Here is a 71,766-nt window from a genome sequence, read left to right as displayed (position 1 = left end):
TCCTCTAACTCCCCTGCCTCCTCAATAAGGAGATCCTCCTCGAGACCTGCTCCAGAGCCCATCGAAGTGACCCAATATCGCGTGCACCTGGGTCCCCTGTTCACACTGACGAACTGCTGCTACGCCTCCCTACTGAGTTTGGGAATGCTGATCGTGCCAACTACTGGCCTGCACTGGAAAGGCTTCTGACCCCGGCTTGCTCTAAGGCGTTTGACTCGACTGCCCCCTAAGAAATGACCGACCTGGCTGCGGAACACTGCTTCCTGGTGAGTCTCCTTCCACTGCTTCTTTTCTTCCTTTGCCCCTGTGCTTCCATGACTAACGTTTTTTTTATTGCAGTCTCTCCAATATTCCCTCTATCTTCGTAAGATGCTGCAGAGGGCCAAGATTGAATGTCTGGCCTCTGTGGGGGAAGAACAAGGAGCTCACTGCTACCTGCTCTAAGTTGAGGGAGCAGCTCCATTCGGCTTTAAAAGAGAAGGAGGCAGCTAAAGACCAGCTGGCGAGAACCCAGGAGGCTAATTGCGTTCTGACTGCCGGGCTGACAAAGTTAGAGGCCCGTGCTAAAGAGATGGCTGAGCTAGCCAAGAATGTGGGTGCCTATACTGCTTTTGAGGGGCGGATTGACTGCATCCGTGCCTATACCGAGGGGAGGCACACGTCCTGGAACCTAGAGGAGGAGCTGGCAGAGTTTGCTCGTGCATTTCCCAATGGCATGGATCTGAGCGCCCTGTTTCCTCCTGAAGCTAAAGCTGCTAACCCGGAGCCTGAGTATACAGCCATGGATATTTTTGGAGCCATCTCTGGGACTGTCGAGGAGATCCTGGCTGGGGAGACTGGTGATGGCGCCACTGCAACTCCTGAGGCTGTTCAGGCACCTGCAACGGAGAAGCAAACAGAGCATGGGGAGCAGAGCAATGGTCAGGAAGCAGTTATCGAGAGGATTGACCTCTCTTAAATATTATTTCAAATTATCTGGGGACTTGGCCCTGTGTGGCGCAAGTTTTGTAAAAAACTCTTTTTTTTCTTTCTTGTTTTGGTTCGTTTTGTGCCTGCCGGTGTGCAGGTTTTGAACTTTTGATGGCGCCTGCTAAAGGTAGCAGGTGCCCTATTTTAAAGTAGCTCTGGGCCCAGGTTTCCATGCTCTACTTTTGTTATACTTGCGTTTTTGCCATTGATTTTTGGAGTTTTGATTCCACATAGATATACCCAGGAAGCTGACCTGGCTCCAGGTGCACAGCTCCTGTTACTGGCGACATACTTTTGATAATATGTTTTACCCATGACGTAAAATATCTTATCACTAGGGTTGGCTGATTAGAGCGCACCTCCATTGAATGTTTCTAACTAACAAGGAATGTTGCGTTCCTTGTGGTTCCAGACGTTTGAAATCGGTGCGTGCACTCTTTGATCGATGACATAGCTATGGGATTACTGAGTTAACGTTAAGGTATGGGTGGTCTTAGTATGCCGTACCCTGCGCGCTACCTCGGCGTATGCTCTCCATGTGGCTTGACTTAAGATAAGCGTCTTCGTAGCCTCACATGGCGGAAATTTGGACCCTTAAAGTGTTCCTCATCTGACAAGTAACCAACATTAGTATCAAAGCCTTTCTTCGTAGAAGCATTTTAAGGTCCAAAGTAGCGCAAATTACCTGGTGCTATCTCATGGTGTTCCAGGGCAACACCTGGATCCAGGAAGCCACAGCCTGGACTACTTGGTTTAAAAACGACTCTACTTGACTAAAGAACAAAAAATTTTAAAAAAAGGAAAAGTTTTCTAAAACACACTGACGCCTAGAGCATATACTAACCCCCACCTTTTTTTTTTTTTTTTTTTTTTTTTTTTTTTTTTTTTTTTTTTTTTCACGGACTTTTGAAAGGTCCTTTGTACACTAAAGTTTTGGCACTTTGTCAGACAAAGTACCGTTTCAAGTGACAGATGTTCCAGGGTTTATCCAGGATTTGACCATGCATGGTCATCAACCTGTATGCCCCATTTTTGATAACGCTTTCGACCTGATATGGCCCCTCCCATTTGTAGGCAAACTTGCCTGCTTTGTGGTTCTTGGTATTTTCGAATACCCTTCTGAGTACGAGGTCCCCTACTTCAAGGGTCCTGATTTTGACATTCTTGTTATATGTCCTTGCTACCGACTGTTTATATGATGCCATACGTATGTAGGCACTCTCTCGTAGCTCATCAACGGTATCCAGGCTCCTGGCCATTTCAACTTTGTTCTGCTCTGCCGTCTGACAGCCGTATCTGTGCGTGGGTACCAGAACTTCTGAGGGTATCACTGCCTCTGCTCCGTATACAAGGCTAAATGGAGTTTGGCCTGTTGCCATTTTCGGTGTTGTTCTGTCTGACCAGAGTACCAATGGTAGTTCATCTGCCCATTTTCCCCCCAACTCTTCCAGCCGTTTTCTGAGGTTCTCCACAATGATTTTGTTGCTAGACTCGGCTTGGCCGTTGGTTTGCGGATATCTGGGGGCTGATTTTCTTAGTGTTATGTTCCATCGTGCACAGAAACCTTCAGTGTTATCTGATATGAACTGGGACCCGTTATCGCATATGATTTCGGATGGTATCCCAAATCTGCTTATGATGTTGCGCTTGATGAAAGAGATCACCTGCTGTTCTTTTACCTCTGTCATTGCGTCTGCTTCAATCCACTTTGAGAAGTCGTCGGTCATAACTAGCATATATACCCTGTTTCCTGGAGCCCTGGGAAGCTTACCCACTATGTCCATGCCCCACATCATGAACGGCCATGGAGAGATAATCGGATGCATTGGTTCTCTGGTGGTGGATTCTTTGGAGCCGCCTTTTGACATGACTCACAGCGTTTAGCGTGATTTACGACGTCTGCGCGCATGGTGGGCCAGAAATACCCTTGTCTTAAGATTTTGTTTGAAAGACTTCGTCCTCCAGCGTGGTTCCCGCATTCCCCGTTGTGCACATCTTTCAGTACTGTTTCAACTTCCTCTTTGCCTAAGCACCTGAGGCATGGTCCTGCCAATGATTTCCTGAAGAGAATATTGTCAATCATGATATATCTAGAAGCTTTTATTCTGAAACTTTGTGCTTCCTTTCTGTGTTCAGGGAGTGTCCCATCCCTTAGCGAATTTAGGTATGGAGCCCTCCAATCTGCATCCTGCTGTCCTACTGTGGAAACCAAGGTCCTGGCTCCCTGTGCATACTGCACATGTATATCCTCTTTTACCGGTCTCTGATCTGGCTCCCTCTGGATAGCTGGGGTCAACACATGGGTAATCAGTATATTCGATAACTCTGTGGGTTGGAAGGTGGATCATAACGTGGCCAGGGCGTCTGCCTCCACGTTCTGCTCCCGCGGCACCTGAGTTATCTTGAACGTTCTAGACTTTAACTTTTGCTCTGTGGCTATCTTCAAGTAGGCTATCATCTTTGAATCACGTGCTACGTATTCATTGTTTACGTGATTCACCACAAGTAAGGAGTCACTGTATACCCTCAGGTTCCTCACCTTGAGCCCTGACGCCATCTGCATCCGAAGTACAAGGGCTTCGTACTCGGCTTCGTTGTTGGTTGCTTTGAACTCACATCTAATAGCCTGTACTATCATATCTCCTTTAGGAGATCGAAGGATTAAACCTACACCAGCCCCTCTTGGATTTGAGGCTCCATCAATGTATAGGGTCCATATTTCACCATCCTGATTCCCTGTTATTGCCAGCATTCCTTCTTCTGCCTCCCCATGGGTGGCAGGGCAGAAGTCAGCGACGAAATCTGTTAGGGCTTGGGATTTGATCGCCGTTCTGGGTTCAAATTGCAAGTCATAGCCACTAAGATGTACTGACCACTTAGTCATTCTGCCCGAAAGTTCAGGCTTCCTCATAATAGTCTTTAGTGGGTAATTGGTTATGACATGGATGGTGTGAGATTCAAAGTACTACATAGATTTATAAGAAGCGAGAACCAAAGCCAATGCTAGTTTTTCGAAAGAAGTGTACCTGGTCTCTGCAGGAAGCAGAGACTTGCTAATGTAATATACGGGATGCTGCACTCCCTCCTGTTCTTTGACTAAGACCGCGCTTATAGCTGCTTCCGTGACTGAAAGGTACAAGAATAGTGGTTCCCCTTGCTCTGGCTTTGCGAGCAACGGTGGTGTGCTTAAGTAGCTTTTGAGTTCTTCGAACGCTTTTTCATGTTATTCAGTCCATTCGAATTTCTGACTCTTCCTCAATATATAATAGAACAGGTTGCACCTTTCCGAGGCCCTTGATATGAACCTGTTTAGGGCCGCCACCTTCCCTGCTAACCTTTGCACGTCCTTTGGCTTCTGGGGTGATTCCAGCTGGAGTATTGCTCTTATCTGTTCTTTGCTTGCCTCAATTCCCCTCTGGGTCACCATATACCCTAGGAATTTTCCTGAAGACACCCCAAACGAGCACTTGGACGGATTAAGTTTCATTTTAAACTCCCTTAACGTTTGGAAGGTGTCCGTCAATTGCTACATGTGCATTTCTGCTTTTTTGGACTTCACCACCATGTCGTGTATGTATACTTCCATGGTCTTTCCTATTTGCTGCTTGAACATTTTATTTACCAACCGTTGGTAAGTGGACCCGGCATTCTTCAGGCCAAAGGACATGACCTTGTAATAATATATGCCTCTTTCTGACATGAATGCTGTTTTCTCTTGATCTTACGGACGCATCTTAATCTGATTATAACCGCTCCAGGAATCGAGGAAAGTGAGCACTTCGTGTCCCGCAGTAGCGTCCACCATTGCATTGATATGTGGCAGTGGGAAGGGATCCTTTGGACAAACTTTGTTTAGATCTGTGAAGTCTACACACACCCTCCATTTGCCGTTCTTCTTAGGCACCACTACTACATTAGAGAGCCACTCAGGGTAGCTAACTTCCCTAATTTTATCTGCTGCCAGGAGGCTGTCTACTTCCTTGTTAATGACCTCATTTCTTTCTACCGCAAATTTTCTTCTCTTCTGCTGTACCGGGGTGCAGCTTGGGTTCACGCTTAATTTATGCGAAATAACGGATGGGTCTATGCCTACCATATCATTGTGGGACCAAGCGAAGCAGTCCATGTTGTTCTTGAGAAATTGAATCAGCTGGCTGCGCAGCTCTTCACTGCAAGTTGCCCCAATCAATACTGTCCTATCCGGGTGTGCCTCGTCCAGGTGTATCTAGTCTAGTTCCTCTGAGAGAGGCTCCTTATATTCTGTCGAGGTGCCCCGGTTCTGTAATTGCTATGAAGGGAGCTTGGTTGTAGCCTTGAGGGCTTGAGCGTAGCAGTTTCTGGATTCCTCTCGATCTCCTTTTACTATGACCGTGCCCCATGGTGTTGGGAACTTGAGACATTGGTGATATGTTGAGGGCACCGCCTTCATCTGATGCAGCCATGATCTTCCTAGTATCACGTTGTAGGTGGTTGGACCCTCAATGATTAGGTATCTCACTAGTTTATTGACTCCTTCAATATATGTTGGGATGGTTATCTCACCCACTGAATGCGCGGTTTCACCACTGAATCCTACCAGGGGCACATATTTCTTTATCAGGTTCTCTTTATCGAAACCCATAGTTTTGAGGGTTTCGAGCATGATGAGATTCACGGAGCTCCCTGTATCCACTAATGCTTTTCGTACGGTGCAATTGCCAATGGATAACGTTATAGTTAAGGCAACGTCATGTTGCTCTGCACCGCTTTCTATGTCAGTCTCATCGAAAGTTACCGGGGGTAAATTAATCTGGCTTACCCTATACGAAGTTTCTGGATGATCCCTTTTACTTCCGGTAGCTTTCCTCTTAGCGGCGGAATATGTCAAACCTGATAGTTCGGATCCGCCTGTTATCACGTTAATAATTTTCGTGCATATGGGTGGAGCAGAAGGGAGCACCTGATTCGCTGCTTCCCTCCTGTCGTGCTTGCCCCCACGTGATAGCAGGTGATCCAAGTTTCCTTTGCGTACGAAACTTTACTTCCTTTCGCAACTGTAGTGGTCTTACGTCCCGTGACCTATGTCCTGGTGCCATTCGCATCTCTTGCTGCTGTCTCTATCGTCGTTGGGTCGGTCCTGAGTGGGAGGCTTCGGCCACCTCACCTGATCACCCAGGCTTCTAAGTGCTTTCAGCAGTCTTTCCGTTTCCGTGTTGAATCCGTACTTAGATAGTTTAGGGGGATGCGAAGAGTCGTCAATTTGCTGAGTTTTTTCTGTTATTCTGCTAATGTTGGGTCTGCTGTATGGCTTAGCTCGGTCGTCTTTCTTTTCTACTGCAAATTTCCTGCTTGTCTTGTCGAAGTTTGTTACTCCCTTTTGAGCCTGTATGTCTTCTTCTAACCTTAATGCCGTTGTAGCTCTCTGCTGGACTTCATCGAATCTCTCACAAGGGTACATCGTTAATTCTTTGTAGAGGCTGGATTCCTTATCTAGGCCCTGCCTGAAGGCGTTGATGGCAGTGGGCACATCGCAGCCACGTATTGAGACTTTCTCTGCATTGAACCTGGTGACATAATCTTTGATTGATTCACCTATTTCCGGACGATCTGCATGGTCGCTTGGCGCTTGGGTGTTCTCATTTCTTTGGAGAACTGTTGGTTAAATTCGTTGACTAGATCGGCGAATGAACCTATGGCCCCGATTAGGCAAGCCAACGAACCATTGTAATCTTTGCTCCGGTTAGGGTTGAACCGAATCCTTTACACATACATGCCTCCTTTGAGGCTCCCGTGGCGGCAGTAACCATCATCTTCTCGCTTGAATTGGTGATGTGATCACGGGGTGCGGTTCGATCGAAGAGGGTCATTGTTGGGACGCTAAATCCTTTTGGTAAGGCCATTGTAGCTATATCGTCAGTAAACGGTGAGTCGGCGTAGCTCAGTGCGACCATCTCCATAGGCGAGGCATTCACGGGACCCTCCGGAGGAGGCTCCGTAGTTCCGGTGCTTCTTGTTCTATGTATTTCTCTCTCCGGTGGGTCGCAGATGCTCTGTGATCGACGTTCGCTCCTCGTACGAAGTTTTGTTGTTCAGGACTTCGTTTGGCGCGCTGCGATGTTCTTTGCCCGCAGTGCCTTCCCATGTATATTCAACTTGATTCGAATCGGCATCCTGGTTATTGGGACCGCTTGTTTGTAGCCCCGCTTCTCTGTTGTCCCACCGCGCTGATGTGGGTGTAGGCTCTTGGCGTCTTTGGTTCCTCGTCCTGGTGTTAATGCCTCCAGTCCTGTTGGGACCAGACCTCCTCTTGGCTGTGGTGTTCCATCCATGTCCAGCCTGAGTGTTACTTCGCGTGGTAATACCCGTGTCTGCCTTCGATCTCCACTTTCTTCTGGCGGCCTTCCAGATATGTCTTCCTGCACCCAAGAAGCCGAACTAGCGGCCTGGCTCCTTAACTCGTTGATCTGCGCTCGGAGGAGATTGTTGTCCTCTTCCATCTGGGATCTCATGCTTCTATTTTCGCTCTGCATAGTCCTGATGGTCCTAGCTAATGTGTCCAACCCGTTTATCATGATGCTGGTGGGACTCGGAGGAGCCTGAATCTGTTGCCTGGGTTGTGCTCCTCTTTCAGACTGCATGACTCCCTGCTGTCCCTGGACGACTCCTGGATCTCTAGTCCGAGCCCTTCGAAGATGGGCTTCTTCTTTGCCGGGAACTTTGACTTTGCTTGGCTCTTTGGTATCGAGCAACGAGTGGTGGTCCGAACCGAAGTTATACGTGCTGCCGCTGCTGCCGAGGGAGATGGTACATGTGTCGCTGCTGAGGGGGGTGGTACCTGTGTTGCTGGTACACCGCCGACGCTGCCTGAGGTGGTTTCCTTGTGTCCGGACATGTTTTGACTGTTGAGTAGACTGACTAACGAAGACGACCACTATGCCCCACGGTGGGCGCCAAACTGTTTTGGTAAATTTCTACCAATTTAGGGTTAAAGCGGTCTTAGCGTTAGGTCTATGTTACGATTTGAATGATTGTTGTATGTTATCCTATATGAGCGATGTAAACAAAGAACACAAACAATTTTTGGTGACGCGGAAAACCCAATGTGGGAAACAACCGCGGGGGGAGACGGAATCCCACCAATATTTTCACTATAATTCGAGAGGAAGTACAGTTTGTTCGTTTGCTGTGAGTGCTAAGGGTGATTCTTGTATTTTTCGATGATCTTTCTTCTTTGCATTGAGGCTCTTTATATAGGGGAGATAGATGAGCTAGGGTTTCTTGCTTTTCCTCCAAGTTATTCCTAAATTGACACCGGGTAGGACTTTCCTTCTTTGGATTTGGCAACAGATTGGACTCTCACAAGCTTCTTCCGCGCTGATCAAAGCCCACATCCTATGTTGCCCGCTGATGCTGCTACCCTGGCTCCCTGATATCCTGCATCCCGCAATGCTTCCAGGCCTGCTGCCCCAAGTCAGCCCATATCCAGATTTTAGGCCTAACAGGAATCCAAATCAAGTATGCAACCAACAACAAAGGCACTCTTTATGACAACATGTAGCCATTAAATCCCCCAAGAGAGTTGGTGGTTGAAAAATAAACTTGTTGATCTCCTTTTTACCATTAAATTCCCCAAGAGCGTCGGCAGTTGAAAAACATACTTGTTGATCTCTTTTTAACTGAGGTGTGTTTGGGCCAAATTCTGCATATTAGTCTAATGGGGAAGTAGGTCCATCAAGACTTATTTAATGAATTGGGCCGAGCAATCTAGTAACCACAAAGGGTCCGCGAGTAAAAGAAGCCAGGAAGATCTCAGGGAGATTTTAAGGAGATCAGGGAGAATAGAGTCCAAGCCCGCGGATTATGGAAAGAAGCCCAGTAGGACCCGGATACCAGATTCCTTGCCGTCCAAGGAATTATACTTGATTAGGGTTTTTACCCTATAAATAGCCAAAAAGAGGGAGAAGAAAGATCATTCAAGAATCGGCATACAAATACAATACATCGTGCTAGTTATATTATCGCGTCATCTCTCTTGTACTCATTCTAATATTAAAAGCTAGTGCAATCATTGGAAGGGTGATGTCCCTTCCCGCGGTCGTTTCCCACATTGGGTTTTCCGCGTCTCCAAATCTCTTGCGTCACTCCATACTAGCATCTTTAATTTCCATATTTAGCATTCACATAAACAATATCACTAATATACAACGAATAAGACGGCATTGACCTCACTTGATCTAATTCGGTAGAAAAATACCAAAACAGTTTGACGCCCTCCGTGGGGCATTGTGGTCGTCATCGTTAGTTACTTAGATACATAATGGATAAACAAACATCATCAGCCGGGTCAGGGAGCAGCCAGTCGCTGATACCACCAAATCCTATACAGAATCCAGCATCAACGGCTCAAACTCAAGCACCTGGACACACCTCAAGAGCCACACCTGTGGCAAAAGTAACCTTGCCTTCCAGGACATCTGCTGTGGCGGCACACTCCAAATCAGACAAGGGACCTAAAAGCTAAAATCCCACTTCACCGCCGAGTCCAACACAAGCCTTGTTTAGTGGCATGGAAAATCTGTAGAAGGTGATGGAAAGCATGCAGGAAGATCAAAGGAAGGCAGAAGCTGAGGTGAAAAGGAGGAATAGGGAACTCTGGGCGCAGATCGACGTCCTAAGAGAGCAGTATAACACACCAGCGAGCACGGAGGGTGAGGATCAGACCCCAATGGTGGATCTCACCCAGGGAGCGTCAGGCAGCAGGATTCGACTTCGGCAGATTCCAGCCGAGCTGGTGACCGACCAGATTAGATCTAACAGCACTACCAACGGGAGAAAGGATAGTCCCACAAGGACTAGGATACCTCACACTGGATAGCTGGCAGCCTGCCAGCCGTACAGAAATACGACCAAGTAACATCCCAGTTAGCAACCTCATAATAACTAACCAAACACCAGGTTCAGGATCCGCAGGTAGTCCGCAAGTAAGCTGGCACCAGGGAATGCTCATGACATCAGTCCCATTAGGTAGCACGCCGCATCAGAATCCTTTGGAGTTCGGGCCTGGGAGCAACATCCATAATCAGGAGACAACAGACAGACGCAGCCTAGACTCAGGAAACCTAACCAACAAGCAGTCTTTGGAGCTAAGGGAGATGCTGAGCAGGGTCCCAGGGATGCCACCCCCACTTGAGAAGGCAGTGCCCGACAGTTATGCTGACTCGCCATTCGTGGATGCAATATCTATTGTCGCCATGCCGAAGGGATTCGCAAACCCAAACATGACTCTCTTCGATGGCACAACAGATCCCTTTGATCACGTGAGCCAGTACAAACAAAAGATGATGACAGTGACAGCCGTTGGGCATGTAAAAGAAGCCTGTATATGTAAGGGGTTCGGTTCCACACTGTCCGGACCATCACTCTGATGGCTCGTAAGTCTACCTAACAGGTCGATATTCACATTTGCCGATCTGGTAAATGCGTTTACTCAACAATTTGCAAGCAGCCGGAAGCCACAAAAGCACGATGGCGACTTATACCGGATTGTTCAAGGCGTCAACGAGACCATTGAGGAATTCAACACTAGATTCAATAATGAAAAGGTGGCAGTAAGGGAGTGCGACGTGTCAACAGCAGTGGAAGCATTTAGAAGGGGCTTACACCATGAGTCAGACCTATACAAGCAGTTGACTATGCACCCTTGTCATAGCTTCGAAGCGGTACAAGAAATGGCAGCAGCTGCAATCAGACTGGAAGAAGACATCCTAGCTAGAGCCAGCATACCAAAAACGCCAAGTGTATCCATCACGTCAGCCATGGAAAAGTCAAGTAGAAAACAATCCACCGGAAAGAAGGAGGAAATATATAGGCCATACAGTAGGGGAGTCAACAAAGAGGAGAATCAGCAACTCCCTACGCTGGCAGAATATGGATTCACAACTGGTGTCAGAGGAATCCTAAAAGCACTCACGGAGATGCGAGACGGGGTAAGGTGGCCTAGGCCACCAGCAGAAGGACAGTCATGGCGAAAAGACAGTAAGAAAAAATGTGAGTTCCATCGTGACATTGCGCATAACACGGAAGATTGCTACACTCTACGCAGGGAGATTAGGCGCCTGTACGAGCAGGGGGAGCTGAGCCACCTATTACCACGTGGGGGCAAGCAGCAGGATAAGGTGAGCTCTGCAAAGCCTGCAGCACCGCCTACATGCATCAAGATAATAAACGTGATAACAGGCGGCTCAGACTTAAGCGGATTGACATATTCGGCAGCCAAGCGGCGTGCTACTGAAACTAAGGGAGACAGACCGGAGACTTCTTGCAGAGTTTCCCATAACAACCTGCCTGCTTTCGCCTTTGACGAAGAGGATATACACGATAGCCAGGAACATCATGATGCACTTATCATAACGCTGTCAATGGCTAATTGCACGGTTAGAAAGGTCCTGGTATATACTGGTAGCTCGGTCAACCTACTCATGCTAAAAACCATAAAAAACATGGGGTTCAGCGAGAAAGACTTGCAGAAGAAGACCATCCCGCTGGTGGGATTCAGTGGAGAAACAGCTAACTCATTGGGAGAGATCGTGATTCCAACCTATGCAGGAGGAATCAACAAACAGGTGAGGTACTTGGTTATAAATGGACCATCTACCTACAATATTATTCTTGGGATACCATGGTTGCATCTAATGAAGGCACTCCCCTCAACGTATCATCAATGTGTGAAGTTCTCCACGCCTTATGGAGTAGAAACAATACGAGAAGACAAGAAGGAAGCCAGAGGCTGCTACAAGAAGGCATTAAAGTGCACAGCCAACCCTCCAGCATAGCAATCACAGAAGTAGTGCATCCAGGACGAATAAATCGAGCCCCCAGCCGAGGAGCTAGATCAAATCAACCTGGATAAGCTACACCCAGAAAGATCTGTGCTGATAGGGGCAAGATGTGATGAGGCTGTCGCAACCTATCAAAAATAAACCAACTGGTCTCTAACTAACATAGCTAGGGAAGTCGGGATCGTATCCACAGGGAGGCTTTTAGCGTTCTACTTGTCAAATTAAGTTTGTCTAAGTAACCAAAAGGGGTTTGTTTGATTTGTGTTCTAAACTAAAACAATAAAATAAAAGGGTTTAAAGAGAGAAATTAAGTCGAGAAAAATATAAGAGAAAGGAGCTAGGACATCGGTTCACCATGGATTATTACGGGTCATAGGTAGGATCAAAGGTCAGTCTCAATTACCGGTCTATAAGGCAGTGAAAAGGTCCTCTCGGTCCACTATTCGCCCTAGAATGCTTCTAGCGGGCTCTCGCAACTTATTAGGGCACTCGAATGTGTGTGACAGGTCTAACCCTTACCAGGCTTTCGATCTTAGGTCGGGGTTTACCAACTTAATTAATCAATTACATCGACTAACCAATTAATTACAATTAAATGTCACAATTAACAACATAGGCCAATTATATCGACTAATCTAATTACCTAACTAAAACCGTCTCAATCCATGGCTCCCCTAAATCCTAGCAAAAGGAGGTTTAGCTACTCATAATGGAATTTGCAATAACAATTGAATAAGACGATCAAGGGGAAGAATTCATGATGAAATTAATTGAAAGACTAATAAGCATAAATTAAACTAATAAGACTAGTAAGAAAAGTAGAAATAATTAATAAAGAAGAAAAAAGGGGAAGAGGAATTAAAATTACCAAATGAATCCGAGTCCGAGTAATAGAGAAAAAGGGAAAAATTCTAGATCTAAAAGTTGTAGATAATTCTTACGTACTTCCGTTTTTAGCAGCCAAAGGTAGCATAAAAGATAACCTAATGAATTATTTTTCTAGTGTTTTTATAATAAGTCCAAAGAGATAAAACAAATAAGTAAGTAAAGCCCAAACACGAGCTAAATCTCGGCCAACGAAGCATCTGTCGATCGACACACTTGGACCCTATCGATCGACACAAACACTAAGTCGATCGACAGCCATCAATAGCTCCAAAAATAAATCTTCCTGTGACGATGGCAGGTATGTTGATGGACCATCTTCCTCTGCCGATCGACGCACCTGTTCTGTCGATCGTCACACCTGTCTTGTCGATCGACACATTTATTCTGTCGATCGACACATTTGTTCTGTCGATCGACACACAAACTCTTCACCGGTCGTTCGTCTACAGCTTCCAACACAAGGTCGAACACGGACTCATCACCTTCATTAATTAATGGGTTTTGGCCTATAATCGCACATTCGAACCTAAAACCTGCACAAGTCACACAACTCACCCAGTAGTGAGAAATGAGAGGAAATAATAGTGTTTGGTCGTAATAAACCATGAAAATGCGTGCTAAATGAAGGGAAATATCGTATGTAAATTGTACGCATCAGGATACACAGGAAGACCCGTCAATGTCGGACAAAAATTCAAAATGCGAGAGAGCACAAAAATTCAAAATACAAACGAGTTAATTTAATAAGCAAAAACTACCGAACCGTCGACCTTGCAAGACCCATCAATGTCGGACTCTCACGGTCTCTCATCACTCATTCAATGCACATGGTGAGTATAAATTTTTGTAAGATAGAAAGAATATAGACACTCATCTAACTACGACCTACAAAAACATGCATGCAGTATAACATGATAAATATCTCTAGCAACCGTACACATACACTCCAACCAAACAAGGTCCATAACACATGCTGAGGACTTACATATGAGAGTGAGGAGAGGTAAATGGGTAAGAAGGGGCAAAAAGATTTGGATATGTGGAGGTAAAAGCCAAGCTAGCACCGAACACAACCAAAAATAAACACATTCCACTTCTAATCCAACATTAAAAATTAAGCATAATGCCAAGTGTGGCATAAACTCGCTCACAACCACAACAATACTCCTCAAATTATGAATATGATGAACATAGGTGTAAAATAAAATTTCTATCTCGTTTTTTTCTTTTTCATTCTCAATTTTTTCCTTTCACTTCTTTTTCATTTTTTTCATTTTTTTTCCTTTTTTTTTCTTCATCAATTTTTTTTCACCTTCCTTCCAACACAAAAGCATTCTTCATAGATTGTCCACACCGACACTTCCAAACTTACAAACAAGACTAGCTTGACATAGGTAGGCCATATAGGAATGTAGTTGAATAAATGGGTCAAATGGGCAAATTTGGCTAATGTGAGGCTAATAGGTTAAACATAAAGGAAGGGTCGCCTCTTCACATGTGTCACCACCACAAACCCGAGTGTATGTAGGCAAAAAGAGACAAATTTCATGCTTGTGCAAATTAATGTTACATGCTTTGTAAGCAGCACTACTCACATCCTAAATGAAACCGGTTATAGATGTCACCAGTGTATAAGCTCTAACCTTTGAATGTATATGTAGTTTGCCAACAAGTAGGTCAAGTCTATTCGTTCGGTAGAATCTATCAAAAACTCGTAAAATATACAAATGCTTTTCTCAAAATAAAGGTGTCACAAGTACAAGGCGTAGGCGAGATAACAAAAGTATAAATGCAGTGTCATCATTGTTACATAGCCACTCATGACTCGACTAAAATACTACCAAAAAAGAAACATATTTTTGTATTTTTTCAATTTTTTTGGTTTTTTTTTGAAATATATGCATGTAAAAATGCAATAAATATGCATATGGATGCAAAACAGACATATGTATACCCTCTCTAAACCAAATCACACAATGCCCTCATTGTGTTCAGCAAACAATCAGCAGCATCAAAATATAGGGGATGGGACATACGAACAAGACGAATGCTAATGAATATAAATTAGGAAAAGAGACTCACAATAAGCGTGAGATGGATCTCCCCAAACCAGCATCAAACATAGGGAGGTCGTGGCCAGCTGCCACTAATTAACACCCGTAAGATCCGGGTCATCAGCATCAACAACATCACACATATAAGGACTTGCGTAAAACTCAAATAAAAATTAAGTATGTTCCCAGAATTATATTCATTAAAACCACACTAACATGCTGATTAAAAACTAATAGAAAGCACACTTATACAAAACTTTTACAAACCGGGTTGCCTCCCGGTCAGCACTGGTTTTTATGGTGCCGCTCGACCTCTGTCATCTCATTTACCAAAACAATTGAACAGCCCACAACATGGCTGTTGAATGAATGAGGTACTCTCAGCATTCTTTATCTTGGCCATAGGCCACCACTTTACCTCTTCTTCAGAAATAGAAGGGCATACCGTCGCACATGCTAACTCACTACACGTAGCCCACGGGTGCTCCTTCTTTGCACGCGGCACCGAATCTCTTGGCATTCCGCCATAATCAATATCTCCAGCTATAAACTTTGGACCCAAAGCACCAATTCCATCTCCCAAATCCTTGTACGAGTTCAACATGTCATGTCCTGGAGAAAGAGAAAAACAGTACGGTCCTCTATCTTGCTCCCAACATGGGGCGGAGGTGTCACAGCAATAACAAGACATGACTCAACTATAGGACTATCAGCTACCCTATCAGATTCTACAGGGGAAACAACATGACAAGGTCCAACTTGCATAGGTACCCTACGAACATTAGACTACATGTATGTCAATTTATCCCCCCACCATAAATGTCAGAGTCCTGGCTCCTACGTCAATAATTGCACCAGCAGTGTGCAAAAATGGTCTCCCTAAGATAATAGGGGTATGGGTATCCTTGGGAATGTCCAACACAATAAAATCAACGGGTATAAAGAACTTCTCAACCCGCACAGGAACATCTTCTAGGATACCCAAAGGTCGAGACAAGGAACGGTCTGCCATTTGGACAGTCATATTGGTGCATTTAAACTCAGTCAAACCTATCTTTTTAACTAAAGATAAAGGTAAGACACTCACACTGGCACCCAAATCACATAAAGAATTATCTATAATATGGGTGCCTATGGAACAGGGGATAGAAAAACTACCTGGGTCGGCCAACTTAGGTGCAGATTTGTTTTGTAGGAGTGCACTACACTCCTCTGTAAAAGCAATAGTCTCCACCTCATCAAAACTTCTCTTACGAGTCAAAATTTCTTTCATAAATTTAGCATAAGAAGGTACCTGAGTAATGAGTTATGTGAATGGAACAGATACCTGGAGATTCTTGACCAGCTTGATGAACTTCCCAAATTGTTGCTCAAGCTTGGTATGCAACTGTCGGCTAGGAAACGGAATCTTAACAGCTATTTGTGTCTTAGAAACTTTATCCTTTCCTTTATTTGTATTAGTTGACTTAACGACTTCGCCAGCCAACTTATCAGCAACGCCGGTTGACTTACGAACAAATCCTGTCGATTCATCACAGATGACCGTCAATCGACATGGTACGTCTGTCGATCGACGTGGTATGCCTGTCGATCGATATGGTATGCCTATCGATCGACATGATATGTTTGTCGATCGACCATCCTTGCTCGAATCAGCCGCCACTTGGTCGTCTATCTCAGCTTCAGTATTAACATCTATTTCTTCAATAATCAAATCGTCACTTTCCTTAGGCATTAGTGGTCCATCATAAGTTAGACTGCTTCGAAGATGTATAGCATTAACCGTCTCATGAGATTTATCTGGCTTAGACGGCAACGTACCTGGCTGCCTACTTGTATTTTGGCTCGATAACTGGGCAATTTGATTATCCAAGGCCTTATTGTGAGCCAACAACTGAGCGATTAAAGCTTCCTGCTTTTGTGAACCAGCCATTTGCTGTTGTAACAAGGCTTTAATATCTGATAGATCATTGTTTGAAACCTGGGGAGGAGGCTGCATCTGTTGAAACTGTTGTTGAGGTGGCCTATTAAAGTTCCCTTGTGGTTGATTACCACTATTTTGAGGGATAATGCAAGGATTGGCCGGTGGAGGAGTAGGTTGGAACACATTCTGATTTCTCTCAACAAATAAATTGGAATACGGAGTACCTTGCTTGAATGATTGATAGGCATGAACTTGTTCCAAAGTACTCATACATCCATCTGCAACTTGACCATGGGCACCACATCGCTCACAAGGGACCTCCTGCTGACTAAAGCATTAATTGTCTGCTGAATTCCCAAGGACTGAGCTGTCTTTAGTTCGGCAATCTCGACGGTTAGAGCCTATAACTGGGTTGCATTTGCACTAGACGATCCACCTCCTCTTTTGCTACCTCTTGGAATACCGTACTCAGCTGTGTGAGTAGCTATCTGATCAATTATTTTCCAGGCATTAGTATCATTAGTGTTATTCTGGAATCTTCCGTTGGCAGCTGAATCAAGTAGGGCTCTATGATCGTCATACAGCCCGTTGTAGAATTGATTGCAAAGGAACCACATCTGGAAGCCATGATGTGCAACAGAGCGAACTAGTCATTTAAAACGAACCCACGCCTCGTTAAAGTTCTCATCAGGACCTTGTTTGAAACTCGTAATTTGGCTTCGGAGAGCATTAGTCTTCTGGGGTGGGAAGTACCTCTTGTAGAAAGCAAGAGCTAACGAATTCCAGTATGTGACACCATGAGCTTCGTTATCCAAGTCACGGAGCCACTCCGCGGGAAAAAGGAAAAAGTGTTTATTTGACTTGCTCCTGAGTCACCCCCGCAGTCAAAGGAACGGAGCAGCAGTAATTAAAAAACTTCTCCATATGTTTAGCTGGGTCCTCACCAGCTCCCCCTCCAAATAAATTCCGCTCCACCAGATTAATATAAGATGGGCGAATTTCAAAAGTACCACTATCCGAGGTGGGGAGCTTGAATCCCTTGGGAAGAGAGGCAAGGGTAGGCTCAGAGTGACTTGCTAAAGTCGCCATGATGGTAGTAGGGGAAAAAGTAGACGTGTCTTCCTTTAAAGACTGATTTTATGCAAGAAATGTTGCGTATGCTAAATCAAGCGTACTCAAGTCTTCTGCTTGATATATCTCCTTCCAAAAGTTTCGTCTAGCACGGAGAGTCGTTTCTGGTTATGGGTCAAATGGTATGAGTTAAGACCTGAAAATCCTGGGCATAAACAAAACTAGAACTGAAATATGAGAAACGGTCTCAAGGAACACAGGTTCCTTGAGACAAGAGACAAACTAAAATAAACAAATAGAGAAATGCATCGTCTCCCCGGCAACGGCGCCAAAATTTGATGAGGCTGTCGCAACCTATCAAAAATAAACCAACTGGTCTCTAACTAATATAACTAAGGAAGCCGGGATCGTATCCACAGGGAGGCTTTTAGCGTTCTACTTGTCAAGTTAAGTCTGTCTAAGTAACCAAAAGGGATTTGTTTGATTTGTGTCCTAAACTAAAACAATAAAATAAAAGGGTTTAAAGAGAGAAATTAAGTCGAGAAAAATATAAGAGAAAGGAGCTAGGACATCGGTTCACCATGGATTATTACGGGTCATAGGTAGGGTCAAAGGTCAGTCTCAATTACTGGTCTATAGGGCAGTGAAAAGGTCCTCTCGGCCCGCTATTCGCCCTAGAATTCTTCTAGCGGGATCTCGCAACTTACTAGGGCACTCTAATGTGTGTGACAGGTCTAACCCTTACCAGGCTTTCGATCTTAGGTCGGGGTTAACCAACTTAATTAATCAATTACGTCAACTTAACCAATTAATTACAATTAAATGTCACAATTAACAACATAGACCAATTATATCGACTAATCTAATTACCTAATTAAAACCGTCTCAATCCATGGCTCCCCTAAATCCTAGGAAAAGGAGGTTTAGCTACTCATAATGGAATTTGCAATAACAATTGAATAAGACGATAAAGGGGAAGAATTCATGATGAAATTAATTGAAAGACTAATAAGTATAAATTAAACTAATAAGACTAGTAAGCTAAGAAAAGTAGAAATAATTAATAAAGAAGAACAAAGGGGAAGAGGAATTAAAATTACCAAATGAATCCGAGTCCGAGTAATAGAGAAAAAGGGAGAAATTCTAGATCTAAAAGTTGAAGATAATTCTTACGTACTTCCGTTTTTAGCAGCCAAAGGTAGAATAAAAGATAACCTAATGAATTGTTTTTCTAGTGTTTTTATAGTAAGTCCAAAGAGATAAAACAAATAAGTAACTAAAGCCAAAACACGAGCTAAATCTCAGCCAACGAAGCATCTGTCGATCGACACTAAGTCTCTGTCGATCGACACACTTGGACCCTGTCGATCCACACAAACACTAAGTCGATTGACAGCCATCAATAGCTCCAAAAATAAATCTTCCTGTGACGACGGCAGGTATGTCGATGGACCATCTTCCTCTGTTGATCGGCACAGCTGTTCTGTCGATCGACACACCTGTCTTGTCGATCGACACATTTATTCTGTCGATCGACACATTTGTTCGTCTATAGCTTCCAACACAAGGTCGAACACGAACTCATCTCCTTCCTTAATTAATGGGTTTTGGCTCATAATCGCACATTCGAACCTAAAACCTGCACAAGTCACACAACTTACCAGTAGCGAGAAATGGGAGGAAATAATAGTGTATGGTCGTAATAAACCAAGAAAATGGGTGTTAAATGAAGGGAAATATTGTATGTAAATTGCACGCATCAGGATGCACAGGAGATCTGAGGCAGCACCTAATCGAATTTTTGGAAGCCAATATGGATTGTTTCGCATGGTCCCATGATGACATGATAGGAATAGATCAATCTATCATAACGCACAAGCTCAGCGTAGATCCGGGATGCAAGCCCATCCAGCAGAGACGAAGAAAATTCGCAGCTGAAAGGAATAAGGTGATCAACCAGAAAGTGGATAGCCTGCTAGCAGGAAACAAGATAAGTGATGTAAAATATCCAGAATGGCTATCAAACGTGGTAGTAGTGCCCAAGAAGAATGGAAAATAGAGAGTATGTGTGGACTTCACCGATCTTAACAAGGCATGTCCGAAGGACCCCTTGCCACTGCCACACATTGATGCAATGGTGGATGCGACAGCTGCACATAAAATGTTAACATTCTTGGACGCCTGGAGTGGTTATAACCAAATCAAAATGGATCCAGCAGATCAGGAGAAGACAGCATTCATGTCTGAGAGGGGGATATACTGCTACAACGTCATGCCCTTCGGCCTGAAAAATGCGGGATCTACGTATCATAGACTGGTCAACCGGATGTTCAAGGAACAGATAGGAAGAACCAAGGCGGTGTACATTGACGATATGGTGGTAAAATCAGAGAAGGCCAAGGATCACATGCAGCATCTGGCAGAAACCTTCAGCACGCTCAGAGAATACAAAATGAAGCTGAACCTTTCCAAGTGTACCTTTGGAGTTTCATCCGGAAAATTCTTAGGCTACATCGTAACTCAAAGAGGAATAGAAGCCAGCACGGAGAAAATTAAGGCAGTATTACAGCTAGAGTCACCAGAAAAGCCAAAAGATGTGCAACGGCTAGCAGGCAAGGTGGCAGCCTTGAGCAGGTTCATCTCGAGATTCTCAGACAAATGCAAGCTATTTTACAACATATTGAGGAAGAGCCAGAAATTCGAGTGGACCACAGATCATGAGCAAGCATTCAAAGAGCTAAAACACTACCTCAGCACCCCGCCGTTACTATCAAAGCCAGAACAGGGAGAACCATTGTTTCTTTATCTAGCTGTCACAGAGGTAGCGGTAAGCGCGGTTACTATGTAAGCAAGTCTCTGCTGCCAGCAGAGATCAGGTACACATCTCTCGAAAAACTGGTACTAGCACTTGTAATTGCGTCTTACAAACTTCGCCCTTACTTTGAGTCCCACACCATACATGTTGTGACCAATTGCCCACTAAAATCTATAATGAGAAAGCCTGAGCTGTCAGGCAGAATGTCAAAATGGTTTGTACACCTTAGTGGGTACGACATCAGGTATGATCCAAGAACGGTGATAAAGTCGCAGGCACTGGCAGATTTCGTGTCATGTTTCAGCCCAGCTATCCAAAACCTGGCAGGCAAAGAAATCCTAACTCTCCAAGGGAACAAGGAGGCAAAAGTCTGGCAGATGAACATTGATGGAGCCTCTAACCAAAGGGGGGCAGGTGTAGGCCTAATCCTGTAATCCCCACATGGAGATCTGATAGCAAAAGCAATACGGTGCGAATTTAAGACAACTAAAAATGAAACAGAATATGAAGCTTTAATACTAGGAATGCAGCTGGCTCTGAAATTAGAAGTCAGGAACCTGCAAGTATTCAGTGACTCCTTAGTTATAGTTAACCATGTGAATTATGAGTATGTAGCCAGGGATTCAAAGATGATAGCCTACCTAAAAGTGGCAAAGGAGCTTAAACAGAAATTCAGATATTGCAAGCTCAAATAGGTCCCCAGAGACCAGAATGTGGAGGCTGACGCCCTAGCAACCCTAGGGGCAACTTCAAGCCAACAGAGCTGGCTAACATCCCCATCGCACATGTATTGGAGCCATTAATCCAAAAAGTAGAAGAAGCAGATAAAGGAGAACTAGAAGATTAGCAGGATGGGGCGACAGTTCTATCAAGCACAGATGGCCAGTCAGATGACAAGTCAACTAATCAGGCAGATGATTGGGACTGGCGAACGCCTTACCTAGATTGGTTGAAGCACGGCAAACTACCAGATGACAAGAAGAAGGTAAGGGGCTTTAAAATGGAAGTCTCCAGATCCACACTAATTTACAATGTGCTTTTTAGAAAGTCACTGGCAGGACCCTACTTACGATGCCTGGATAAACAAGAAGCACAGACCATATTGCATGCCCTCCACAGTGGCGAATGAGGAAACCATGCAGGGGGCAGGAGTCTGTCAAATAAAGCCCTCACACAGGGATACTTCTGGCCTACAATGAGGGCAGACTCGGCGGAGTATGCCTGGAAATGTGACGCCTGCCAGCGGTCAGCGCCGATGATCCATCAGTCAGCAGAACCTTTGCATCCTATCATTTCCCCCTGGCCATTCATGACATGAGGATGGACATCGTGGGCCCTCTTCCTAGAGTCCCAGGAAACAGACTATGGATGCTAGCAATGACAGACTATTTTTCAAAATGGATAGAAGCGGAAGCATTCACGGAGGTAAAAGACAAACAGGTCATCTCTTTTATCAAACGTAATATCATCTGTAGGTTTGGTATCCCGTCAGAAATTATATGTGACAATGGATCACAATTCATCTCAAACGACGCGGAAGGATACTGTGCCATATGGAACATCTCTCTGAAAAAGTCAGCACCCGGGACTCCAAAGTCCAACGGGCAAGCTGAATCTAGCAATAAGATCATCATGGATAACTTAAGGAGATTGCAGGAGTTAGGAGGAAAGTGGGCAGATGAGTTGTCACTAATGCTATGGTAAGACAGGACTACGCGAAAGACGGCGACAGGTCAAACGCCCTTCAGCCTGGTGTTTGGCGCAGAAGCAGTAATCCCATCAGAAGTTCTAGTTCCAACCCGCAGGTATGGATGTATGACAGGGGAACTGAACAATGCAGAGATGATCAGGAGCCTGGATATGATAGATGAGCCGCGAGAAAGTGCAAAGATACGTCTGGCTGCCTACAAACAGTCAGTCGCCAAAAATTACAACAAAAACGTAAAAATCGGGCTCCTGGAGGTAGGAGACCTAGTTCTCCGCGAAGTGTTCCAAAACACCAAGAATCGAAAGGCAGGCAAATTCGCCTATAAGTGGGAAGGACCATACCAGGTTGAAGGCGTTGTTAGCCATGGGGCGTACAGATTGATGACCATAGATGGTCAAATCATACACAAACCATGGAACATACTTCACCTGAATAGGTATCACTTTTGATAACAAATAGAATTTAATGTACAGAGTTTTGTATTCAAAAACGCCAAAAAAAGAAAAAAAAACGGTAGCAGGCATACTACCAACTTTGTTCCATTTCTTTTCTTTTTATTATGTTTCTTTGAACTTTAAAACTACTATTAGAGCCGTGTGGTATGTAGCTTCCTGGGACCACAATTGCTCTGGCACCCCATGAGATAGCGCCAGGTACTTCACATCGCTCTGGTGGACTTTTCTATTTTTAGGCTTCTTTGAAAATACCACTATGCACTCTAACATCTACGGTACATTGAAAGTGTTGCTTGCAGGACTGTCAACTGTAAATGCGGGGTAACAAGGCACATGGCACTCCAACATGCCTAACCTAATTCTCCAATAGGAGCACCCTCACCAGGCGGCTTGTGGAACATACGAAAGGGAGCCTGTCTGGCAGCTTAAAGCTCACCCAGCTACCCTGGATACCACCCCCAAACGTAGCTCTCAATACCGAATACTAGACGCAATTAGGGCCCCAGCATGCATACACAAACATACGGAGCGCAGGGATCTCTGAGCTACCAGAATCCTGCAACGTTCCATTAGTCCTAGAATGACGATAAACTGGCCTAAGGTACGCCCCTGTTGGCTTTAAATGTGATGAACACACCTTGCGTCATGAACAAGGTTAAGTAGTCAGAATGCGGCATATGCCTAAATCAGTCATTGGACTGACACAGCAGCTAGCTAAGTCTGAATCAGCCTTCCCAGGCTGACACGATGGGTCTAAATCAGCCTCATAGGTTGACCCAGCCACTTCCACCCAGAATGCGGCATATGCCTAAATCGGTCATTGGACTGACACGTCAGCTAGCTAAGTCTAAATCAGTCTTCTCAGGCTGACACGACTGGTCTAAATCAACCTCCTAGGTTGACACGACCCCTACCAACTAAAACCAGCCAGTAGGCTAACACGACAGCTCCCTGAGCTAAGTACATAAAATCAACAAGCCACGACGTGAGTAAAACTTGCCAAAAGTGGGCAAGGATCATTTCAAAATACGGCCAAAAACGCCACTAAGGCTAGCATGGCCCAGAGTTAAGATAACCGCCACCACGGTGGAAAACACAAAGCAAAAATGTCTAAAAATTCTTACAAATCTGCGCCACACAGGCCAGACTACCAGTCAAGAAAACCTAAAAGAAAACTTTTAACTAGAGCCAGGTTAATGACCTCCTTCTCAGGCACCTCTCCTTCATTCCCGTGCTGACCCTCCATTTCAGGTACATGACCAGGTTTCACGCCCTCAGTGCCAGCAGCCTCTTGAACCTCAACAGCAGTAGCAGCCTTCTGGAAAGTACTAGCCTCCTCAGCAGCAGTCTGCTCCATCAACGCAGGGGAGTTCACCTCGCCAACCTCAGGCATCATCACGCTCAAGTCAGGCTGAACAGGGTAGAGGGTCTCCAGCTGCCTCTCTTCTTCCTCGATGGACTGTAGGGTAGGAGGCTCAGTCATCGCAGCACACATCCCGTTGATCTTGCCCCGCCAGGTAGCATAAGCAACAATGTTGGTGGCGAGGGAGATCGACTCACTGATCTTTTCGTCAGAGCGCTTGAAGGCATCAGAAAAGGTATTGCACACCTCTTGAGTGCGTGCCAACTGATCAGCTTCCTCCTTCAACTTCTTCTTGGCTCCACTCAGCTCAGCCTTTAGCTCTGCCACACGCTCCCTCAGATCAAGACACTGCTGCTCCAAGTCAGCAATGGTCCCGGAGAGCTCCTGATTCTTAGCGTGGGTAGCCCGACTAGTGGTCTGGACCACATTGATCATCTTCCTATTATAAAGGGCTGACTGGAAAGCTTGTTAGCAAAAGAAGAAAGAGTTAGCAGATTTGGCGTGAAAAGATCCAAAACAGGCAGCAGAAGAGGAGTACGCACCATAAAAGAATTATGCACGTCATTCTCCGCCATCTCCTCAGAGGAGAATTCCTTAAAAGCCTCCACCAGTGAAGGAAAAAGGATCTGGTCGATCTCAGGTCAGTGTGGCACTTGTTCTATATTCCCAAAACCATCAGGAAAATGGGCAATGATATCGCCGCTAGCAGTGGCAGCAGGACTTGCTGGAGGGGTAGGAGGATGGCGGGATAGAGGACTGACCTCCAGAGGCTCATGACGAACAGTACTAGAATGTGTAGGAGGAGACTTAAAGGAAGCAGCAGGGGCACTCCTCTTGGATGCAGAAGGCACATCAGGGCTCCTAGCGGCTCTCTTTCTCTTAGCACTCCAAAGAATAGCCTCCAGAGGATCAACTTTGGCACCTGCAATCAACAAGACGTCAGGCGTCAAAGGTGTCAAACAAAACAGTTAGCGCGCCAGTGTAAGGTGGCATACCAGAAGATATGGTGTGAGCTGATTGTTGAGGGTTGGAGGAGGAGGCAGGCGGGAAACCAGGTAGCAGATCAGGAAACTTCCTGTCAGAAAGAGAGATACAAAACAGCTTGTTGCGGGCAGATGCTGAATCACCCAGACGGATTAGGTTGCGGGGGCCTGCACAGAAACAAGAAGTAAGCCGGTAAGCATTGGAAAGACAAAGAAGGCGCCAGGAGAGCTACTTACTCGAAGTTATGACCCAGTCCTCAAAGATATAGTCCGCGGGTGGCTGGATGGAGGCCTTCCTCAGATAGAAGATTTCCTCGAACCATTTCTCATCTCTCGACTTCGACACGTGCCTGAAAGGGGTCTCACCACGACCACGGAAGGAAAACCGGCCCCTCCCCAACGATCGAATCTCATACATGTGAGCCAGCTCACCAAGACTGATGGTGTTGCTCGTATTTTGAATGGCCGACAAGGAGTAGAGGAGAACCCTACAAACGTTGGCGGCGATTTGGGCCATAGCAAAGCCGTTGGTTCGAAGAAAATCTTGCATAAGCTTGGGGAATGGGAAGCGGAGACCGTATCTAAAGGGGTAAAGGAAGAAACAGACCCATCTCACACAAACTGCGTCCGCCTTTTGGCCGGGCTCAGGGATGGCAATATCCACCCTATCGTCGAGCACCAGCATTTCTTTGATTAAGGGAATGTCGGCAGTAGTTAGGGAAGAATCACAGTCATGGGGGTGAACGAAAAGATTGCGGGACGGAAAGGTGGGGTCTGAGTTTCGGTCAGCCGGAGTGGAAGATTAGGTGACGTGACGGGTTTTGCCCATGGTTAAAGGTGGAGACAAAGGAAACTAAAAGAGAGAAGGGAGTACCTAATGAAGTAAAGCTCCGGTGGATATGACGGAAGACCGACAAGAAAGCGGGGAGAAGATGAAGGGTTCACTACTACAATTATTCTCAAGGAGGACGGTTCAAAACCGTCCTTAACTGTTAATCCAACCGTCCTAAATTCACCCGTCCTCGTTGCCTAAGAGGACGGTTAACTCTAAGTCAAACCGTCTTGTTTGGTGGTTAAAAGCAGGACGGTTGTCTTGTTGAACCGTCTTCTTTTTAATTTCTAAGAAGACGGTTGCTAATCTGAACCGTCTTGTTTTTGATATATGGCTCGCACAATTTTTGTGCCAACTTTATGACGCTTTATCAAGGAACCGTCTTCTACACATTTTTGCGCCAATTTTTGAAATCATATTCGCGCCAATTTTTCAAATCAAATTCACGCAAATTTTTCAAATCATTTTACGCCAATTTACGAATATACCCTGCACAATATTGGCACACATCCATTCGCTTTCACACAACCAGATTTTTGAAAAGAAAATTATTTCATTATTCATACCGTATACGACAATAGTCGTATAGCTTAAATATTATATCTGGCTACATTTCCAAAAATCCAGCAAATATTCTTACAATTATACTCTAAAACCCAACCAATCAAAACCCAAAAAGTTTGAAGCTCCAAATAAACACAAGCACTAAAACAAGTTTCTCCATCCACAAACCATCACATAAACTATCCGATCAGCCTAATTACTTTAGACGTTGCCATCAAATACTTCCGCCTTAAAATTCAATGCATATTTAGCCCAAAATTCCCGCACCTCATCAGTTTGCTCAACCGAGTATGTCTTCGGAGCTCTAATCATGAACTGCATACAAAGTAACCAAAATAACACAATTACAATTATTTACTTACCAACATGTTTAGTTTATGTAAAATGAAGTAAATATTAAAACAAAATAAACAAATGAAAAGACGTACATTTGGAATAATATTAATATATCGTCCTTTGATAATCTCCAACATATATCGGCAGACATAATATCCACATAAGACGGTCCCAAAAGGCTGTGTAGGACATTAAAATCAAAATCACGTCAATCCACAACGTATATAGAATAATGCCACAGCATTAAAACATAAACTATATAATCATGTCAACTACAACGTAATGAAATCATACTTCATATTACTGGTTTTAGCTTATTTAGGCTTAATTATAGTAAAAACCAATGAGTCATACACTACTATCACATAGACCGGCTTGTGTGGGCTGAAAATTGTAGTAAATAATACGGAAAAAGGACTTATACACTACTATCATACCTGACTTAAATTTTTTTGGCATAAATCTAGATGATCACAAGTTACCAAAGAAAACTAACAATGGTACAAGAACAAGACAATTCAGTTGGACCAACAAATGAACAAAAGAACTTTCTTTTTCTCTTATTAATGAGAATACTGACCTCGTCTTACATACAAAAAAATAAAACAGTCAAAAAAGAGATAAAAGCACTATTAGTTGAAGGTACCTTTATTATTTTCCATTCAAGTTGTTTTTCCTGGTGACACCCGAAAAGTGGATCCATAGAGTTTAGCTTCGTAATTGCCCTGTGTTAAATATGCGTAATAGACTTAGCTTAATTATATTTATTCTACTGAAACAAATGTAGATTTATGAAATAATTGCAATTTCTTAAATCGTATACATGCTGAGCTTACATATTAATTGTATCCTTCAAAAATTTACGAGGCTCTAGAGTTCCAGCTGGATCACACCAATATACTACACTATCTTTCGGATTAATGGCAGCCAACATCCAATGATTACTACCATTTATAAAATAAAACAATCAACATCGCGTATTAATAAATAGCATTGAATAATATAATTAACAGTAGTATGAAGAAAAAGTACATACCCTTCAAAATACGGAGCAAAAACAAGCTTTCGACCACTTTCACAACCCGTACATGTCATAGCCTTAACAATATAGTCTGACCGATTATCTTCATTTTCAAAACTAGCGAACTTGGACAATAATGTGGGGCACAAGAATCCATATGAATTTGTACATTGCATACTTTGTACCAGTTCAGTTAAATACCTACCACCAAAAAAAGGTAATTGGTCGACTCAGCGTATATTAATGGTTATATGGTTTAAAAATGCAGCATAGTGAAGGGAAATATCCGTATAAGACCCTTTAAATTTAGGACTATAACGTAAATTTAACATGCGATTATCGTCATAAAACATAAATAAAATAGAGAAACGAGAAGGAACAAGAATCAACCTCGGGTCCTTTGAAATGCGGTGTAATGAACAGAAATCAAAGTAGATTTCCTCCTAATCGTTGCACCCAAGACCGTCTGAGACTATGCCCCTTGTGCTAGAAAGAATTCTCTAATTGCCTTGCAATATTGAGAGAATTTTGTGAGGTTTTCTGATGTGAGATCTAGGTTTCAGAGGAATAATCTCCAAAACCCTAGTTTCTGTAAAAATGAGATGATCACTTGCAAAAGAGAGATGCCCTCCCTTTTGTTCACTCGGTCCGTGGGTTTCATGGGGAGTGAGTGGGCTTTCCACTTTCTCCTCATTTTAACTCATGGTCCGACTCGTCTCGCTAAAATGTATACGACGGGTTTTCAATTATAAATCGTCATCAGTTATCGGTTTAAAATATCAACTAGTAACACGACTCAGTCGATATATTAATACGTGTCCGACAAAGACAATATTGTATAATTGATTGATTCAATATACATTAATTAAATATAATTGCTTATATTCAATTTTCAAATTAACCGCTTAATTCATTTTCGCCATGATTATTTAATCCGTATTAAATAATTATCTCAACATCGCGTTTGACTAATTACTAGTCAATAACTCGACTAATCTGGTTAGTCATATTAGGCATCAACATGATTTGTATTTTCATCTTTTGTCACATCTCTCAAACGTATCCTATAGGTGTGACTTTTAGGGACCAGTTGATCACCGCCATCTGTATGACAATAACGTCAAACTTATCTAGCAAGCCAACCGTTATTGATAAACGTGGATCAACTGATAATAATACCAAATGTATGCCCTTTGATCCTTTTAGAGATTTGTAAGTCCTTGCACTAACTGAAAAGGACACCAGCCCCAACAAGCTTCCACTTGTCCGTACAAGTGTACGTGCAATGACGTTATCCGCACTAACTGGAGGACACAGCTCCAACAAACTCCCACTTGTCCGTACAAGTGTATGTGCGATAACCGATTCTCATATTCATTTAAAATTTCTCCCACTCAATGTAAAACAATTTGCAGATCCGGATCCGCAAAGGTCGTATTTTACAATCGATCTGGATCAAGAGTGGTTTCCCAGACTAGAGAGTAACTTAAGCGATAAAACGAATCCGTATTCGAGCATGGCCATGCATTTGATTCTGACTCCTCGAGTGGCCCCGAGAAATATCGAGTACCTGATAAAGGCTGAATATTTCCTTCAACTCGACTCCTTCCGATCTAAGCACAACATGAAATGACCCAGAAAAAATCTACTTGGCCCCCTGTTACGGATGACCGTGAGAAAGAAACCAAAGTCACCCAAAATCTGCCGTAGTCTCAAGAGACAGTCGATAGTCAAAAGAATCGACTCTTAGGATCACCATGGAGGTCCTATCCACGACCTGGCACAATTGTGTCCTACGAGATATAAAACATTTAGGACTCCACGTCGATGTCACAATTGTGTCCTACGAGATATCCGTATAACTCGCCTCTGTGATTGGTCAGTCAACCGGTTGACTTATGGCTTGTTGAACCCACCATCAACCAACGTCACAAAATAATTGCCAGAGTTATCAGCTCATGTGGGCAATTAAGGACTAAAAAAATATAATGTTTGTTCAGTTCACTTTGTGGTGTTCAAAATTGTCGTACAATTCCACATGAAAAACAAAATATATAAATATCAAAACGATGATGTCGTATAGAGTACACAAGAAGATGAATCTAATCCATAAAAGAGTACCACAACTCAGGAACACGTTTAATTCCCATGGAATTAACATGCCCTTCATGCTTATCTTGTCGTAATGTTTTAGTGAGAGGATCTGCTATATTATCATGTGTAGCAATCTTTTCTATCACTACTTCCTTTTGCTCCACGTAATCTCGGATTAGATGAGCTTTCCGTTGTACATGTCTAGACGCGACATAGTACTCGGACTCGAGTCGTAGAATCTTTGTAACACTTTGTTTGGAACTCTTCCGGTGATGCAGCGCCATTAAGAGTAAAAACGAATCCAGACTGAGATTTCGAGTCATCTCGATCCGTTTGTAAACTAGCATCTGCGAAACCAGTTGCGCATAGCTTTTGTTCGCCTCCATAAGTCAATGCCCAATCTTTAGTCCTCCGTAGGTACTTAAGAATGTTCTTGACAGCCATCCAATGTGAATCACCTGGATGCTGTTGGAATCGACTTGTCATACTCAATGCATATGCCACGTCTGGACGTGTGCATATCATGGCATACATGATTGATCCTATAGCCGAAGCATAAGGAATCCGTGTCATGCGCGCTTTCTCTTCCGGTGTCTCTGGTGCCTGAGACTTGCTCAAATGCACCCCTCGAGCCATGAGAAGAAACCCCTTTTTGGAGTTAGTCATGCTGATTCTCTCTAGGACTTTCTCTATGTGAGACTCCTGACTGAGAGATAATATCCGACGTGATCTATCTCGATAGATACGGATGCCCAAAATTCTTTGTGCCTCACCCAGATCTTTCATCTGGAAGTGGTTCTTCAACCATACTTTCACCGAAGTTAAGAGAGGTATGTCATTCCCAATCAGGAGTATGTCGTCAACATACAATATTAGAAAGACAATCTTGCTCCCACTCGACTTGATATAGAGACATGGTTCCTCGACCGATCGAGTAAATCCATTTTCTTTTATCATTTGGTCGAAGCGATGATTCCAACTCCGAGATGCTTGCTTAAGTCCATAAATGGAACGCTTAAGCTTGCACACTTTCTTAGGATGTTCTGGATCGATGAAACCTTCGGGTTGTACCATGTACAACTCTTCCTCCAAAACGCCGTTTAAGAAGGCGGTTTTCACATCCATTTGCCAAATTTCATAGTCATGAAAAGCGGCAATCGCTAAGATAATCCGAATGGAACGCAGCATGACTACGGGTGCAAAAATCTCATCGTAGTGCAAACCTGGCACTTGGGTGAAACCTTTAGCAACTAGTCGTGCTTTATAGATATCTTGTTGACCTTCCCTGAGAATGCTTTATCTTGTAAAGCCATTTGCATTGAAGGGGACGAACCTTAGCAGGTAAGTCAACAAGATCCCATACGTTGTTCTCATACATAGAGTCCATCTCGGATTGCATGGCCTCAAGCCATAGCTTTGAGTCAGAACTAGTCATGGCATCTTTATAGGTTGCGGGTTCACTACTCGTTAAGAGTAGAATGTCGTCTATGTCATGTTCCTCGACCATACCAATGTATCTGTCCGGAGGAATAGAGACTCTTCCCGACCTCCTAGGTTCCTCAGGAATATTAACATGGCCGGGATTGAAGGAACTGGTTCCTCCAATGGTTGCTCGGTATTTGGTTCTGGAATCTCCGACAGGTCGAAGGTTCTATCACTCTTTGCATTCTCGAGAAATTCCTTCTCTAAGAATGTCGCACTAGCCGCAACAAAAACACGTTGTTCGGTTGGCGAATAGAAGTAATGACCAAGTGTTCCTTTAGGATAACCTATAAAGTATGTCTTGACCGATCGCGGGCCGAGCTTATCCTCGTGTCTCCACTTGACATAAGCCTCGCAGCCCCAAACCCGTATAAAGGACAAGTTAGGGATCGTTCCCTTCCATAGTTCATATGGAGTCTTGTCAACAGCTTTAGACGGACTTCGGTTAAGTATTAGAGCAGCTGACAGAAGAGCATAACCCCATAATGAATCAGGTGATACCGTGTGACTCATCATGGATCGAACCATATCAAGAAGTGTTCGATTTCTCCGTTCGGACACACCATTCAATTGAGGTGTTCCAGGTGGAGTTAACTGTAGGGCAATCCCACAGTCCTTAAGGTGTTGATCAAACTCGTGAGAAAGATACTCGCCACCACGATCTGAACGTAATGTTTTAATCTTTCTACCCAGTAGGTTTTGTACCCTATTCTGGTATTCTTTGAATTTCTCAAAGGATTCACTTTTGTCCTTCATTAAGTAGACATAGCCATATCTACTTAAATCATCCGTGAAAGTGATGAAATACCTATAGCCTTCTCGTGCGGTGATTGACATAGGTCCACATACATCCGTGTGTATGAGTCCTAATAGGTCAGCAGCGCGCATTCCAACACCTTTGAAGGAAATACGAGTCATCTTACCGATGAGACATGATTCACACGTGCCAATTGATTGAAGATCAAAGGCCGAGATAGCTCCATTTTTGATGAGTTGTTTTACGCGTTTCTCATTAATGTGTCCCATACGGCAGTGCCATAGATACGTTTGATCTTTGTCACCAACCTTTAACTTTTTATTCATTACGTGTAATATTTCGGTGGTCTGATCTAAAACATAAATTCCATTCATGGAGACTGCCTTGCCATAAATCATATTGTGTAATGAGAAAATGCAAGAATTATTCTCTATTACAAATGAAAATCCAAGTTTGTCAAGTGCGTAAACCGAAATAATGTTTTTCGAAAGATGGGTACATAATAGCGATTATACAAAAATAACTCAAATCCGCTAGGAGCCGGATCACATATGTTCCCCTCGAGACGGCAGCCACTCGTGCTCCATTCCCGACACGCAGGTCCACCTCACCCTTTACGAGGGGTTCGATGTTTCGGAGTCCCTGCACATGATTACACAGATGAGAACCACAACCAGTATCTAGTACCCAAGTTCCGTAACTTGCGTGGTTAATCTCAATCATATGAATAAAAGTAGAAGAAGAAGACATACCAACAGGTTTAACGCGACCCGCCTTTATGTCCTCATGGTATACGGGACATGTACGCCTCCAATGCCCAGTCTTGTGGCAATGGTGACACTCCATGTTACCATCCTTGCTCTTTGTCGCGCCTGATGAGTTGCTCGACTCACCAGGCCCACTCTTACCTGAACCCGACTTCTTAAACTTCGGTTTGCCTCTTTGCTAGGCCTGGCTGAACTTTGCCCTTACCCTTGCCCTTGTTTGACACAACGAGAACATCTTGCTTCATGCTCCCACTGAACTTCATGTCCTTCTCGGTGCATGACGAGAAGGGAGTGCAGTTCATGGGGACTTTTCTTCAAATCATTCATATAGTAATTCGCTCTAAAGAGCGCAAAACCATCGTGGAGTGAATGAAGCATGCGGTCAATCACAATGTTCTCGCTGATCTTATAATCAAGCGTCTCCAGCTTCTCGACATTCTCAATCATGCTGAGAATGTGTGGGCTAACTGGTTGGCCCTTCTGCAGTCTCGCATCAAAGAAGCGAGTGGTATGCTCATAGGTCACGATTCTCGATGCTTTCGAGAATTCCCTAGTGAGTGTGGTGAAAATCTTGTTTGCGCCTTGGGCTATGAAGCGTTTCTGCAAATTGGATTCCATTGCAAAAATAAGTACGTTCTTTACCACACCCGCTTCCATGGCGAAATCGTTATACTTGTCGATCTCGTTAATTCCAGCCGTGGGGCCTGGGTTTGGTGGGATGGGCTCAATCAGATATTTGAGCTTCCCGTCAGCAGCGGCAGCATTCCGTAATGCCGCCTCCCAGTCCGCGAAGTTTGATCCATCATTCTTCAGTCGAGTAGACTGATTCATCTGATTCATGAAGATCCGAAGCCAGGACTCACGGTCCAATGTGGCACTTGGCATTGGGTCGTTCAAGTGACCAGCCATATTGTTTTAGCAGTTTAAATGATCGTGTTCTACAATGAAAAAGGAAGAAAACCAAAAACGAAATAAGCAACTCATCGAGGTGATTTAAGTCTATTTAAAAATTCATTTTAACGTGTAGACTCTCGCACTTGCATAATTGATCTCCCTCAAGAATGATACAAGTGATCCCAAGACTCAATTTCCGTAAATTGATAAGCCAACTGTTTAGCTAATTCTTCCTTAAGAACTCTTGGTCGATAGATTTCCGTAAATCCTATCTATAGTCCACCATAATCACAGGATCGTACGAGTGACCATAGTGTTGAGATAAAATAGGTCAATCGGTTCCAACTTACCCGACGTAGAAGGGGTCATATTATGCCTACCGACGAAGAAGGGACTCATTGGAGTTTGACCTATAAAGACCATTCTCAATTTTGGTTTATACGAGGAAGATCCCATCAACTTAATTTTAATTCATTTTAAGTGAACGAAAAACTAGCATTACGTGAATGAATTAATTTAGGTGATGGCTTAAAATCGTGTGACATATGAATGTCATAGAATACTAACGCGTGACCTTTATATGAGTCAGTTTTCATGCAATAAATAGGTGGTTTGGTTTTAGGCGGAAAATGATGCAAGCTATCGTTACGATGAAAGCATCAAAAAAAATATATGCAATACGTAAATAAAAATTCCTAGTGTGGCCTATCCTAGTAAAAAGAACATAATACAACTTTGGAATCCACCGTTGGACCCGAAAAGCTTGTCTTGATGTTCCATCTTTTCCATGCAGCGGGAGTGAGCATCCGGTCTCCATCTTTGGTCTTCTCAAAAATTACAATTTAAAATTTACAAATATAAACCTATTTACATTCTAAATACAAAAACTGTAATTACAAGTGAAAAATCCAAAACGGAGATACGAGATCTCAAAATACAACCAAGACCGTGTTCCATCATTACGGTAACACGTTCTACTAAGGCCACACTAAGTTACAACCGTTTGTAAAATAAATAAATACGTAATAAAAGCATTCAAGGCATTCAACAATAGCGATAAATAAAATGCATCAACTAAAACAAATTTATTCGTGACATAATTCCGTAATTATGTTAAATTTATCCAAACCACCTTTTAATGATTAAAATTATATCACAAAACTGCTTCTATCAATTCAATTTTAATCCATTACAATCCGTTACTTTAAATACACTTTAAAATAACTATAAGGTACGTGAGTGAACCGTTTCACTATCAAGCGAGTGTACAACATCCGTATGATGTACATTTTATGGCCAAAAGAGAATTTTGGAACAAAAAGATTAAAATTCAAAGTCTGCAAAACAAAATCCCTCGATCCAGGGACAAAAATTCTCGATCGAGGAACAAAGGGCTCGATCGATCGAATCGCTAGTCGATCGAGAGGTGTGCAAACAAGTAAGTACTCGATCGCGTAACTAGAGGTCGATCGAGGACTTTAGTCAAAAACTGTTCGATCGAGTACGAGGACCTCTCGATCGAACAGTGGGGTTTTAAAAAGAGGTCGATCGAGTAAAGCATGTGTTCGATCGAATGAAAACATCACTGAAAAGCTCTCGATCGACAAGAAAATGGCTCGATCGAGAGGAAAACATGCTGAAACTTTAAAACCCTCGTGAAAACAGATTTGTCGAAACAAAACCATTGCAAATTTGATCTAATTCGTATAAAATTAAATCAACAAATTTGACAAAACTTAACATATTGCTATAATCTCAGTATAAAATAACAATATGCAAAATTAAAACGAAATCAAGGTCAGATATGAACAAGCATGTCACGGTTTACAAAATCGAAACAGCCGTGTATACATGGCACGGTTTTCGAGACAATAAAAATCATTTCAAAACGTTTTTATGAAAATCACAATGAAAAATATACGTGGCCTCGCTCTGATACCACTTGAAGGGAAATATCCGTATAAGACCCTTTAAATTTAGGACTATAACGTAAATTTAACATGCGATTATCGTCATAAAACATAAATACAATAGAGAAACGATAAGGAACAAGAATCAACCTCGGGTCCTTTGAAATGCGGCGTAATGAACAGAAATCAAAGTAGATTTCCTCCTAATCGTTGCACCCAAGACCGTCTGAGACTATGCCCCTTGTGCTAGAAAGAATTCTCTAATTGCCTTGCAATATTGAGAGAATTTTGTGAGGTTTTATGATGTGAGATCTAGGTTTCAGAGGAATAATCTCCAAAACCCTAGTTTCTGTAAAAATGAGATGATCACTTGCAAAAGAGAGATGCCCTCCTTTTTGTTCACTCGGTCCGTGGGTTTCATGGGGAGTGAGTGGGCTTTCCACTTTCTCCTCATTTTAACTCATGGTCCGACTCGTCTCGCTAAAATGTATACGACGGGTTTTTAATTATAAATCGTCATCGGTTATCGGTTTAAAATATCAACTAGTAACACGACTCAGTCGATATATTAATACGTGTCCGACAAAGACAATATTGTATAATTGATTGATTCAATATACATTAATTAAATATAATTGCTTATATTCAATTTTCAAATTAACCGCTTAATTCGTTTTCGCCATGATTATTTAATCCGTATTAAATAATTATCTCAACATCGCGTTTGACTAATTACTAGTCAATAACTCGACTAATCGGTTAGTCATATTAGGCATCAACATGACTGTATTTTCATACTGTCACATCTCTCAAACGTATCCTATAGGTGTGACTTTTAGGGACCAGTTGATCACCGCCATCTGTATGACACACTTATGCACACAGTTTTATATACTAGTGGATACAAGCATATTTACGGAAGGACATTAATTACAAATTATATGCAACATGCAGCTAAAGAATAAAGTAAATAAGGCAAGGATGATTGTTGCGCTTGTGGGATGACCAGCTGGCTGGGATGCTTTGGCTATGGGCCTCTCGTAAAATATAGAGCTTAGTTGTGTACTCTAAGTAACTATTAAAACGTACTAACTAATTTCAAAAAAAAATTAAGAAAATTGTATAAAACATTTTCGAAGATTAAAAATCAAACCTGATGAATACAACAATGTGAGAGGCACTTATCTCTTCTTCGTCACACCAATGAATAAGGTCTTCATAGGTAAGCATGCATTTCTGTTCTTGGTGTAGTATATGCTCTTCTATATCCACGTTGATCATCGTTGCACTTGTATTTAACACACGAGCCTCAATCATTAACTTCTTTAACGACATAGTTCTCCATTTTTGCCTGAACTCGGGACTAACTTTTACGCCAAGAAAATAGGCTGATGTTGGGTCTAAAGGCTTAGACCTTGGTTGTGTGGAATTGGTTGATTTGGGTGTCTCATCATCTCTTGTATTTTTCTGCATGGTTATCAAAAACATTATTATTAAGAAGGATGAAAAGAAAAATCAATAGGAATGTTCCACGATTGTTTGACACGGCGAGCTGAAGACAAAGGAGATTAATGAAATTCTACAGGATTTTTAAGGTAGAGGTTTATGCGTACACGCCTCTCTATTAGGAGAGGCAATTGAAATTACCTCATTAGGACTATGAATATTACTTTCTGGCCATTGAACAAATGATCCCTTAGCATCATTTAATATCTCCATGTGGCCAGCGGGTACCGGCAACAAAGCGTTTTCGGATCCACCATAGACTTCCTTGATTGTGACTTTTTTAAAACCATTACCTAGGGAGGCACCGTGAATGGAAACAAACTCCCCATTACGTGACATGTACACCAATCCTGAAGCCACCATCTTTATCGGTTTTCCTGGCAATGATAATACACAATTTTTCCAAGCCTACACAATTCAAATTAATCATAATTACTTAAATGTTCTACATTCATACTGAAATCTAAATGTAGCATTCCCAATAACATAGAAAATAAATTTGAATTATACGACTTATAATTACAGTGTAGTTCTAAGATGCATATTCAGTGTAAAGTAATGCATATTGTGTAGGAGAAAATATGATATAAGGGAGAGAATATAATTTGACTACCTCTAGTGTTGAGATAGAAAACTTCGGAATGCTTTGGCCCCTTTGGAGTACGGAAAACCTCATCGATAGTGGCTCCTCACTAGATCGCCCAACCGATTTCTCCTTATCGGATGGCTCGTCATCGGGCGACTCCTCTCCAGACTCCTCTCTAGTAGCTTTTCCGACTTCTAACTCCTCTCTAGCTTCGATTGAGATCCCTCCATAGATGCGAGTTTCCTTGTGTATTCTTAATCATCGCGTCCATGAAACGAGCTAATACTTCTTCACTTGGTCGCTCACCCGTTTGCCAGAACTTCAACATCATCATTTGAGTTTCCTTCAATTGCTCTTCCAAAGTACTTATCTACACAGGGAAAAAATTGAATAAGAAATCAGTTTCTTATTGAACACTTTGTTAACTCTTGACTAAAGCCAATGTTCAGTTATAAATTACCCGCTCCTTCAACTCTGTTGGAGTTGGGTTTTTAGGAGCTTTCCCAAAATATTCTTTTATGCCTATGCCATTAGGAACTCCTCGAACACGACCAGGATGTTCGGCCTTGCCAAGCGCCTTAGCGAGTATATCATCGCGTCCCTTGGGAATAAATACACCTGCCTTCACGTCTTTTTTTATTGCTTCCTACACACACATATAAAATAAAATAGTTGTGTACAAAATTAGCTACACATATATTAGTTTCAACGTACATTATTTCAAATGTCATACTAACTTACAATTTTTTTTCCACTTCCTTAACATAATCGGTCATATCTCCATTCTCGGACTTGTGAGCCCTTAGCCAAATTAAATATCGATCAACTTTTTCCACTGGGCATCCCTTCGCGGCAAAATCTGCTTTCTAAAAAAGGCATTTAACTTAAGTTGGCTAAATATTCCATAAGTATGAATGCATAAAGTTAAACAATTAAAAGTTAACTTACAACTTTCTTTTCAACTTCCCGATATCCTCCTCGAGAACCATGGTATTGTGCTTGCCTTTGAGCCGCATTCTTCTTATTTTTCTCACTAATGGCCTGTTTTTCATCCTAAAATATCATTTTACATTGTAGAATGATTAATTTGTAGCCACAAAAACAGTAACTCTTATGAGAGTACAATGTTAGTGTGTTGAAATTTGCCTGTGACCATTCTCAAGGTGTTATAAACTATATCGTGCAGTGGCATCAAAATAGTTTAGAATTTATAAAGGTCTGCCTTTCCTAAAATACCAAACAGTAGTTGCTTGCTGCAACATTCAGAAACAGTCGCCTCAAATTGGTTTCATCATAGAGGTAGGCTGTGCTAGTGGCGGACTTAAATATCCTGTTTTCGGAGTATTAATTTTATGCGCTCAATGACTAGGCAACATGTATAAATGAGTTTATTCTTCCAGTGTTCAGACTAAGCAATATATCTATCCTCTTACCGCACCATAGACGGAAGTTTTGAGTCATTGGCGTAATGTTTTCGGTGTTGACTTGTACAGAAACTGATAGCTGTGTGTTTATAACAGGTGGTGAGTGATCCGAGCTTGACGAAATCTGGGGTTTACTGGAGCTGGAACAATAATTCTAAGTCGTTCGAGAACCAGTTGTCTAAAGAAGCCAGAAAGTTGTGGGATGTTAGTGAAATCTGGGGTTTACTGGAGCTATAGAAGCAGTGTTCTCAGTAGACCGATAGTGTTGCGGGTATTGTCTTGCTTAACCAGAGATGTGAAAATATTACAGTACAAAAGTAATGGAAACAAGAGAATATTCTCATTTGTTTTCCAATTACCAGGGTTGAGCTGAATAATATCAGCAACTGGAATTAAAATTTACAAGCACTGGTATGAATGAACTCTCATAAGAGCTGGAAGTATTCATTGTATTCTAGTGAAAGTGGATGCGGCTTCAGATGGCATCCCAACCCATTGTTACCTTTTGTTCGGATAAATAATGGTGAATTTCATAAATTTACCTTTTGCGCTAATGTTCCTATTAGGAGATTGTATTGAGGTAAAATATATCCCAAAATAATGGTGAATTTCAGAAATTACCTTAAATGCATCAGTAGTATGGGAGGCCACAAATGAATTCCATTCATCCGGTTTTATCTGCTTCCACAAGCTCGGCGGTGTCCACCGGATAGCTCATGTCTCCTCATCGTATAACCACTCACAAACTAACTTACTCTTCCACTTTCTCCATAACTCTCCTGCCTTACTAAGACACCATTCTTCACGTTCCTTACTAACTGTGAATGCCCCCTACATGGTCAAAAAAATAGATATTGATAAAAACTAACCCTTTGTATAAGAAAACATAAATGATTTTAAAAACCAAGTAATTTTCTACATACTGTGATAACTTCTAACATATCTTTTCTTGTCGGCTGATCCACATCATCCCATTTTTCAACCATGCAGCTAATGTGTCCCCGAACAGTAATTCCAATCCAACTAGTGAACTTCGCAGCCCAAACTCCAGTCGGCAGATTCAGCTCACTATCCCATTCTAACTTTATTGGGTCCTCATCTCTAAGAGCTTTTGATGCTAACTTTAAGACCGATCGACCTCTCTGGGAACGCTTTTCTCTCTTAGTCGTACCATCACCAGATTGCCCGGATCTGTTTTTTCTGTTACTTCTTTTTCTCTTTTGTGGTGTCATCGCTAAACCTGCACATAAATGTATTGAATTAGTATTTTTAATTCACAAAGTCACCACCACTCTTTACAACCTATCTTTACAACCTAGACAGTTGGCATAAGAGTAAACTTGTATCAAAGAAGCAAAGGAACCAAAGAGCTAATGCAGGAGCAAAGGAATAAAAGAACAAATGCAGGACTGACTTAACCATATGGAAAAGGAAGCCCTCAGTTGACAAAAAAACAAATGATGTCCTCTGCAAGGCAGAAATGCTTCTCTTATAAATTAAATTACTTTATTAATATACCGTACATTTAATGAAAAAAAAAAGTTACAAAATAAATTACTTGAATAAAATAATGAAATAAACAGTAAAAATATAAATTTGACCATGTTTACTCAAACATCAGCATCACGAGGACGTTTTTTTGAATTGGTTTCTCTCTCAATCCATATGCCCTCATTGTGATCATCACGCGCATATAAACTTGAAGGGTTAACAATATCAACGTCGTCGAACCGTGATAACTGATGGTCAAAGCCCTCAAATACAACATCTTCATCACAAGTATCCAGTGCACGCCTACCCCGTACAGATAAAACAACGGACCAATTTTTGTCCACCGGATCTGTTACATAGAACACTTGTTTTGCTTGAGTGGCTAATATGAAAGGGTCTTCCTTATGACCGATTTTACCGAGATTAACCAACGTGAATCCTAATTTATCCTTGCGAACGCCATTATTACTTTCAATCCACTTGCAACCAAATATAGGAATTTCGAATTCTCTGTAATTCAACTCCCAAATATCCTCAATAACTCCATAGTAATTCATTTTACCCAAAATAGGATTTTTATCTTTCGAACTAGCAAAGTACATTGCTTCTGCTTTTACACAAACCCCACTATTTTGCATTGTGCTCATGCCATCTTGCTTACGAGTGTAAAACGTACAACCATTAATGGCATAACCAGTATAAGAAGAAGCATAAATATCTGGCCCAAAACAAAGTCGTTTTAATCTGGAAGAGATAGCTTCTGGATATTCTTGCAAGTCTTGAATGATTCGACCCTTAAACCAAACTCTAAAAGTCTTATTGTGCTCATTTGCAATCCACTTCTCGGTTTTATTTCGGTGGTTATCCCTTAAGAACACCATGTGTTCTTCGATGTATGGTTGTACCTCATCCTCGTTGTGAAGGACATATGTGTGTGCAATATGCCACGTCTTTGTTGTCATATCTTGACAAACATGACCTCTAAGCCCTTTTTCCCGTCATCCACTCACTATGCCGACTCTTAGGAACCCCAAGTAATTCTGCATCAGATAAGTGAGTATAACAAAAAGAAAGTGCTTCGTCAATAATTGCACGCTCAACAATACACCCTTCAGGCCGATATCTATTAGAAGTGTAGGACTTGTACACTTTCATCAATCTTTCAAATGGATATTGATACCTCAAATAAACTGGCCTAAGATATCTAATCTCTCTAACCAAGTGTACAGTTAGATGAACCATGATTGTGAAAAAAGAAGGAGGAAAATACATTTCCAATTGACAAAGAGAAGAAACAATTAGTTTTTGCAAGGAGTCTAACTCTGAGGGATCAATTACTTTGTTGCATATGGCATTGAAGAAAAAACAGAACCTACTTATAGCAAATCGAACCTTTTTAGGTAAAATGGAACGAATAGCTACAGATAGTAATTATTGCATCAATGCATGACAGTCATGAGATTTTAAACCAGTAAGCTTGAGATCTCGCATTGATACAAGGTTGCTTATATTTGAAGAATATCCCTCTGGCACTTTAACACCATGCAAGCACTGACAAAACTCCATTTTCTCCTTTTTTGAAAGCGTATGAGCAGCCGGAGACAAATAAGAACGTGTACCCTTTTCTTGTGGTGCTAGCTCAGGCCTAATTTTCATATCCATCATATCTTTCCTAGCCGCCTTGTTGTCTTTTGACTTATTTGGAACATTGAGAAGAGTGTTGATGATATTATCACATACATTCTTCTCAATATGCATAACATCTAAGCAGTGTCTTATAGAGAGGTCACGCCAATAAGGAAGTTGTTCAAAAAGAGGACTCATCTTCTTATAACCACGAGACGCCAATTTGGAACCTTTCTTCCCATATGTAATCTGAATATCTTTTACCTTTTCATATACTTCATTCCCCGTTAATATCTTAGGAGGTGGACGATGTTCGGGTTTTCCATTGAACGCTTTTTGTAGCCTACGATAAGAATGATCCTCTTCTAAAAACCTACGATATCCTAAGTAGGCTGCTTTCCGAGAAAATGTCAAATAGCAAGAATCTACATCTTCACCACACAAAGGGCACGCCTCCTTCCCATGTACCGTATGCCCGCAGAGATTGCCATATCTTTGGAAAGTCGATATAGTGCACAATAACATTGCTTTTAAATTGAATACGCTATTCTGATAGGCGTCAAAAACTTCTATCCCTTTATCCCATAATAATTTCAAATCATCAAGAAGAGGAGCCAAATAAACATCTATATCGTTACCAGGTTCTTTAGGCCCAGATATCAACAAGGACAACATCAAGTATTTGCGTTTCATGCATAAAAATGGAGGTAAGTTGTAAATAGCTAAAAATCGGCCAAGTACTATCTTTGACTACTCAAATTTCCATAAGGATTCATCCCGTCGGTTGATAATGCAAGACGAAGATTTCTCGGTTCTTTGCCAAACTCCGGGTACTTAGAATCAATGTACTTCCACTCTAACCCATCAGCCGGGTGTCTCAACTTCCCATCATTAGCTTTGGCAGTTTTATGCCATGTCAATAGCTTCGCATCTTCCTTATTCGCAAAAAGGCGTATCAACCTTGGAATTATTGGAAAGTACCACAAAACTTTTGCTGGTATCCCCTCCTTCTTTTTATACCGCCACTCTTTACAAACTGGACAGTGCGTGCATGTCTCATATTCTTTGCGATAGGACATGCATGAATCTTTTCATATTTCATACCAATTCCTCGAAGTATCTTCTTTGCCTCATAGGTGCGATTGGGAAGCACATTATCTTCGGGAAGCATGTCTTTCACCAATTCTAGGAGGTCATTAAAACTCTTGTCGCTCCACCCATTTTTGGCTTTCAAATTATATAGCTTAACAATTGACGCCAATTTTGTGTATTTCTTGCAACTCTTATACAACGGCATCTCAGTATCTTTTAACTTATCTAATACAATACTTATGTCCTCCAAATCATTTTCATTAAGGTCTTCATCATCATCTATAATTTCTTCATCAACATTTATAGATGAGTTCTGTTCTTCCTCATTGTCTCCAAAAAAATCTCCCCATATATTTTCAGAGTTATCATCAGACTCATCAATCGACTCCGAATTCATACCCAAATCCGGATCTTCCAGTGAATTAGAATCCTTTTCAATTAGATTGAAACATGTTTCTTTCTCCATCTCACTAAATTGGAGATTTATACCTTCTCCAATTCCTCCTTTTATGATTCTAGATTCTCCGTTAAAAGTCCATCGTCTATATTTTGGATTAAAATTTCTCTTTTGTAAATGAATTTTTACATCTGACAAGCTCATATAACTCATATTAAGACACATATCACAAGGGCACGCCATAATAGATGTGTTTGTCACATTCTCTCTAACAAAGGAATAAAATCCAGTTAGCCCGGCATCATATTCTGGGTCACCTCTTTTCGCATCAAACATCCAAGTACGAGCCATAATTATCTATATAATCATATAGATAAAGTCAGATGTGTAAAGACTAACTGATTCTCTACTTCACAGAATCAGTGATACGAACACAGGGACATGGAAACATGAAATCAGATTACTGAATGAGTTAAGTCGTTGTAGGCTGTTATGTTATATAGTTTGTATCTTATCTCTTTATAATTTACTTTATAGAGTTCATCACTTTCCCTAATAAAATTCTTCTTACTTTTTAATAATATTGTTTTTTCTAATGTTATTTTCTATTACTCATTACTATTTTAATAAAATTCTTCTTACATTTTAAGGCTATTATGTCAGCACTTGCTACACCTAACAACCTGAAAGAAAACAATGACAGGAAGAAGCTCAATTGTTTCATTGTAGACCTAGACTACAGTGTGCTTAATCCAAGCCGTAATGGATTCTACACCTAATGCTCAGCACCGTTTCCACGAACCCGCCTCTTGGTGACTCGAGCCCATGGATAGGTTCAAGCCTTATGTAGGAATTTCCTATGGGAAGTGGGAGAAAGAAATACGAGATGAAACGCATCAGAAAATTCCTCGTTTTTTCAGAAATCCATTTGGGTTTATTAACATATGGTGACCACAAACTGAGTAGACGAAGAACTGATGGATACAAAGTCTGAAGTAGACGAAGAACTGACAGATGTGGAGTCCGAACTAGATGAGGAAGGTCTTATTATCGAGGTGCCGTATTAGAGAGAGTGATGAAAAGGATGATAAAATGCAATTAGAGGAAAAGAAAGATTGAGCTATTTGTGTTGATGATTTATTTGAGAAGCAACACCATACTTTTTCAAATGTACAAGGGACACCTGTGAATCAAACAAGGGTTGTAATTGGGCATAAAAATTGATGTCATGGGAAAGCAAACTACTCGCTATATCAAATGGCGAGATGTAAATGGGCACAGAATCTGAGAACCGACGCAGAATGTTAATGCAATTACTACAGTAACTTCACGCGATTTGAAAGAGCTAGAAGTTCCTGAAAATTAGAAAAAAACAACTACTCGTTGTTTGAGATGGCGGGAAGTTATAGAATCTGTAAAAAAAATAAAGTGGTGACGTTGAACCCATTCCGTGTAAATAGTTTGGAATGAGCCCCATTTTTGTAAATATTTTGGTTTACAACTTCATTTAAGAAAAAAATTCTATTCCTAAACACTCATTTACCCTTTGGCTCATCAATCATAAAAGACTTCTGACTTTGGACAGACTAATCAAGATGGGCATCAGTACTCAAAAGACCTGCTATATTTGTGGTACTTAAGATAAAAATCATCAACATATTTTTCAGAATTGCTGTTATACTCAAACTTGTTATGCGCTTCTTTGTGACTAGCTTCAGGTTCAAATTAGGGGACAAATCACTCCTGAAAAGCTACTTAGGGGACCATGACTGGTGTAGCACGAGAGGTCTGATTTAGTTAGCAAGAGCAAAGGTTATATTAGTTGCAATGTAAAAATGTGTGTGTGGTTCTGGTTTCGTTTTGATGAAACAGAATGAAAGAGTCTCGTGTCTTGGTGATGAGGCCTTTTGGCATGGTTTTTATAATGTTACTAACATATCCACCAAAAAAAGGGTGGGCTATTACTGTTGTGTCAAAGCAGCACTGACCGACAGCTAATGCTATACAGGATTGTACAAAGGACCAATCAGAAGTTGTAGAAAGTCACAAGATTTTGAGCTTCACAGAGGAGCAAATTACAGTTAAGCACAAGCAGATTGAGGGGGTAAATAAACGAACTATCAGGAAATAATGGAGCAGCAAAATTGATTTTATTGTTCAATTGATTTATGCAAATAAACGAACTATCAGGAAATAATTATCAGCAAATAAACGAATTGATTTAAGCAAACAAACTAATTGATTTAAGCAATCAAACGAAATCAATTTTGCTGCAAACAAACGAATTGATTTAAGCAAACAGCAAAGAAACGACAAGTGGTAATCGGCAAATAAACAAATAATCAGCAAATAAATAAACAAATTATCAATTGATTTCAGCAAAACGAATTGATTTCATTGTTCAATTTTGGTATTTACGAAACCAATTTGTACTAAATAAACCATTTATCAGGTAACAGATGAAAAATATGACAATTGACACACCTCGGTAAGGAGATGAACGACAGGCGGTGATTGGCGGTGAGATGTTGGCAGTTAAGGCGATGATCGATGATGAAGACGGACGATGAACAACAGGCGGTGATAAGGTAGCGTTAGGGCGATGATGATGAAGACGGACGATGATTGAGGTTTATGGTTTATTAGGGTATAAAGCTGTGTTTGAATGAGGATTGAGTAACTTAGTGGGGAAGTTGGATAATCACGACTAAAAAGTAAGAAGACGGAGGAAGAAGACGGTCAAGTTAATGACCTGTCTTGTATTTTATTAAGAAGACGGTTTTATTGACCAACCGTCCTTGTTATTTTTACAACGATGACGGATGTTCCAATTAACCGTCCTAAGTATGTATTCATAAATGGCGCCAAAATTAATGGTCGATATAAGACGGTTCCGTCTCCAACCGTACTCTAAAGGGCGTCCTCTTTGAGAGTAATTGTAGTAGTGGTTTAAAAGAGAGTAAGGGTTTTAAATTTTGGAGTTAATAGAAAAAGTAGGTGGAGTGGTTGGGATTATAAAGGAAGAGGGAGAGATAGGGTCCGAGAAACGAGGAGGAGGAGTAGTGGCAATGATGAGTGTTTGGGAAGCTGTGCAAAAGACGGCGCGGGTTTTGAAGATTAATAATTCATTACTTGACGTCCCAAGGCGTGTCTCATAAGGAATTAGGGGCAAACTGTTTGGGCCAAATTCTGCATATTGGCCTAATGGGAAGTAGGTCCATCAAGACTTATTTAATGAATTGGGCCGAGCAATCTAGTAACCAAAAAGGGCCCGCGAGTAAAAGAAGTCAGGAAGATCTCAGGGAGATTTTAGAGAGATCAGGGAGAGTAGAGTCCAAGGCAGCGGATTATGGAAAGAAGCCCAGTAGGACCTGGATACAAGATTCCTTGCCGTCCAAGGAATTGGACTTGATTAGGGTTTTTACCCTATAAATAGCCAAAGAGAGGGAGAAGAAAGATCATTCAAGAATCGGCATACAAATACAATACATCGTGCTAGCTATATTATCGCGCCATCTCTCTTGTACCCATTCTCATATTAAAAGCTAGTGCAATCATTGGAAGGGTACTATCCCTTCCCGCAGTCGTTTCCCACATTGGGTTTTCCGCGTCACCAAATCTCTTGCGTCACCCCATACTAGCATCTTTAATTTCCATATTTAGCATTCACATAAACAATATCACTAATATACAACGAATAAGACCGCATTGACCTCACTTAACCTAATTCGGTAGAAAAATACCAAAACAAGGTGTCTATGTAAATGTTGATATATTCTGATAATATGGTTTAAGGTGTATGAGTGTTGCCTGAAACTTATATACCAATACTGGTTTATGAGCTGTACCTTCATCAATACTTATGTCGGAGTATAATCAAAGCTGATGGTTGGAGTCTCAAGATCGATTTTATACTCAAACAACTTAGTTACTTACATGGTGATGATACGACACTTCAAAAATCTCTGAAATGGAACAAGCGTTTGAGCATTACTATCAACATTGCCTCGGCTCTTTCTTATATGCATACTGCTTTCTTAATGACGGTGACATTTCTGTCATGACTTTATTACTTGTTGGGAAAAAGTGTCATCTTCGCGTCCAATTAATTTTGTTTGGCAGTGCTCACACATGGAAGGAGAGCCTTAGCGTACCGGTTAAAAACTCTATAGAAGATGGTGCATGTTCATGAGTTTCTACTATAACTATTTTAAGTATTTTTCTCTGTAGTTATATAGATTGTTCGACTTCGTCGCCAAATTGTACCCTTCCTAGGGTGACATGATAAAATTAGATATTTATTTATTAAAAATTGGAGCTACCATTATTATGTAAAAACGTTTTGCCCTAGTTTTTGTTACAAGTCAGAATAACTACCGAGGGATAAAATTTACGAGTGCAGATACTTTCCATCTCATAAAAAAATGCGGCTTTCAATTTCTTTCAACGCAAATTCTCTCTTGTGACGGGTACTATTCCGTCACAAACACTGTTCACATTTGCGACGGGCCAAATGTCACCATTTTATGAGAAAATGTGACCATTTTTTTATAGGTGACATTTTATGAACAGTACTTGAGTGGTTACATTTTATCAAAAAGTGGTCACATTTGCCCGTCGCAAATTGTGACCGTCATAAGGGAGAATTGCTCTTCTTTCAAAGGTCTAGATCGCATTCTGATTTCTGATGACATACAACGGTTTCTAAATTTATACACCAAACAACAGATAGAAGGTTAGAAGGAAAAATATCATTTTTTTGGTAGAACGAAGCGCGCACTTAATCGCATTACAATAGAAGGGATGGGGATTCGTTGAGACATATTGTCCACAATACCTCCGTCTTAACAACTAGACTAAGACAACTTCGGCAAACGGAAAAATATCATAGAGATCAATATGAGTGATAAAATGGATTCTCCATTTCCTAAAAGAATGGAGAGAATCCCAACATAAAATTCATACTCATTCATACTCCCTCCTATTCCCGTCTCATTGTCCATTTCCGTCTATTTACATAATTGTCCCATTGTCCATTTTTTTGTAATGTTTTTTCTTACATAATGACTATACTACCCTTGTTACTTTTCATTATTTACAACCCAACCCACCCTTAACCCATCCTATTAGTACTTTTAATTGTCCATTTCCGTCAATTCACCCACTTTCTTGTGTCATTTCCACAATGGGACAGTTATCGGGAATAGGAGAGAGTATATCCTACTTCCAAGTTCCACGTACTAATCCATTTATACCTTTTAATAATAAAAACAAATGCAATATATCAGCGAAAACAAGTCAACAAGTGTTTCATGGTCCTCGAACTATACTACCCATTAACCATCATTGATGCGAGGCTAAACATAAATGACCGAATGTGCCAGACATAAAAGTTCTACAATGAACATAAATTACTTCCAGGTTTCAAACCATTTATATTGCCCCTTTCGACTTCTTTTTACAAAATATATAAACCTACAATGTTAAATTTATTATTTTGATTTTTTTTTTAAAAAAAACAATTTCAATCAATAAGTTTTTTTTTTTTTTTTTCTTTTGGCAACTATAAAAGAAGAGATTACAATCTCATGGCCCTAGAAGCAAGGCCATGTGCTACAGCATTAAGGTTTCTTGCAATATACGAAAAACCTAAACAATGAAAACAAGCATAAAGACCCTTGAGATCCTGCAGGATGCCTTTGACAACATGATTTACTCCTGCATATCCTGCAATCTGACATAGTAATGGTAAACAATCTGACACCACCTCCAGATGTAGAAAGCCTTTCCCAGCAGCCCACTGAATAACCGCAAGGATGCCGAGAGCCTCCGCATGCAACGCTGATTCTGCTGTAATCTTCCTGCTTCCGTGCTCAAACATGATCCCCTCTCCGTCATAAGCCACCCACCCAATCCCGGCGGCCAAGTTCTTAGACCAACCAGCGTCGACCTTTACCCTGATTCTCCTACACTGATCCCTCCCACCGACCATATACACAGGAAATCCGTCCTTGATAGCCCTCGTCTCATTGCCGCCTATTGAAGGCATCGCCTGTCCTAGCACCTTCTCACTGTGTTCCTTCTTCTTCCGCATAGCTTGTAAGTAAATATCCACATTGTTTGCGATAGACTCAAGAAGGACGCTCGGAATAACCCTATCCCCCTTGAAGACCGCATTGTTACGAGTAGTCCAAAGACCCCATAACGTTGCCAGGAAGACAAGAACCCTTCTTTCACCATCCTCCATCTTCTCCAAATACCGGAGCCAATTAATAATCCTTTCACTAAGTGGTACCATAGTAACTCCTTCAACCCGAATTCCTAAGAGCGACCCCGCCCAGACCCTAACAGACAAACCACAGTCCCTAAAAATATGCTCAATCGTCTCACTGTAAGATTGGTCCTCCAAACACATCCGACATATATGGTTTCCTTCAATTGATCGCTTCTGGAACTCAAAACCCACTGGAAGAGTGTTAGTAATGATCTTCCATATCAAAATTTTCCATAAGTTCGGCCCAGGTAAGCTCCATAGACGTGATTTACAGAAACCCCTCCCTGTCATTGAAATCCTAGATTTATCTTTTATAGTACCTTTTTTCTCAAAAAACTCCATGAATGCGATGCCGTACCCACTTTTCACCGAGTAAACTCCATCGTTAGTGAGCGGCCAAAAAACTGCATCCTGCTTCCTCGACATACATAGTGTTGATGCAATAATCCGCTCCGCATCCTGTTCTTTAAAGAGTGTACGCACTAGGGGGGCGTTCCAAGTTAAATCACTCTTCCATAACTCTCGTACTTGAAGAGTCCCCAGAAAGATAAAGGCAGGGTCCAGCAAGCGATCTTGCGGTTCAGGTGTGACCCCGTTCATCCACTTTGCATTCCACACATTAAGGCCAGATTCCAAACCCGGTTTCCAACCAATATTTTCCATGATCAGCTCCAAACCATAACTAATACTTTTTACCCCCCAAGAGCAACCAAATCCCTATTTAGGGCGAGTTCCATCAACAAAGGTATTAGTGCCAAAGATCTTCCGTCGGAAAATCCTGCTGAAATAAGAATCATCCCCCGAGACCAGTCTCCACCCATGTTTGGCAAGCAGAGCCTTATTAAGGCATCCTACATTCCGTATGCCCAAGCCCCCTGAACTCTTTGGAAGACTTAGAAAATTCTTACTGCACCAATGTAGTTTCTTCCCCAGTTTACACCCAGCCCACCAAAATTGTGCCAACAGAGAATTGAGCTTTGATGACACACTTACCGGAATTTTGAAAACCGATAGAAAGTAATTAGATAGATTTGAGAGGAATGAAGAAATTAGGGTAAGCCTACCAGCAGGCGATAAGAAAATTCTGTTCCATGAAGAGATGCGTTTTGAGACATAATCAATGAGTGAAGCAAAGATCCCCTTCTTAGACTCTTGAAGTTCTGCCGGAATCCCCAAATACTTTCCAATACCCTTCGTTGATCGTACTCGAAGCACACTCATGGTCTCTTGAGCCTTTGCTAGAGTTGTACTTGGACTGAAGAGAATGCCAGATTTATCCAAATTCAATTTTTGACATGATGCATCACAATAATCATCCATGATCCGTTTTAAATTGGTTGCTGCTTGGCCGCTATCTTGAAAGAAAAAAACCGAATCATCTGCAAAAAATAAGTGAGTGATTGGTTTCTTCTGTTGACATAAAGTGATCCCTTTCAGAAGACCCACCTCCTTTGCATTTTCAACCTGCCCTCCAAGCACCTCCATGCAAAGAATGAAAAGGAAGGGAGATAAGGGATCCCCCTGGCGCAAACCACATCGCGGTTGAAAGCGAGGTAGTGGAGAACCATTAAGCAAAACTTCGTACGACACCGTGGTTACGCAATTCATAATAAGCAGTACTAATCTTTGTGGAAACCCAAACCGGAGAAGAACCGCCTCCAAAAAATCCCACTTGATTCTATCATAAGCCTTACTCATATCTGCCTTAAAAGCACACCGTCGATGCTTTCCTTTTTTGTGACTCAAGATACGATGAATAGTCTCATGAGCAAGAAGAATATTATCACTAATATGACGCCCAGGAATGAAAGCATTTTGTACATCACTCACCAGCGCCCCCATAACCCTAGCCACTCTATTCGTAATACATTTAGACACGATGCGCATGAAAAAATTACACAGGCTTATAGGCCTATAATCCGAGACCCCCTCTGGGTTATCAGTTTTTGGGATAAGAGTGATAAACGTTCGATTGAGCTCTCTTAAGACCCGGCCTGAATTCAAGATAGAGAGCACAGCCTTAGTTACCTCCTTTTTCACCAAAGGCCAACATTTCTGAAAGAAGCACGCAGGAATACCATCTGGGCCCGGCGATTTAAAAGCACCCATCTGAAAGACTGCACCCCGTACTTCCTTGGCCGTAAAAGGCCTCAGAAGGTAATCCGCATCATCATTCGAAACTTTCCTTCTTACCGAAGAGAGAATCCTATCAAAGGAGGCCGCAGATCTCCACTCCCCCCTAATTGTCATCACAAGCAGCATATAAGGCCTTAAAATTCTGTTAGAACGCAGAGACGACAAGGTTGTGATCATAAATCCATGCCCCATCATCCCCTCTTATGCCATGAATATAATTCCTTCCTTTCCACCCCTTAACCCAATTGAAGAAGAACTTTGTACATGTATCTCCATCCACCATCCACCGCATCTTTTCACGTTGTTTCCAAAAAATTGCATTTGCCCTCGCAAAAGCCTTAACCTCCTCATTTGTCTTTAGGTACAACTCATCTCCGCCACCCATGACATCAACATTTAAACCGTCTTCCAAATTTCTGTCTAAGTCATCCCAAACCTTCCTCCACTCACTCTTTTTATCCAAAGCCCACTTCTTTGCCAAACTTTTCACCCGAGCAAGTTTTCGAGCTACTTGATACGCCGGAGAGCCAACCACCGTAAGATTCCAGGCAACCCGAATCCCCTGCATACACTCCTCATGATCTAACACCCAAGCATCCATTTTATATGGTCTTTTCCCCCCACACCCTGTAAGATTTAAATCAAGCTCAATCGGGGCATAATCCGAGATTTGAACCGGATAGTGTTTAATACCCGTATTGGGAAAATAAATAAGCCAATCCTTTGAGGCCAAAGCTTTATCAAGCCTCTCAAAAACTCTCTTATCTCCCTTTCGATTGTTGCACCAAGTGTATCTCGGTCCCTTGAAAGGAATATCAATTAATTCGTTCCTAAGTTTCCAGTTGATAAACTCATTTGCTCCCTTAATGGGATTTTGACTGCAACTCCATTTATCCAAAAAACAGTCCACCTGATTGATATCACCAATAATAAGATATGGGTATGTACAAGTCTCAATCCATTCGTCCAATTCACTCAAAACAGCAGAACGTAAATTTAACTCTGGGGCACCGTAAAAAAAGCACAAGATACCAAAAGAGACCATCATACTTCCTTACCAAAAGCACCATAATTTTCTTACAAGCCCTAACAAGAGTCATTTTCGCCTCTTTTTTCCATCCCATCCACAAACCACCAGATGCCCCTACTGCATCCACCCCAAAAGACTTCACAAAACCTAAAGATCTAAACATAGGGAAAACTTTATTTGCATTACATTTGGTCTCTATTAGGAAAAGGAAATCATAATACGTACTATCTAATAACGCTCTTATCTTTGGAATTGTAGGGGCGAGCGTGTTATTGAGACCCCTACAATTCCATACCAAGCCCATCATGGTGACAAAGGAGGTTGTGACGGCCCAACCTCCGCAAAGCCATTAAACTCAGAAACCTCAGTACCAGCAGCACCTCCATTAACGGAGGAAGAAGACGAGTCACTTAAATCAATCATAACAATGTCCGGGACACTCACCCTGAAACCATATCGCTGACCTTCCTTTCTTCCAGACAAGATACCCTCCCCTGCACAGCTCCTCTTTGCTAGCTGCCTCAAATATTCCTTAGCATTTTCCAGAGTTCTTTGGCCTGCTCAGGCACGATATACTCCACCACATCAGTACTGCATTTCCTTTTCCTGGCCATCCTTACCTCTTCCTTATGAGTCAATTGCAGCTCAGAGATATGTTACGCATCAGCCAACCCCATGAAACCATCCGAGATATTACCAGAAGAAACCTCAGCAAGAAGTCTAGCTTTATTGCCAACAGCAGGGATGTCAAACAGCTTATCAATTCCTTGCTTGCTTCCTTCACCCATCTCTAGAGCAATCCCAGCCATTTTCCTAGCATTCTGAAATACCATTTCCAGAGGCTGCAGAGTAGAAGACTCAGCTTGCATCTCTTTGTCCTTTCTCTCAATACCCACATATTTCAGGGAAATGGGAGGCACCTCCTCAAACCCATGCTCCCCAATCCCCTCCAACTCCTTCTCAGTCAGTTCAACAGTTGCACTTGTACCCCCCACAACCACGATATCTGGAGCCACAACTGCTTCATTCCCAGCCTCCTCTGAAGATGTGATGACTATGGCAGCATCAGTAAAACTGTCCTCAAATGATTCCTCATAAAACTCGTCCTCAGCTTCAGCATCCTCAATCCAAACATTACTAGGAGCCTCTGACATATCAGAATCAGAGTCACTGATAATAATAACCTCATTTAGGTTCATTGCCCCTGGAGCAGCTTCAGCATTTTGATGTTGTTCATTTAAATTTGTTCCTTCCACTATTTGATGGACAGGCCCATCAGGGTAATGGTACCTTATGGGTATCCCACCATCAGGGGGATCAAAAAACTGATTAACACCCCTTAGTTCATCATCCCAACGCGCCCATTGTTCATCCCCTTCCACCCTGTCACTGATAGCTTCCTGAATCCGTAAGTCTCTATCAAGCACCCCGCTCACATTACCCTCACCAGCATAAAGAACATAAGGATCATTCTCCTACAACTGTCTTAACAATTCAATAGACTGCCTATCAATAAGTTGTAATAATTGTACAGTGAAGAAAAATTTGAAGGTCGAAGTTTAGTATAGTATTAAAGAGAGACCGGGACAATATAAATGAGATTGAGAGTACATTCGTGTAAGAGCTACGTATTAGGCAGCAAACAACATAAAATACAACAAATGATAGTGTCACACATTTGTACCAAGCTTTCATTAGCTTTGAACAGAGGACCACGCATTTGCATCAACCCAATCAAATGCCAAGGGGCTCAGGAAAGCGTCTGGAATGCCAAAAGAGCTGACCAATGCCAGAGCATGTGGGCGCAGTTCACTGCAAAGCTTAATCACTTCTTGCCTCACTATCGCGGCATTTTCAACAGTTAAGTATCCGTATCGGAGGAATGACACGCCTTCTTCTAATATGACTAAAGCGTATAATGTTCGCATTAAGCCCAAGACTTCCTGCCAGTCATGTTGAAAGTTAAATAGAGACTAGTTACCATCGTGGCTTTGTCCAAGCGGACAGTAATAAAACTTGCCACAAGAAAAAGTACGGACACAAATGCTGGTAGATTGCCAAAGTCAAATACTCAAATATTTGTACGGTTCACAATCACGATCTTAAATTGTTTATACACAAGATTCTCTATGATAGTATTAGGGCTTCATGAACTCGAGGTCTCTTTTGAGATAGTCAAGCTGGAGTTAGTTACACTAACCTAGTTAGTATTGCTTAACTATAGTTAGTGAAGTAGTTAGAGTAATAACAGAATTGTGTATATATACTCAACCAAACTCATAATGTAATTTAACATAACTGAATAATAACCACCATATTCTATTTACTCTTGGTGTATTACTCTCTAGATATTTCTAGGTTTGCATCAATGGTGATCAAGAAGTTCATCTTCTTCACATGGTATCTCGAGCTACAGGTTGTGATTCTATGTTTCTAAACCTTCGATTTCCACTATTCACAATCGCAAGTCATTTCTTCGCATTTCTTCGCAATTGCTATTTCAATTGCGTTCTTAATCATTTTTCAATTCCGTATAATCAATCGTCTGATTGTTCTTTGCTTCCGCATCACTATTACTGTGATTTTCATTCTAATTGATGTTAATTTCATAATATTCTGATTATCCAGCTGATATTTTCAATCATGATCATGATTCTCTGTTTTTTGTTACGAATTTCTTCTTTTTTCTCTGAATTTTCTTCATAATTCAGTTTGTTCTTGTTATCTTTCTCACAAATATCACAAAAATCCTAAAAATTAGGCGTTTTTTTTCTCCATTACAAAATTCTTGGTAATTGTTGATCTTCATCATGCCTGATTCACCACATGATGATTCTGCTGATTCTTATGACGCATATGATGATCCTCTCTATGTGTCTTCTTCTGATAATCATAATCAACGCCTTGTTGATTTGCCGTTTGACGGAACTGGTTTTCCTCTTTAGAAAAAGGATGTTTTAATGGCTTTAGCATCCAAAAACAAAGAAGGTTTTGTCACTGGTACTTGTCCACAGCCACCTCCCACGGACAAAACATACAGAAAATGGCGTCGTTGTGATTTGCTTGTCCTCAAATGGATTCTTAACTCTCTTCACAAAAAAATCAAGGAAAATATGATGTATGTTACTAATTCTAAAGAACTGTGGGGTGAGCTTGTTGAGAGATATGGTCAGGTCAATGGTATGGAATTATATCAGCTTAAGAAGGATCTTAATGCCATTTCTCAAGACAATCTACCTTTGATTGATTACTATTGGAGCCTGAAACGCACTTGGGAAGAGAGTGATGATCTTGACCCCATTCCTATGTGCACTTGTGGTGCCTTCGATGCTTGTTCTTGTCATCTCCTGAAGAGACTCCTTGATCGTGAGACTCAAGAGAAGCTAATTCAACTCTTGATGGGCCTCAACAACACTTATGACAATGTTAGGTCACATGTTCTCACCATGGATTTCATGCCTACTCTCAACAAAGTTCTAGGTCTCTTGCAGAAAGTTGAGAAGCAGAAACAGATAGTTGATTCTGTTGAAGCCTTGCCTGAATCCAGTGCTTATACTAGTGCTAAGCATGAGGATGATTACTCTAATTCTTCTCACAAGAAACCTAGGGTTGAGGATCTGGATGAGAAAGCTAAGAAAGTCTATACTCACTGCAAGAAGAAGGGTCATCTTGTGGACGACTGTTATCAGCTTGCACTTTCTGCAACATTCTTGGTCACATTCAGCAGCATTGTTATCAGTTCAAGAAGTACAAAGCTGCTCAGGCCAAGGCTAACAAGGGTGGCCATTCCAATCAGGGCAGAGGTCGTGGTGGCTTCAAAACAAGGGCTAACAATGCTGATACTGCCTCTTATGATGATGATGATTACTATGAGACTGCTATGACACCTCTGCAAGAAGAAGACTGTCTTGACCAGGATGGAGATCTTGTTTCTGGTCTTGTGGATACTATCACAGAGAGGGTTCTCAGGAATATCTCTAAGAAATTTCCTCCCAATGGCAATTGTAACACCCCGTAAATTTGAAGACCTTTATTATATTTTAAAAGTAATATTTTAATCTATTTTAATTTAATATTAATTTATTTGAAATAAAATTTATTTGATAAAATATAATCTTATTTTATTTTGAAGAAATGTAATTATTTTTGATAGTTTAGAAATGTTTAAAAGTGATTTAAACTATATTTAAACCTTTTCCTTTGATAAAATAGATTTCGGATAAAATTCGTAAAATTGGGATTTTCCCATTTCTTACGGTCGTTGGGAAAACGAGTTTGGATATTGGGCATACGAGTACTTAATCTTTTAGTAAAATCGTGTTTAAGAACTTTAATATTCTCGGAAATCGCGTTCGACGAATATTTCTAATTACTGTCGAAACAAACCCCAAAACGTAAACAAATGACCCATCTCCCCATGCCTTTTGGCTGGCCACCTACCATCCATTTTCCCCTCTTTCAATTCTCATTTCCTCCATAATTCACTCTCTCTCTTCCTTTCATCAAACACCAAATTTATCTCAAAAATCCTCCTTACAATCCCTAAATCCACCATAAATCATTCATTTCTCCACCAAATCTCATAAAAATTATATATTTGGAATCCTCTCTTCAATCCTCATCTACTAGTAAGCTTTATTTTCATTTCCCCCAATTTTGTTTTAAGGCTCATCATTTAGGGTTTCGAATTTAAGCTTAATAATTGTGTTTTTTGTTGTTCTTATAGGTGAAGAATTTGAAGATGAGTTAGGTGACTCATATATTGTAGAAGATGATGAGTGATTTCGGTTTCTAGGGCTCTTTCTCAAGTGTTATTGTTCTCTTTTTCTAGCTTAAGGTAACTATTCCGAGTCACTCGACGAATTAATGTCAAATTAGTAGTTGTATTTGTTGTTTGTTGTTGTTTGAGACGATCTTGTTGATAAATGAATGAATGGAGTAAGATGAGTATGCTTATGTTTAATTTATGTTACCCATTTGTATATTATTGTTTAGAACAAATTTGGATGAGGAATTATGTGTTGTGACAAGTCCGTGTTTTGGCTGGAACGCGTTAGTACCGGACCGAGACGGTTTCCAATGTTTCCAAAAATATGACAGATTGAACGGCATCGAAAAATTAGGTGGTTTAGCCACTTAAATCACTCAATTCGGAGTCCGTATGAGTAAATGGCGTCGTTTTATCGATTAAAAATTTATAGAAAAGTTTACCCTTGTGTGAGACGGTTATTTATGCTATTTTATTATGCGAGAATTTAATTGAATTGGCTATTTTGTAAATTGGAATATATTTCCTTATGTTGATAGTTTTTCACATGATAGAAATTGGAAATGGCATGAGAATGATATTGTGAGGAGTTTTGTGATTTGGGCCAAAGTAGGCCAAGACTCTGAGCTGGGCCAGATTGACCGAACGAGTTTGGTCAAACTAGGTTTAAACCGGTCAGCCTCGATTTGACCGATGACCCGTCGCGGGACTAGGGTCGAGGATTTGTCTTTGAGTATGATTGTCTTTTCACATATTGGTTGTTGGATGCTTTGGATGCCTTATGCTTGAGTCTTGTTGCCTCTTTGCCATTTTAGCTTGTTCTCATGGATTATGGTACTGTTGGTTAGCTGGAATTTGGATTATTATTGATATTGGAGATATTGTTGGATTGTCAGCTGAATATGCTCTTGCGTAGCCTTTCATATGCTAGGGTGTGTATGATCATTTGTGTGTGCAAGTTTGGACTCTTTGCCCCTCTTATGGTTAATTGGGTGTCCTACTTGTCTTGTGTGGCGTGGGCTAAAGTATTCAAGTTGGGACTAGGTCCTAGGTGAGTATTTCGGCCTTCGTCATAGATAGGCCATTATAGTCTTTGACGAGTATATGTTCATCGCTTTATAGCCTTTGTGTCTTAGCTTGGTGGGTTTATATCCAAGTTAGGGTATGACCTCCTGACGTACTCTTAGAAGTATGTGGTCAGCTTAAGTACTAGCCAACCCTTTGGTGGACTCCTTAGGAGTACTCATGTGGTGTTATCATGGGTCTTGAATGCGGTAGTTTTCCGCATGTCGCTAGGTCTGCGCAGGTTTAGGACTAGGGTGTTTACCTTACCTTGTGGTATAGACTCGAGTTACAGAGTGACTATTGACGGTACTAGGAACTTATGACTGTCTCTAGATATATTGTCCTTTCTTGTTTGATGATTCTATGAATCATAGAAGGTGAGATGCAAGCCGGCTATGGTTGATAGAGTAGTATGAGTCGGTCTAATATTCACATGCTAGGACTATGTGTTATTATATTGTTGTTCACATGATAAGCACGATTGTCTAGCATCTATATGCTAAGGCTATGTGTTATTCATATTCATATTCTTATGTTTACATGTTATATTAATTATGACATTTCGTATTTGGGAGAACTCGGAGTTACTCCCCACTGACTGTGGCTTTCGTATTTGTATAAAATGCGATTGACAGGTAGGTGATGCATATATGGGGTACATGGACGAGCTAGCGAGCAAAGTAACCTTGGGACCTAGATTGGCTTTATTTTATTGACCCTTGAACATTTTTTATGTCATATACTTTTTAGGGATATATGTCTCCCTTTTTCGTATTTGGGTTGTATAACTTTGTTTCGCGACTTTAGCGATGTTTTATTTGTGAGATTTATTTTGGACCTTGCATGTTTGACACCTTCCCATTTGGATATTTTTATAACAGGTTCAGGTTTTTTTAAAATTACAGGTTTTTACCCAAATGAACCTATTACAAACATATCCATGCACTTTTTATCTAGAATTATGTGTTTAATTTTCCGCAATAAATGAGGGTGTCACAGCAATTCAGGTGCTAGTACTTCTGCAGGGACTGCTAATAACACACATTCCATGGGCTTCTCAGGTATTTCTGAGGCTTCTCATGCTTATGATGTGTCTAATTTCATGCATGCTTCTAGTTGGATTATTGACACAGGTGCATCTGACCATATGACTGCTAATTCAGCATTACTAGATGACATTTGTGACTTAGATAAACCCATTCTGATCTATTTACCAGATGGTACTACTAAGTTAGTACATCAAATTGGCATCATGCATCTTACTGAGCATATCACCTTGCATAATGTGTTTATTATGCCTAGTTTTAAGCAAAACCTGTTGTCAGTAGGGACATTGTTAAAACACAATAATATGACAGTTCATTTTTTCCCTGATGAATGTTGGTTCCAGGACTGTTCAAGTAGAAAAGTGTTAGCCAAAGGCAGAAAACAAGTTGGCTTATACAGGATTACCGAAGACTTGGTGTTTAACAGGAGCACTAAAGTCCATTCTAGCCTAAGTTTAGGTCTAAATAAATGTGTTCAGTCTAACAACTGTAATCAGAATACTGATGTTTTTCCTTTGCATAAGAGACTAGGACATACCTCTATTAACAAGTTGAAACATGTACCAGATTTTCAATCATGTAATCACAAGAGTTTTGACTGTCAAGTTTGCATTCTTCCTAAACATCACGCTTTACCTTTTCATAGAAGTTTTTCTCATGCTTCCCATTCTTTTGAATTGCTCCACATGGATGTATGGGGACCATATAGAATTCCCACACTCACAGGGGCAAAGTCTATTTTGACCATTTTAGATGATCACACTAGAACAACTTGGACCTACCTGATCCAATCTAAACATCAAGTACCCTTTCTCATCAAAGCTTTCCTAGTTTACATAGATACCCAATTTAGTGGTAAGGTAAAGATCATTAGAACTGATAATGGGACAGAGTTCATTCAAGGGCCCTGCAGCAAGATGTTCACTGAGAGAGGGATACTGCACCAAAATAGCATTGCTGGTGTCCCCCAACAAAATGGTAGGGTGGAACGTAAACATAGGCATTTGTTAGACACAACTAGAGCTTTGAAAATATAGTCTAATTTGCCCATCAAGTTTTGGGGAGATTGTTTGCTCACTGCCACATATCTAATCAACAAGATGCCCATGGCTTTACTGAAGTGGAAAACACCACATGAGGTCTTGTTTGGTGAGATGCCCAGCTATGATGAACTCAAGAGTTTTTGGATCCCTTTGTTATGCTACTGTGCCAGTGATGTGTGCATTTTACATAGTCTTTATAGGCCATTTATGCACACATTTCTATGCTATTTTAGTAGTAATTTGCTACGAATATGCCCCGAATAGTCTACTTTGGGCTCTCTTGTCATATTTGCAGGTATGAGCCAGAAAGGAGTAAATCAAGCCTAAAACATGTCCCTAGGCATGCATTTAGGAGATGAGTTGAATTGAAGCTTGGGAACTATTGATTTGAGATGCGCGCGGAAGTAATGAAGCTAGGCGAGCAAAACAAGAACTCCAAATTACGAGTGCTTAATTCAAAGAGCTATATATCGAGTTATACAAAAGATAATTAGGTGATTTTAGTTGGATATGAAAGCTTATCCTCTTAGCTTTCCAACGCCGCAAAAATCGCTTGTTTCCGACATGTAACAAAGAAATGGCAGCTGTTTGAAGTTCGGTGCGCGAAGCAGGAATTACGCGCTGAGAAGTGCTCGATCAAGAACTATTTCTATTCGATCGAGAGCCCATTTGCTCGATCGAGCAACAATATTTGACGGGCTTGGCCTGTTTTGTTATTTAGGTTTAGCAAGTCATTATTTTGTTATAAATAGGCTTGCACGCCAAACACATGAGATACACAAACACGACTGGAGCTCTTCTCCAGTTTCGACCCTTTCTTATTCCGGATCTTGAAACTCTATTCTATTCTTAATTCATTTCGGTATTTTCTTCCCCTTCTTTTATGCTTTATTCTTTAATTATGCATTGCTAATTCTCTTGCTAAGACAATAGGGGATCCATGATTTTGTTAGATTAGTAATCAATTTATTATGATAATGCTCGTATGATTTATGTTGTTGTCGCTACATTTAATTGCTATAGTTTAATTGAGTCGACGCAATTAGATTATAAACCCTAGTAAACCTCGTCCTATATCGAAAGACTGGATAGGGTGAGGCTCGTAGCGATACATTAGGGCACGGTAGTGAGGGCGAAAGCTAAGCTATTTGTGTTTTAGGGCGAATTAAGGACCGAAAGGTGACGTTCGTTACCCCTTAAATCTATTTGCTTGACCTTAGACCTAGATTGCTAAACTGATTAATCATGGTGAACCGACTGTCTTAGCTATCCCTCTTCCCTTGCTTTTCTCTTACTCTCTCGAACTCGTAGTTTAGAAAACCAATTATATAAAACCCCCACTTGTGACCGAATAAATGAACCGTTAAAACAGATATCTTGCCTCCCTGCGGATCGGCCCTTATTACTACCTTTTAGTAATTTGGTTTTATAGATATTATTTTTGATACTAAAACGACGGTATCAAATTTTGGCGCCGTTGCCGGGGAGACGGTGCAATTTTATAGTTCCTTTGTTTGTCTTTTGTCTCAGGGAATTTATTCCTTGGGACAGTTCTCATTCTTGGCCCGAGTGTTTTTGTGCTTACAAGTTATAGTTCAGCCATGGAGGTATTTTGTGGAAGATGTGGCGAATGGGGACACAATCCCTTTTCATGCATGGCTACGTCCGAGAGCGTTCTAGCCTATCGGATGATTAGGCAAGGAGGCTCTTCCCTCGAGCTTTATCGACAATGATCGGTCGAGTACAACCTAAAGGCCGCCATTCACACGCAACATCTTGAGCAGGAATCTGGTGCGGATGTCTTCCGTAAACTGCTCGAAAAGTGTGAGTCAATGTGCTTAGAGGAAGACCCGGTAAATGCAATAAGTTTGAGGAGTGGTCGCACTTATGACGGACCAGAACATACTCCAGAAAGTTCAAACGCCGAGGCAGGGACCACTGCTCAGCAAAATGACGAAGAATTGATGAAGGGTGGTCGATCGAGTGAACTTACCTCTCGATCGACCAATGCTGAGGAAGAAACCCCTCGATCGAGAGACGGTACTTCTCGATCGAGTAATCTGCACGATGAAACCTCTCGATCGAGAGAGGTTAGCAAGAAAAGCTCTCGATCGAGCACTTCTGAGCCTCAATCGAGAGAAGCTGAGCCTGCGGACACGCATTCCAATGCTGACCGTAGTGGGGTACCCTCCTGTGCTGCGAGGGTGTCAAGAACCGATAAAGGTAAAGAGAAAGAAGAGGACCCACTTCCTATGGTTAAGGTCCCTTACCCGAGTCGATTACGCGACACAAAGACGGAGAGACAATTCAGCAAATTCGCAGATATGGTAAGAAACATTCTGGTAACCATTCCTTTTGCTGAGTTAATTACCCAAATACCTCCTTACGCAAAATTTATGAAAGATATTATTACGCGTAAGAGGGAATTTGGTGAAACAGCTACTGTCGCCTTCATGGAAGAGTCTAGTAGTCTAATTTCGGGAAAGTCTCCCCCTAAACTGAAGGACCCGGGTAGTTTCTCTATTTCTTGTGTTATAGGATATGTGGTGATAAATAGGGCGTTGTGTGACCTTGGAGCCAGTGTCAGTGTCATGCCCTATTCTATCTTTGCTAAGCTTAAATTGGGTCACCTAAAAATGACCAATATCACCCTACAGATGGCCGACAGATCTGTTAGACGGCCCTTAGGTATCTTAGAGGATGTGCCTGTCAAGGTAGGCAAATTCTTTATCCCAGTGGACTTTATTGTTTTAGATATTGCTGAGGATACCCGTACCCAGATTATTTTGGGTAGACCGTTTTTGTGTACAGCTGGAGCTATTATTGATGTCAAACTCGGGCGGTTGACCCTAGAGGTAGGGGATGATGTGATTAAGTTTAGTCTGGCCGAGACCTTGTCTAGACCGATGATAGAGGATACTTGTTACTCTGTTGACATTATTGATGAGTCTGCTTACGAATTTTGGTCGGATTCCTTAGTTAAGGATCCGCAGGAGTCTTTGATGTTTCTATATGAGTGTGCAGATTTTTCAGATGACGAGGACGATGTCGAGCAGTTGCTTAGGATTACTACAGATGAGATAGAGCTGTCTGACGTTCAGCTGGAACAGGTAGAGAACTTGGCACACACTTTGTGCTCAGTCGAGGTAAAGGTCCCCGAGCGTAAAGCTCTTCCCTCTCACCTTAAGTATGCCTTTCTTGATGATACTGAGCAGTTTCCAGTGATTGTGAGTGCTAAGCTCAACGACGGACAATTAACTGCTTTATTGACTATTCTTAAGAGAAATAGGAAGGCGATGGGATATTCGTTGGATGACCTTAAGGGCATCAGCCCTGATGTCTGCATGCATAGGATTGAGCTAGAGGATGATCACAAACCTTGCAGGTAGGGTCAGCGAAAGCTGAATCCAAAGATGGAGGAGGTTGTGACGGCTGAGGTTATGAAACTACTCGACGCAGGTATTGTTTATTCAGTTGGGAATTCTAAATGGGTAAGTCCCGTTCAGGTGGTACCTAAGAAAGGTGGTACTACAGTTGTCCGAAATGAAAATAATGAGCTAATGCCTACTAGACTAGTGACCGGGTGGCGGATGTGTATAGATTATCGGCAATTAAATGCCGCCACCAAGAAAGATCATTTCCCCCTTTCTTTCATTGATCAGATGATAGAGAGATTGGCCTCCCATGAGTTTTTCTGTTATCTGGATGGGTACTCAGGGTTCTTTCAGATCCCTATTCATCCAGATGATCAGGAAAAGACTACTTTTACTTGTCCGAAGGGTGTCTTTGCTTATCGCAGAATGCCTTTTGGTTTGTGTAATGCCCCTGCCACCTTTCGGAGGTGTATGATGGGGATCTTTTCTGAGTATATCGAGTTTATCATGGAAGTCTTTATGGACGACTTCAGTGTCTATGGGAATGAACTCGATAATTGTTTAGCTAACCTTGATGAAGTCTTGCAGCGATGTATTGAGGTTAATCTAGTGTTAAACTGGGAGAAGTGCCATTTTATGGTAAATGAAGGCGTTGTCCTTGGGCACTTAGTCTCCAACAGGGGTATTGAGGTAGACAGAGCAAAGGTGCAAGTAATCGAGCAATTACCCCCTCCAGTTAATGTCAAGGGGGTGAGAAGTTTCCTTGGTCACGCTAGCTTTTATCGTCGGTTTATCAAGGACTTCTCAAAGATTGCTCGACCGCTTACACAATTGCTTCTAAAGGATGCTCCTTTTGATTTTAATGATGAATGTCTTTCTGCTTTTAACACTTTGAAGCAGGCTTTGGTCTCTGCACCCATTATCCAGCCTCCGGATTGGAAGCTGCCTTTCGAGATTATGTGTGATGCCAGTGATTATGCACTAGGAGCGCTGCTAGGCCAACGGAAAGACAAAGCGCTGAGTGCGATTTATTATGCGAGCCGAACTCTGGATGAGGCTCAAGTGAAATATGCTACCACAGAGAAGGAGCTTTTAGCTGTTGTTTATGCGTTAGATAAGTTTAGATCGTATTTGTTGGGTTCTAAAGTTATTATTTTTACAGATCATGCAGCGCTGGAACACCTTCTGAACAAGAAGGAAGCTAAGCCCAGATTGCTGAGATGGATACTCCTTTTACAGGAGTTTGACTTGGAGATTAAGGATGAGAAGGGAGTAGAAAACGTCGCAGCCGACCATCTGTCGCGTCTGACACAACAGAATGGGGAGGATTCCCTTCCTATTAATGATTCTTTCGCTGACGACTCTTTATTTTCTGTTGATGTTTTTTCTGTGACCTCTGTGAATTCTAAGGATGGTGCTGAACCTTGGTTTGCAGACTATGCTAATTTTGCTGTCAGTCAGGCACTGCCACCAGATTTATCTCATCAGCAGCGCAAGAGGTTCTTACACGATGCACGACAATATTTCTGGGATGACCCTTATTTATTTAAGGAGTGTGCAGACGGACTCTACAGACGGTGTATTCCGCAGTGGGAGACCAAAGCTATCCTAGAAGGCTGCCATTCGGCTCCTTGTGGAGGACACCACGGTCCATCACGTACCATGGCTAAGGTATTGCAGTCAGGTTTTTATTGGCCAACTCTTTTCGCTGACACTAAAACTTTTGTTGCTAGTTGTGATGCTTGTCAGAGAACGGGAAACATTTCCAAGAGACATGAGATGCCTCAGAACGGCATCCTAGAGGTTAAGATTTTCGATGTATGGGGCATTGATTATCAAGGGCCATTTCCGTCTAGCCAAGGTAACAGGTATATTCTGGTAGCTGTAGACTATGTGTCCAAGTGGGTGGAGGCAATTGCCACTCCCAATTGTGATGCCCGGACCGTGATTAAGCTGTTTCGTAAGATTATTTTTCCCCGTTTTGGTGTCCCTAGGGTCGTCATTAGCGATAGGGGTATGCATTTTAGAGAACAACAGTTGATCGTTTGCTTCTTTGTCTAAATATGGTGTCAAACACCGTAGGGGTTTGGGGTATCACCCTCAGACTAGCGGACAGGTCGAAGTCTCTAATAGGGAACTAAAAGAGATATTGAGTAAAGTAGTGTCTAAATCATGGAAGGACTGGAGTGCTAAACTAGAGGACACGTTGTGGGCTTATAGGATGGCTTTCAAGACACCAATCGGTGCTTCACCGTATCGTTTAGTGTATGGAAAGTCTTGTCATCTTCCTGTTGAGCTAGAACATAAAGCTTGGTGGGCTATCCGCCAGCTTAATTATGATCTTGACTTGTGTGGTGAGAAGCGTTTATTGCGGCTAGATGCTTATTTGGAGGAGTTTCGGTGAACGCTTATGATAGCTCCCGAATCTATAAGGAGAAGACTAAGCATTGGCACGATAAGAGGATTGTACCTCGTGAGTTCCATGTTGGGCAAAAGGTGTTACTGTTTAATGCCTGGTTGAGACTATTTCTGGTAAGTGAAGTCCAGGTGGAGTGGTCGTACACGGTGACCCGGCGTCACCAAATTTGGATCAGTTGAGTTAGAGGACTCCGAGGGGATTCGTTTCAAAGTTAATGGTCATCTTGTGAAGCATTATTATGGGGCTGATGCTGTGATTGGACGCGTCGAAGTTCTCTTTTTCGACGCGATGACAGAGAGTGATGTTTGACGCTTATAGGTCGTGCGGGACCTTATAAACCTGCGCTTATCGGGAGGCAACCCGATTGTAAATTGTTGTTTTTGGTTTTTCGAACTTTTAACTTTCTTTATTTTTTTGGCGTGCGTTTGAACAATTTTAATAAGTATTCTTGCGTTTTGGTACAAAGACAGTGTACCGTCTTGTTGCTTACTGATGCAACGGCCCTCGATCGAGTAGCCTTCCTGCTCGATCGAGTGATCTTTCACCTTCAAAGCTCTCGATCGAGATCCTACTTGCTCGATCGAATTTCTGCTCCGTTAAAAGCCTCGATCGAGTCTTACCTGTCTCGATCGAGTACCGTGTTCATCTCGATCGACCTACTCCTTTGTCGATCGAGAGCCCTACTAACCTCTCTATCTGGTTCGGTTTGGGGAGGTCCATGGTCTGCACGCTTTTGTAAGTTTTCGACTCTCCCTCTCTTTCGTTTGCATCTCTTTCCCTTTACTTTGTACAATGGGGACATTGTACAGTTTGGTTTGGGGAGGGTTTGCATCCATTTTGTGTCTGCATGTTGTTTTTGTCGCATTTTGTTACCACATTTACTTACGTTTGCATTGTATTTTATTTCATAAAAAAATCAAAAATCTCATAAAAATTTCAAAATTTAAGAAAAACATCATGTTTATTTTGCATATCAGATTGAGTCGGATTGGAGTATTTCATTGCTGATAATTGTTTCTTTTGCTTGAGCCTTGCATTATTTCACATCTTTTAGCAACAACCTTTGCAATTTCTCGAATTTCGTTTCAAAATTCGTTGAACAAGTAGACTTGACTTAAAATTTTGGCAAACTACAATATCTTTCTGAGGTTTAGAGCTTTATAACTGGTGTCATCCATGACCAGTTCATGTAGGAGGTGAGTAGTTACTCCTTATAAGGCATGTAACATCAAATTGCATAAGCATGAGTTTAGTCTACTTAGTACCTGTATGCATTCGGGTCTGTGGTTGGTGACACATGTTTGGAGAGGCAACCCCTTTATTTCATTTTACCCATAAGCTCCACATAGCCAAATTGCCCATTTTGTCCCTATTTAGCTACAATCCATATCTTTCCTACCCTAGCCGAGCTAGTAATGGTAGCAATGTTGGGAATGTGTTGATTTGCAGCTGGTTATTATATCTTTTCATGAGATGGACGGGTGAAGGAAATGAAGGAGAAATATTGAAAAAGAAGTGAAGAAAAATGAAGAAAAAAAACAAAAGAGAAAAAAAAAGAAAAGGAATATCCGAAAAGAAAAATGAAAAAGAAAAAAAAATAGAAAAAAATCATATGCGGAAAATGAAAGACTGTACGTTGTGATTTATACTCCCATTTTTAATCTATACCTTATGGGGAGTTGATAATTTTATGGTGATTAGTGAGTTGTGTGCATCCAATTTGCACTGTTTCGTATCGATTTGTATGGAGTTTGAAGTAGGGAAGTTGCATAATTTGGATCCGTTGTTGCTAGCCTGGCTTTTAACCCCACTTACCCAAATTCATTTTAGCCCCTTCTTACCTATTACCTCACTTACCCATATGTAAGTCCTCGGCACGTGTCTTGGTCATCAGTTGGTTGGAATGCATATGTATGGTTGTAGAGACTTTATTCACGCTAGATTGCATGCGTGTTCTTATAGGTCGCAGTTAGGTGAGTGTTCTTTATTCCTTCTATCTTATTTTATATATCACCTTATGCTTATTTGTGTGATTGAGCGACCCGTGAGAGTCCATTTTTAAAAAGTCTTGCAAGGTCGAAAGTTCAACGTCTCTTTGAAATATGCATAAATTCGTTTGCCTTGATGTCGAGCTACTAGTAGTTGATTCTTATGCATTAAACGGTTTGAGCCGACGGTCTTCAGTTTGTCTATGTTCTACTCCTATCCATTTTATCCTAGCTAGTTGCATTAGTTTGCTTGAGGACAAGCAAAGGTTTGGTTTGGGGAAGTTTGATGGGTGCATATTATATAGACTTTTACGGTCTCTTTTGGCACGCATTTCTATGTATTTGAGTGATATTATGTCACTTTATACCCCGAATAGGCTACTTTGTGCTTTTATTGCTATTTTGCAGATTGGTAGCGGAAACCAACCTTTAGTGGCCTCAAGATAGCATCTCTGGAAGATGGACGGGAAAGAGGACGAAGGAATCATGCATGGGGAAGCGTGAAGACGAAAGTTAACCAATTTAAGCAAGTCAGAACTACTACGGAGGCTGAGAAGTGACTGAAGATCTCGATCGACCACATTTGGCTGTCGATCGAGAACACAGAAGAACACAAGCCTTCGATCGAGCTGTCCTGTGCTCGATCGAATTGTGAAGGCCTCGATCGAGATGTCCTGTTCTCGATCGAGGGAGATACTTAAGGGAAGCTCTCGATCGAGCAACTGTGGAGTTCGATTGAGAGGCCACGCGCTGATGGGCTTTATTTCGACTGTGTTGTTATTTTACAACGCTTGTTTTTCCTTGCTATTTTTCTTATAAAGAGGCAAGGAATACTAGAGACCTAATTATCACATCCCAGACATAGAACGGAGACTGTTGCTTTAGCTTTTGGATCGGAAGTACTTTTAATCGCCATTTCTCAATTTTCCTTTGGTTGAATTCGGTATTATCATAGCATAATTTCAATTCGTTTTCGTTTATTATGTTACTTATTGTTATTTGCTTTACTACTATCGTTCCTCATTTCGATCATCAATAGCTAATCGCTTTGCTAGGATTTAGGGTAGCCATGGCGTAGGAAGGACGAATTAATTAGAATACCGTAGTCTAGTTGTATGCATCTGCTGCTTTAATTTCTCTTAATTGTTTGAGTCGACGCATTCAATTAACTGTCTCGATATCCCCTTCTCCTAGATCGAAAGATTGGAAAAGGAATAGTTCTGCAGCGTTTTATTAGGGTTTATGCTAGCTAGGGCGAAAGCTAAACTAGTATTACCTAGGGCGAACTAAGGACCGAAAGGTGACGTTTATTACCCACAGCTTGGATTTAGGGCATCTATATTTTAGTCCGAACTTTAGAAGCCATGGTGAACCGACAATCCTAGTACCTTTCTCCCTTGTTCATCTCTATTTCATTTCTCTCTCGTTCCTTTTATTCTCTCCTTTACTCGTAGTTTTTAGAAAACAAACAAACAAACCCCTTTTTTGGTTACTTTCGATGAGACTTAGTTGACTATAGGATTCCCATCTCCCTGTGGATTCGATACCCGACTGCCTCTGCTACATTTAGTTGAGACCCGTTGGTTTTATCTTTGACAGGGTTGCGACAGCCGTGTCAAATTTTGGCGCCGTTGCCGGGGAGGCAATTTTTATTATCTGTATTGTTTATTTCATTCTTGTCTTAAGGAATTTTATTTCCTTAAGACTGTTCTTATTTACTTCCTTTTAGCTGTGTATGCGCAGGTCTCGTAGGGGTGAATTAGTTGAGGCTGATCCTGAACCCGAAAGATCCTTTTTACGCAGAAAGAGGGAGTTAGAAAGAGTTCGTCGGGAGGAAGTCTTGAGTACTTCTGACAGTTCGGTTATCGAGGAAACTTCTATTCGTGAGACTATTATCCCAGTCAAAATGCCTAATATCGCAAGTCATTCGGAGCCTACTGCTGACTATATTCCGAAGGGATTCAAGTTGTCCACCGATGAGGACGGCAATACCTTCGACATTCGGCCATCCTACATCAACTTGGTCGAACGGAATTTGTATCGGGGGGTCCCGGGTGAGGATCCTAGGAAACATATGGAAAGATTTGCTGATTATTGTTTGCCCATCCCTACATCCAAGGGAGTGACCCATGACAAGATAAAGGAAGTTCTCTTTCCTTTTTCTCTGACCGATAATGCGAGGGAATGGTTGACGGACTTGGATAGAGAAGCAGCAGGTATCACGGATTGGACTACTTTAGCTCTGGCCTTCTATAAGAAGTACTTTCCTCCATAGAGGACCAATGCATTGAGGGCCCAGATTACTAATTTCAAGCAAACGGGTTCTGAAAATCTGTTTAAAGCATGGTGCCGCTTTAAGAAAGCTGTGAGATCGGTACCTCATCATGGATTCCAACAGTGGTTTTTGTGCAACCAATTTTATAAGGGGTTGTATGATGATCATAGAGCTATTTTAGATGCTGCAGCCAATGGGAGATTCTAGCGCGAGGTTAATGATGATAAGGGCTGGAAGCTTATTGAGGAAATGGCTAATCACACTGCAGAATATGGGAATCCGCGGAGTGGTACACGGACGATAGCTAATATCGAATGTGAAGATATGGATGCTAAGTTCGATAAGATTAATGCTAGGTTTGACCGATTGGAGATGCAGTCTCCAGAGAGTCAACAAATGGTTCACATGCTGAAGAAAGATGATACGAATCTTTGTGAGAGATGCGGCGAGCCGGGGCACGTTGCTATTGACTGTTTTGCTGATATGGAGCAAGTCTTTTCTTTCCAGCAGTACCGTCAAGGG

The 71,766-nt window shown here is 41.6% G+C and overlaps 6 protein-coding genes across 6 annotated transcripts; 3 read left to right on the top strand and 3 right to left on the bottom strand.

Annotated features, from left to right (window-relative positions):
• Positions 1-5,257: 5,257 nt before the first annotated feature.
• On the bottom strand, positions 5,258-6,406 carry LOC141628655 (uncharacterized). The gene is made up of 2 exons (XM_074441762.1): positions 6,018-6,406; positions 5,258-5,927 (listed from the first exon to the last, which is right to left on the bottom strand). Exons 1-2 carry the CDS (start codon positions 6,404-6,406, stop codon positions 5,258-5,260), a joined length of 1,059 nt encoding a protein of 352 aa, XP_074297863.1.
• Positions 6,407-9,953: 3,547 nt separating this feature from the next.
• On the top strand, positions 9,954-11,780 carry LOC141628654 (uncharacterized). The gene is made up of 3 exons (XM_074441761.1): positions 9,954-10,309; positions 10,397-10,995; positions 11,221-11,780. The coding sequence occupies exons 1-3, from the start codon at positions 9,954-9,956 to the stop codon at positions 11,778-11,780; spliced, it is 1,515 nt and encodes a 504-aa protein (XP_074297862.1).
• Positions 11,781-43,077: 31,297 nt separating this feature from the next.
• LOC141628652 (uncharacterized) lies at positions 43,078-44,177 on the bottom strand. Its single transcript, XM_074441760.1, has 2 exons — positions 43,375-44,177; positions 43,078-43,297 (listed from the first exon to the last, which is right to left on the bottom strand). The coding sequence occupies exons 1-2, from the start codon at positions 44,175-44,177 to the stop codon at positions 43,078-43,080; spliced, it is 1,023 nt and encodes a 340-aa protein (XP_074297861.1).
• Positions 44,178-49,404: 5,227 nt separating this feature from the next.
• LOC141628651 (uncharacterized) lies at positions 49,405-50,763 on the bottom strand. Its single transcript, XM_074441759.1, has one exon. It carries the CDS (start codon positions 50,761-50,763, stop codon positions 49,405-49,407), a length of 1,359 nt encoding a protein of 452 aa, XP_074297860.1.
• A 5,616-nt stretch (positions 50,764-56,379) lies between these two features.
• Positions 56,380-61,182, top strand: LOC141628650 (uncharacterized). The gene is made up of 3 exons (XM_074441758.1): positions 56,380-56,904; positions 56,991-57,270; positions 60,161-61,182. Exons 1-3 carry the CDS (start codon positions 56,380-56,382, stop codon positions 61,180-61,182), a joined length of 1,827 nt encoding a protein of 608 aa, XP_074297859.1.
• Positions 61,183-63,512: 2,330 nt separating this feature from the next.
• LOC141628649 (uncharacterized) lies at positions 63,513-64,577 on the top strand. Its single transcript, XM_074441757.1, has 2 exons — positions 63,513-63,876; positions 63,943-64,577. Exons 1-2 carry the CDS (start codon positions 63,513-63,515, stop codon positions 64,575-64,577), a joined length of 999 nt encoding a protein of 332 aa, XP_074297858.1.
• Positions 64,578-71,766: the final 7,189 nt, after the last annotated feature.

The sequence above is a fragment of the Silene latifolia genome, chromosome Y (assembly GCF_048544455.1).
Source record: "Silene latifolia isolate original U9 population chromosome Y, ASM4854445v1, whole genome shotgun sequence".
Classification (NCBI taxonomy): domain Eukaryota; kingdom Viridiplantae; phylum Streptophyta; class Magnoliopsida; order Caryophyllales; family Caryophyllaceae; genus Silene; species Silene latifolia.
The sequence above is the reverse complement of the archived record's forward strand: the minus strand, read 5'-3'. Positions and strand labels throughout refer to the sequence as shown.

Excerpts from the sequence above, each read along its gene's own strand:
- LOC141628655 (XM_074441762.1), bottom strand. The coding sequence starts at position 6,406 with ATGTACCCTTGTGAGAGATTCGATGAAGTCCAGCAGAGAGCTACAACG. Across the intron at positions 5,928-6,017 it reads CAGGACATAGGTCACGGGAC|GAGGGAAGCAGCGAATCAGG; the intron begins GTAAGACCACTA and ends CAAGCACGACAG.
- LOC141628654 (XM_074441761.1), top strand. The coding sequence starts at position 9,954 with ATGACATCAGTCCCATTAGGTAGCACGCCGCATCAGAATCCTTTGGAG. Across the intron at positions 10,310-10,396 it reads ATGACAGTGACAGCCGTTGG|GTCGATATTCACATTTGCCG; the intron begins GCATGTAAAAGA and ends TCTACCTAACAG. Across the intron at positions 10,996-11,220 it reads AAAAGACAGTAAGAAAAAAT|CCAAGCGGCGTGCTACTGAA; the intron begins GTGAGTTCCATC and ends CATATTCGGCAG.
- LOC141628652 (XM_074441760.1), bottom strand. The coding sequence starts at position 44,177 with ATGGCTCGTACTTGGATGTTTGATGCGAAAAGAGGTGACCCAGAATAT. Across the intron at positions 43,298-43,374 it reads AGACATGCACGCACTGTCCA|GTTGATACGCCTTTTTGCGA; the intron begins GTTTGTAAAGAG and ends AATAATTCCAAG.
- LOC141628651 (XM_074441759.1), bottom strand. The coding sequence starts at position 50,763 with ATGGAAAATATTGGTTGGAAACCGGGTTTGGAATCTGGCCTTAATGTG.
- LOC141628650 (XM_074441758.1), top strand. The coding sequence starts at position 56,380 with ATGATGTATGTTACTAATTCTAAAGAACTGTGGGGTGAGCTTGTTGAG. Across the intron at positions 56,905-56,990 it reads TGGATGAGAAAGCTAAGAAA|CAGCATTGTTATCAGTTCAA; the intron begins GTCTATACTCAC and ends GGTCACATTCAG. Across the intron at positions 57,271-60,160 it reads ATTTCCTCCCAATGGCAATT|GTATTTCTGAGGCTTCTCAT; the intron begins GTAACACCCCGT and ends TGGGCTTCTCAG.
- LOC141628649 (XM_074441757.1), top strand. The coding sequence starts at position 63,513 with ATGGTAAGAAACATTCTGGTAACCATTCCTTTTGCTGAGTTAATTACC. Across the intron at positions 63,877-63,942 it reads ATCTGTTAGACGGCCCTTAG|ATATTGCTGAGGATACCCGT; the intron begins GTATCTTAGAGG and ends TTATTGTTTTAG.